We start from the raw sequence: 72,089 nt of genomic DNA, 5'->3' as shown, positions 1-72,089 counted from the left end.
GGTATGGTACACTTAGTCTCTCACCAATCAAACAATATTTTCTGGGGTTTTGTTATATACTCAACACTGTGCGGTGGTGATACCGAAATATCACCAACCATCTATAAAACACAGCCTCTGCCCATATAAAGTCACAATGTGGCTGGGAAGGCAAGTCATTCTCACTGAAACAGAAAAAAAAGCATACAAACATCAGAAGTGATGGTGACATGATTTACAATTTATAAAGCACATTCTTTTTCTTTATAGTAACATTATATTATTGTTGTATTTATTTATTCAACAAATACAAATCAGGCCAGTACTGTGCTGGACCCTGGGAATAGAAATAAAGACATGCTTCTTGCCATTAAGAGTTCACAGTCTAGAAAAGACAAGACATTTAAACAAGCATTTACCAAACAGATGTGATCAGAACCATAACTAGTGACAGAGACATGCACTGGGTGCTGTTAAAACAGAGAAGATGCAACTAATCTTCCTGGACTCAAAAGCTTCATGGAGAAGGTGATCCTGAACTGAGGCATGAAAGGTAAGCACACAAGTTTGTCGCTAGAGAGGACACAGCATCCCACTGAGGAGCGGCATATGCAGAGGCATGGAGTCCTCATGAGGAGGCTGGATTCCAGGCCATGCAGCCAGAGCAGGTGGCCCATTCGAGGGAGTTGCAGGAGAAGCAGTTACTGGTGAGCATGATAGCCCTTGTCTGCCATGGGAAGGAAATTAGACTTTGATCCAAAACAAAATGGAAGCCATTGGAGAGTTATAAGCAGGTGTTGTATTGCAGAGAGTACTCTAGGAGGGAGTAGAGCATGGGGCTGAAAAGGAAAGAATGTTGCAATAATTGACCCATAAGATGATGAGAAGGAGAGGGAGGGGGGCAGGAGGCAAATTTTAGAGTTAATTAAGAATACAGATGGGGCACTTGAGGCATCTTTAAACATACCTCATGAAGGAGATGGAGAAATGCAGGATAAGAACATGGAGGGGGGATAAAACTCTGATACAAGTAAAGGAAAAAATAATAAGGAAAACACTTAATTCAAAAGAAAACAGAGGGGGGTAGAATGTGACAAATAAAAAGCAAAATTAAGATTCACAAAATGAATCCAAATATACCAATAATTATGATAAATATAACTGGATTAAATTCTGAAGTTAAAACAAAAATTTTCAGAAGGGATAAAAAAATCCACCTAAATGTTGTTTACAAAGAAATGCTTAAAAGCACCAGTGCTCAGAAAAATGGAAAACACAGAAATAGAAAATTGTAGTAGGGAAATCAAAACCAAAGAAAGTGAATATAGCAATATTAATATCCGACAAAACAAACATTAGGACAAATAGCATTGTGAGAGATTAAAAAAAAAAGGTCCTTAAAGATTTAACTCATTGGAAAGATACAACCATTCTAAATTCGTGTATCCTTGACAAGAGCCTCAAAATTTGTACAGCAAAATTTAAATACAAGGAAAACCCAACAAATCCACTATTGAAGTAGCTAAAAACACTCTTAGTAACTGAAACATAAAGCAAACAAAACAATCCGCAAAATTATTAAGATCAAAACTAACAGTATTAGTAAAAGAGTGTACCCATCAATTGTTTTTTTTAAAAAAGTCAATCCAATAAAAAAAAAATAAGCAAAAATATACAGACAGGCCATTTACAGAGAGATAGAAAGCATAAATGGCTAATAAACCTAAAAAAATGTTCAACCTCACTAAAAGTCAAGTGCAAATTAAAATTATAAGATACCTGTCAACACTATTTCTGATGTTGGTGAGTCTGTGCTGCCAGAAGAGGTCCAATGGTGGCAGTTTAATTTGCATCAATTATTTTGGAGAGTGGTATGGCATCAGCTCAAGAAGCTGAACCCACAAACATCCCTTCATCCAGCAGTTTCACGCTAAGAGAGTGTGTTAGTCTGCTCCAGCTGCTATAACAAATACCACAGATTGGGTGGTGTCAACAACGGAAAGAAAAGAAAAATTATTTTCTTTTGAATATAAAAGGCACATTTGATTTTTATCCTGGTTGAAGTCAGAGACACGAGTAGGATAAGAACAATATCCTGGCTTACAGATAGCCGCCCTCTTGTGGACTTATCAGTACACCCATCCCCAGTGTTCTCTGTGGGTCCTAGGCCCCTCTTCTTATAAGGGCACCAGTCAAATTGGAATACTTTCCACCCTAACAGCCTCCTTTTAACTTAATCTTTTCTTTGAAGACCCTGTCTCTAATTGCAGTCACACTTTGAGATACTGGGTGTCAGGACTTCAACACATGAACTTGGGCAGGCACAATTCAGTCCAGTTTCCTTAGGAGAGACCCCCTCTCATGAGCACAAAGAAACATGCGTAAGCAACTTTATTGCATTTGTTGTAATAACATATAAAAAGACAAAAATATCAGAAATAAACTGAATGCCCATCATTGGGGGAATGATAATAAATTGAGGGATTTGGGAATAACATACTCCTTTTAAAATAAACTATAGTTACATATATCAACATGGATAAAAATCATAAATACATATTTTTGAATGAAAAAAGCAAGCTGCAAAAAATAACTCATGCAAAAGTACCATCTATGTAAAATTTTTGAATATGCAGAACAATGTATATTATTCAAGGCAAGTTAAATATGTAATTATATGTAAATATGTAAAAGAGATGCATGGCAATAATAAATTCAGAATGATGCTTCTGTGGGGGGAGGGGCATGAAGAATGCATTTGAGAAAAGTACACAAGGGTTTCAATTATGTTGATTATAATTCTTTTTTTTTAATTTTTTTAACATTTATTCCTTTTTTGAGAGACAGATAGAGCACAAGCGGGGGAGGGGCAGAGAGAGAGGGAGACACAGAATCTGAAGCAGGCTCCAGGCTCTGAACCCGACACAGAGCTTGACAGGGGGCTCAAACTCACAAACTCTGAGTTCATGACCTGAGCCCAAGTTGGCCACTTAATTGACTGAGCCACCCAGGTGCCCCATTCATGTTATACTTCTTAATCTGGGAATCAAGTATCTTGGTATTCAGTATATTGCCATGTACATCTTTTGAATGTCTGAAATACTTATCATAAATTAAAGCCAAAATTAAACTATTTATAAGAATTATGACTATGTTTTCATTCTCTTGTACAAAGTTATCTATGCCTTTTTGAACTTTCTTTCACTTAAGAAAAGATACACATTTTTAAGGAATTTTTAAAAGGGGCTAACTGTGGAGGAGAACTCTAAGAACCCAGAGAAGAAATATTAATATAACAATGCACAAAAAGTAAAATAGAAGACTCCTCCAAAATGAAATTTTACATTACCAAGACAGAGAATGATGAAGGAAGAGAAAAACAATTGGAAATGAGAAGAGTCAAATGTTTTAAGATGGCTAAAATTCTGGGATGCCAATAATCAATATGTATAAATCAACCTGCAAGAGCCTAACTCAGAAAAACTGTCACAACACTGAGCGCTGCAATCAACTTGGATATTGTTCTCATCCTATTCACATCTCTGACTTCACCCAGGATAAAAAATCAAATGTGCCTTTTATATTCAAAAGAAAATAATTTTCTTTGCATTTAGCTTTTTCCATCACCATCAGCAAGTCATTGGCACAGACTTTTGAGAGTCTAGTTATATTTCTTAAAATGGAATTTAGACACAGGCATCCATGAACAGTTCTCTAAAGAGTTTGAACAGTGGACTCATTATAGCAGAGAAAAGTGAGGTTATAAACGACCAAATATAAGTAAATAAAATGCATAGTACTTTATTGTTATCAAAGTTTTAGTAACATGTTAATATTTTATTAATGACAATTCAGATTCACTATACTGGTGTAAGTTATTATGAGTACAACTGGTAAACATATAATCCATGTTTCTCTGCAGATTTCTTTGCTCATGGTCAAAGCAGGGCTACTCAGTACTGGCTGGTAATGTGTAACTGGCTCTGTCCCTCAGTTTTCTATGACAGAAATCTCAAGGTCCCATTCGACTACAATAATGCCCCACTATTTCAGGCACTCCCTCAGTCTGGCTCTTTGAGGTCTAAGCAAAGCAATGTGCTATGGTACAGCCTCATCTCCAGGTGACACCCACCCAGTGGCACCCAAACCATCTGCTGTGTCAAGGTCCCTATAAAAGAGAAAGGCCAGTGACCTCTCTGCTACATCACAGCAGCACTGGGCAGTGGTCAATTGGACCACATGCAGGTATTCAAGACAAACATGTCTGATCAGAGTTCTTCTGTATTGTTCATACTAGAGTTAGAAGAGCTACAAGCTGAGAGGAGTGGAAACCAGGAACTTATGTCTGTCTGTCATTGATTTAGACCTCGGCACATGGTAGGTACTCTCACTGAAGGAAAGAAAGAATAAATAAACTGAGGCACTGTCATGGTGTACCTTCTCAGCCCAACTCCCTCTTCCCTCAGCATGAGCTTCCCCTACAAGATCTCCATTTTTTCACTTCACAGGTGATGCGCACCCTGAAATTACCCAGACATTCTCCCACATAGCTGAATGAAGGTAAGCATAGTTAGGTTTAAAGTGGGACCCTGTTACCTGATAAATTATACCCCACAATACAACCAGATTGTACACTACTACAACTGTAGTGAGTTCTACAGTGCTCAAAATATTTCCACAGAGACTGGAAAGCCATCTGTTAGAAACAGAGGCACAGCTTCTCCTGCCCTAGAAGGGAGGCTGGGCTCCATGACTTCTAAGGACATTTCAAACTTTAATGTTTTCTTTTCCTAGTGACAGCAGACTAGTCAGTGTCACATTCCTGGGTCTTCTAGACCCCAGTTCTGCTGAGAATCAGGGCTTCTGAAGGCAATACAATATAAGTCTGCTCTTCGGAATCCAACCATATTCCTCCATTCTAAGACATGCCTTTTTTGCACACATTAATACCTCTGAAATAGTGATGTGTCTTACCATCAGCGGCTTACTGTTTAATTGCCAGGGCTTTGCTTTCTTCCTTAGAGGCATATAAAGTAATATCGTGCCTTAAAATTGATGGCATCTTTGCTTCAATTAAATATGTTAGGTCTTCAGCAGCCTCCTCAAAAGCTCTCAAATGGAGAGTCAATCCATTCTTTTTTCTTGTGATTTTCAAATATATGTGCTACATCTTCAGCTGTATACCCACAGGCTTTGTAGGCAAGCCCTTCTCCCATTTGACCCGGGCAAGGACTAACATTTTGGTTACTCAACCACTGTAGAAGAGAGACAAGTGGCAAGGAGATATTTCACAGGATTTAGGGATGTCTTTTTGCAGAGCTGCATTAAGCAACTTGTCTGACCCATCCAGACCCATTGGTTACTAAATGAAGCCACTCTATGAGAAAAGTCCCACAACCATACACCTCTTTGGAAATCACTGGTAGCCTTCTGTCCCTATTGGGTGCTCTAATTTCTCAGCTTGGAATTTTAAGAATCCAAGGAGCCAAATCCAGTCTACATCTACCCTGCAATTTCTTCTTCATCAGAGAGAAATTAAAATCTGGAGGAACTCACATAGTGTGAATCACTGACCAAACCAAAAATTTCAGACCCTGGAAGTTGCTAAAATGTGTAAGATCGGGGACTTTCTAAACGGAATCTCTGAGCTTCATGATATTTTGATTGCAAAATGGAGGGTGAATCTCATAAAAAGAAATGTTTGAGAAACAAAAGCCAAATCTCTCTGTCCTTGACCATTTCTAATATTCCCTGTGCTGCTGTGGTTAGCACACCCTAGGGTGATCCCAGAGGAGTGACCTTTGTATAAATCCCTCCCCTTGAGTGTGGGCAGGGCCTGTGATTTGCTTCTAACCAATAGAATATGACAAAGGTGATGTCAATCCCATGATGGTATTACATTATTTAAGGCTCCTGGCAGAGTGAAGAGAGACTTTCTCTGTTGGCCTTGAGGAAACAAACAGCCATGCTGTCAATTGCCCATGGGAGAACCATGTGGCAGAGGATTGCTGGGCTACTTCTAAAAACAGAGAGCCGCCTCCAGCTAATAACCAGAAAACAACTGGGGTCCACAGTTATACTGCAAAGAAATGAATTCTACCAACAACCTGGTAAGCTCAGAAGGACATCTTTTCTCAGATGAGCCTCCAGATAAGAATGGAGCCCAATCAACATTTTGACTGCAGTCTAGTGAGACCCTGAGCAGAGGACTCAGTCAGGCAGTGCCTCCCAGATTCCTGACCCATGTGAACTATGAGATAATAAATGTGTTGTTCTAAGTGACTGTTTGTGATAACTTGTTATACCAACACAGACTCCCTTCTGCTCTTCTGCCTCCCCCTTTTCTTCCTATCATTGTGTCTGCAAACATTCATTCACACTTTATATATACATATAAAGAGAGAAAGGGAGAGAGAGGGAGAGTGACGGAGAGAGAGAGAAAAGGAATCTACTCTGTTTAAGGTTCTGGACCAGACTCCTAGGATACAACAAGGATCAAAACAAATTCTTCACCTTCTTAAAGTGTACATTCTAGCAAAGGACCACAGACAATAAGCATATGAATAACTATTCTTTGACAGTGGTAACTAGTTTGAGAAATAAAACTAACAGGGGGATGTTATTTAATCCCCCATTACTTTAGATTTGTTTTTAATTTCTATTCCCCTTTCACCTTTCTTTTTCAATATGGATATCTCCCCCTTGGGTAAAATAACAAAATTCATGCTATCAAGTGGATGAACCGAAGGACATTAATTTACCAACAGAAAGATGAACCAATAGATGAAAGATAAATTACTGTGAAAATGAAATGTTCCAATGAGGCTGACAAATAACCATGAGCTGGTCCTGGGACTCTTACTGTATAAGAAGGTTTTAATCACAGATGCTTCCTCCACCCCTTTTTGCTTTTTCTTTTCTACATAAACATTTGTCTCAGCATATTTCACCACACTCAGACAGTGTTAATGGTCCCCATCAAGGCTCACTAACCCTCCTCCTCTTTCCTCCCTTCTCCCCTCCCCTCCTCCCTTCCTTCCCCTCCTCTCCTCTCCTCCTCAACTATTCGTAGGCAGTGTGGAGGAATCTGGGAACCATAGTATAGAGAAAACAGGTAGAGGAATTTGAGTTTTTAGCTTGGACAAGGCTTTTCTTGTCCAAGTGACTAACAGCAAACCCAACCAATGTGCTAACAAGAAACTAAATCAATGGGATCAAGTTACAAAATAGATTCCAGACAACTATAAAAAAATTTTTTGATAATTGGAGTTTGTTCAAAATGGAATGAGTTGCCTAAGAAACTTGTCCCTGGAGGGATTCAGGCAGAGCCTATCTGCCTTTTTCCTATGGTTGTTATGGGCCATTTCCACAGTGGCTAGAAAAACTGATGATGAATTGATTTATTACCCCTCTGTATCAGGGTTCCATTACAGAGGACAGAATTCACTCTGGCTACTTTAAGCAGAAAGGAATTTATTATCTGTTATTAGGTGGCTGGCAGAAATACCTGGAGAGCAGGCTTGTGGCTGAGATTTTAGGAGCAACTTTCAGAACCATACAGTGGAACTCACCTCCTGAGGGAGCCTCTGCCATTTTAGAAAGAAAGCTGAGGAATCAGAAAGCTGCCACCGTATCTGCTGCCTCCAGGATCACACTGCCTCTGCCATGATTAGCACTACCAGAATGGAGACATCTGCCTTCCAGAATGGAGACTGCCTGCCCAGTCTCATGGGGCTATCTATGTCTGCTAGGCAGAAGCTAGGACATTTGCAGAGCCCAAGATATAAGGAAGTCTGGAAATAGAGGCTTTGGGAACAGAGGAAACTCAGTAGGATTTGGGGGCTCTGGGTTCTCTGACTCATCCAAATCCTCCCAAAGGTGGCCATTTCCAATTTTAAGTTCCTACTTCTTCCCACAGTTGTTCCAACGTTCACATGCAATCTGATGAGGCTAAGAGCTCAACCCGCGTTGTAATTAAGCACTCCCGCGCCCAACCACCAGATTCAGTAGCTGACTTTGATTGTATCAACTGTTCAGAAGTAAGAGATAGGAGATTATTTTAGGGCGGAAGCAACTCTCTAGTTTCTGCCCTATTCTTCACTAGTTTTTACAAAGAAACCCTGGCACAATTGAGCTGAGCTTCCAGGGATGATGACCCTCAGAACAAAGCAGAACTTGCTCACCAGGGAACTGCTGCTTCTACCTCGATCAGGAAGCCACCTACTAGCATGACAACCGCTACACCTCCCTTGCAAATGAAATACCATGCTTCTCAATACCCACAAAGCTGAAACCAGACAGTAGGGGCTCTGCTACAGCTGCTGCAGAAAAATGCTAAAGACCTCCGCAACTATATTTGCCTCATGATGGTTGCTTTTTCCTTCAAATCTTTCAAGGCTATCTCTGCTTGGACATAGTCATTCTACTATGACTGGGTCATTTGTAGAACCCAAATGGAAGGAACTGTAGTAAATACAGTATTTAGCTTTCCAACCCCTATCGTTCAGTAAGACATGATCCCTGGGCGTCATCCTCAAAAAACCTTCAGCCCGGCAATTGGCTTTTTTTTTTTAATGTTTATTTATTTTTAGAGAGAGACAGAGAGAAAAAGAGAGACAGAGAGAGAGTGTGTGTGTGAGCAAGGAAGGAGCAGAGAGAGAGGGAGACAGAGGATCTGAAGCAGGCTCCTCGCAGACAGCACAGAGCCTGTTGCAGGGCTGGAACTCACAAACTGTGAGATCATGACCTCAGCCAAAGTCAGACAATTAACCAACTGAGCCCCACAGCTGGCATTTTTAAAAGTTGGTCAGGTGAAGGGCACCTGGGTGGCTCAGTCAGTTAGGCATCCGACTTTGGCTCAGGTCATGATCTCATGGTTCATGAGTTTGAGTGCCACATGGGGCCCTGTGCTGACAGCTGGGAGCCTGGAGTCTGCTTTGGATTCTGTGTCTCCCTCTCTCTTCCCCCCCACCCCGCCCCCACAATCATGCCCTCTCTCTCTCAAAAATAAATAAGCATTAAAAAAATTTTTTTTTAATTTTTTAAAATAAAAGCTGGTCAAGTGATAATTAAAATTAAACTACTCGATTAATTAAATTAATGTTTAAATGTTCAGCTGGAGTAAGAACACTTGCCTCAGCAGATCCCTACTCTGCCCCATTCTTGGCCAGGGACTCAAGAATGAATGAAGTCTTCACAAAGAATCCTGACATCTGAGGGATCAAAACAATCAGGAGAAATTTTTTTTAGTGAATAATATCCAACATGCATCACATTTGGCTTCTATAAGGAAAATTAAGGCATTAAGGCAGGTGTTCTGATTAGAAGATTTCGCTAATTTTATGAAACAGACTGGTTGGATTTACATTATGCCAATCTCTAGGAAGTCCAAATGGCTCATCCAAACAGTCTTTACACCCATTACAAAACAATTGCTGGGACACAATGTGCCTCACTTGCCATGTTAGTGCTATGAGGAATACAAAATAGACAATGGCATCTCTGCCTTGAGAGCTCTGTAAGCCTTTGCCAGTGACACAATTAACAGAGAGAAAAATTATGATTAAGTTACTTGTTGTTAAGTAGTCAAAAGCATTTAGGATGCTCAGACACGGGGGTCAGAAAACTATGGTCCAGGGGTCAAATACAGTCCAATTTTATTTATGTAAATATAGTTGTATCGGAACATAGCCACACCCATTTACTTATACGCTGTCTACGGCTACCTGGGTGCTCTAACAGCAAAAGTGAATAGTTGCAACACAGACTATAGAACCTGTAAAGCCTACACTGTTTACTATCTGGCCCTTTTAAGAAAACTTTATTGACCCCTGTTCTTGTACAATGACCCTATTGAATGGGCCTCCACCCATGCACACCCCACCTCAGTTTCCCATTTGATGGTACGAGGTAGGGGTGAGATGGAAGCTGACCCAGGAGTATCTCACCCACAGGTGTAGGTAGCCAATCAAATACTCCCTCTCTTGAGAATTGGAACTCAGCATCACAGACTCTAGTCAAATAGTGACAAGTTCTTGAATTAAAGAGTAAATGTTGAGTGAAGACCAGGCTCAGCACCAGAGCAAACAAATAAATAGATGATAGATAGATAGATAGATAGATAGATAGATAGATAGATAGATGATAGATAGGAGTTGAAGTTCTATGGCAGAAGAAATGCCATGAGTAAATGGCATGAGTAAACAGAAGAAGCAGGAGAATGGAGCATCTTGTTTTCTAGAGAACTATATGAGATATCGGATGGGAAATACTTTGTAAATCTACTGAAATAAATTGATGGGCCGAAGTATACATCAAGCCCTAGTACTTGCTCCTAGCCTGGTTCCAGGAAGCAACTCTTAAGTTGATGGAGAGCATGAAGAAAGGCCGAGTGAGCAGAGTGGATTGCTGTTTATCTCCCCTCTCATCTGAGAAATACATTTCAGTGATGCCTCAGTTGCCTCAAAGTGATCTGTCATTAGGAAACCTAAGACAGAATGATCTTAGGATAATAAACCAACAATTCTCCAAATGTGATTCCCATACCAAGAACATCTGCATCTGGGAACTTGAGATTTCTCTGTTGAATGCCCTGATACCTCACATAATCAAGTTTCAAATCCTCTTAGCCCTACTGCAGACATCATAAATCCTGCCTGCCCCACTGACAACAGAAAAAGTATAGGGAATCAAATGAGAATCTCCAGGTCCCAAAGTCCTGTTCTCTTCTGAAGTTTTCCAGGCCACACGGACTCTTTGGGGTTATTTCTTCCATACATCTGTGAGAGAAGAAGTGGATTATAGCCTTGGAGCAAAGCTTCTCTGCTTGTTTGTCACAAAAAAACTTAGACTGGTTCCAAGTGCATGGCATTGCTACAGTCAAGACTGTATGAAACTCTCTTCAGCAAATGCCACAGCCATGTTTACTCCTCCAGGCCAGTGGTTTGCAGCCCTGGCTGCATAAAAGAATCATTTGGAGGCTTTCTTTCTCCCCAAACTTTATGGAGGTTAAATTGACAAGCAAAATTGGATATATGTAAAGCATACAATGTAATGGCTTCATACATGTATACATTCTGGAATAATTACCACAATCAAGTTAATTCACACATCCATCACCTCACATAGTTACCTCTGTGCTTGAGATCCACTCTTCTAGCAAATTTGTAGCATACAATACAGTATTATTAACCATAGTCACCATGCTGCACATTAGATCCCCAGAACTCACTTAACTTATAACTGAAAGTTATAAGTTCCCCGTGACCAATATCTCTGCCTCTCCCCCACCTCCCAGCATTGGCTACCACCATTCTACTCTGTTTCTGTGAGGACGACTTTGTTCTTAGCTTCCACAACTAAGAGGTGCCAAGCAGTATTTGTCTTTCTCTCTCACCTGGAAGCTTTTAAAACATCTCCATGTTGGACCCACCGCAAAGACCCCGCCGTAACTGTTCTGGTGTGGGGCCCAGACATTGGTGCTCTTTCAAATCCTCCCCAGCAAGTTGAGGATCACCAATCCAGTGTTTCAGATGCTCTTTAGACCTGCCGACAGAAGGAATGTGATTTCTCGCCTCCTACTTCTAAAGCCTGTCACCAAGAAGGACGGGCAAGCAGAAAGCAGGCGCAGCATGGGCTCAGAGATTCTCTCCCCAGCTCAGCTACTCCAGCAGAAAACAAACCAATCAGAGCAATGTAGGCTTTAGGTGCCTCAGAGCAAACAGTCAGCAGGATAGCTCACTGTATGTATTCTTCACTAGCACCAGGGAGAACTTAAGAGGGTTTTTTTTTTCCTAATTGTTATTATGCTTCGAAGCACTTATCTATGTGCCTGACACAAAGAATAAAAACGCATGGTCGTCTAAGAACAGGAATGTGCAGTGAAAGAAATAATAATAATAAAGACAAAGGAAATAAACAAATACAAACTAAGCCATAAAGCAATGCGATCTTCACTTGGCAATGTGGAAGCATCTGTTCATTTATTCATTAAATATTCACTGTGCACTGGGGCGCCTGGGCGGCCCAGTCGGTTGAACACCCTACTTTGGCTCAGGTCATGATCTCACAGTTTGTGAGTTTGAGCCCCGCGTCGGGCTCTGTGCTCTCAGTTCAGAACCTGGAGCCTACTTCAGATTCTGTGTCTCCCTTCTCTCTCTGCTCCTCCCCCACTCAAGCTCTGTCTCTCAAAAAATGAATAAACGTTAAAAAAATTTAAATATTCACTGTGCACTCACTATATGCCAGGCAGAGTCTGAGATGATAAATGTGGGTGAACAGAATGAGTCATCTCTACTTTCAGCCTTAGAGTCTGCAGGGAGATAGGTATAAAGCAGAGAAGCAGACAAGTAACTGTGAGCTGAGCATGTGTGATGATTTCAAGGGTGGAAACCAGCAGGTGCTACTCTGAAAGAGAATGAACAAGGGCATGGGGGGGGTTAAAATGTAGGGTCTGAGAAGACAGAGCTGCAGAATGGCTGGGAAGGACCTTGTCATGCTAATTGTTGGGGGGGGGGCAGGGGGCACAAAGAGAATAAGATGTCATGTGTCCTCCAGGTGGGAAAGAGGTTGGTGACTTACAAAAACCAAAGGAAGGTGAGTGTGGCAGCTGGGAGTGAGGTAGGGGTAGGGAAGAGAGAGTGGAAGCTAGAACAGTCTGGGAAATACTGTCACCAGTGAGGTCTTTTAAACTGAGGCTTGAAATACATGTTGACCAAAACAGGTCTTATGGAAATCAAAGAGGGACTCTAAGGAGAAATTCCCAGGACAGGTCTGAGTTTTGGGAGGCCTGAAGCTTATGAAGCTACAAGGAAAAGAATACAAGATGGGGAATACAAAGTTGCCCAGGGCCCCTTGCAGAGCCTTGGAAGGGCAGGGGAAAGAGGCTCAAGGCTTAAGTTTGGTTGGCTCCATGGGAAGTCTGCCCACAATCTCCATTCCAACCCTATACCTCCCACTGCCTGGAGTTGGGGAGCCTCTCCTGGAGGTGCCTCATTAAAACTTACACCCCCTTCTAAACACACTCATTCCCATTCAGGCCAGCATGCCAAAGAAAGCAGTAATGTGGGCAATCAGGATTCTTTCAGTCATCTAACAGATATTTATGTATTTGTTAGGTTGCATCCAAAGTGTATCACTTTTTGTTGAAAACTATCAAGCACTTAATAGGCTTTGAGCATGACCCGAAGAGACATATGTATTTCACAGCCGCTTTGTACCAAGTACTATACCAGACTCCAGGGATACAGCTGTGAATTAGATAGATACGCCTGGCCTTATGGATTGCCATCTTGCATTCACCTTAGCAATTTTCAAGGTAAGAGAAGGTTTTTGGTCTCCTTTGTAAGTCTCGGCTAGTGACCTGGTCACAGTTAATGACCTCCCAGAAAGTATAAAGTCTTTTACAAAATGGACAATCTCCAAGAGTCTTCTAGAGAGACTGCCTCATGAGAGCAGTGGGTGGGAGTGATCGCCAGCATTCTGCTGCTGATGCATCTTTGCAGGTTCCACACAGAACTGCCCCTCTGTGGAAGGCATTGTAGGTGTACTTAGAAACTCGTTAGTTTCATTTTGTAGATAGAGATAAAGCCTGGTGAGGGAAGAAGGGGCAGAATGTCTACACATGAGTTTCAGGAGTGTGGTAGCTGTCTTTTCCACCAGAGAAGTCTGAGAGCAAGATTTGGCTATGGTGGCGAAGGCTGGATTCCAATGGGCTGCCCTGAAGTAACTGAGGGAATGAAGAACTTCAAGGGAAGGGAGGAAATGTTAGGTCAGCCCTTGTTTAATTAAAAAAAAAAAAAAATGCTTTTAGAGGGAGACACCTCCCCAGCAACTATTATTGTCTACTTTGCAAAAATAGCGTGGAGGCTATTCTGAGTTCAGGTTGAAGTTTCAACAGATTGACTTTGAATGTCCCTGCAGTGGAGGTGGGGCAAAGTTTATACCTGAGGCACAGAATTTGGAATCTTCAGAATCTGCTGTTTTCCCCCATCCTCTCTTCCCAGAGTATAGCAGCATCTCAAATAATATCTGGTCAATGACCTCCAAATAGTGCTTGTGTCCGAATAATACACCGAAGTTTCAGGCAGAGTATTCCTAATCATTGTCCGAATTGTCCTAACAACATTCAACACACCCCAAATTCCTGTTGCTTCTTTCCAGTGTGAATTTATTTTATGGTGCACAATTACCTGGTATAAGGGAAAAGCCTTTAATAAAATGTCTAGTGTGGTCTGTTTTTGAGATTACTCTGACAGGTTTTGGTATATGACCCTTGGTGACCGGGGGCCCCGTACCCTTATGTGTCACCTCCTATCTATTAGATACAACAGAAATATAAGGTAATTTGGAGTATATTAGGGGCATAAAGAATCTAGGAAACCACACCTTAGAGACATCATCAAAATGAAGAATGCAAAAGGAAGCAATTTTGCTGGGGTTTGGCTTTTTATTTCTGAACTTTGTGCATAAAACAATCCCTTTGAGCCCTTTGGAGTAGAGTCTAAAAAGTACCATTTTTTTTCTTGAATATTTATTGAACACCACGTAGGTGTAGGGCATGACTCTATGAGACACATGGAGACATAAAATGCAAGCTCTGCCCTCCCTCCAGAAATATACAGTCTGCTTGGGAGGCATAAGATGGATAGAGAAAAGACAAATAACAGACCCAGCTGAACATCGTGAGGAGCACAGACAGTTTGGGCTACAGAAAGTCAAATACCATGCATAGTCCCTAAGACCTTTGGAGCAAGTGGGAGATTGGAGAACATTGAAGGAAAAGGAGGGGAAAGCATTTAGGTTAAAGTAAAGGACTTGTAAGAACATGTATTTGGAGCAGGTAGGGTGGTCAGAGTGAAAGAAAGAACATACATGTTTTTTGTCAGTGTTCTGCAAACACTAACTCACGGGCTAAATTTGGACTGCCATTTTTTCGTAAGGCATGCAAGCTTAGAAAGGGCTATATGTTTTTTGATGGTGGAAAACAAAGATATATTTTGTGACACATGAAATTTCTATGAAGTTCAAATTTCAGAGTCAACAAATAAGGTGGTTGGTGCTCCTTCATGCAGTATCATCTCTGACTCTCTCAACTGCAACAGCAGAGTTGGGGAGTCACGACAGAAACTGTTGTTGGAAAAACCTAAAATATTTACTGTGTGGTTCATTATAGAAAAACATTGCCTCCCCCTGGCTTATCTGAGGAGAAATCACTTGAACAGATCCAGGCACAGGGGGACCATTGGGACACAGGTCATGGTGAGTCTCACTAGGCTATGGACTTCCAACTCCACTGTCTTAACAATAAGGATTCATTGAAGGTTGTTAAGCAAGAACAGAGAAGCCGGTGTGAAGATAAAGACAGAAGAGAGATTTGAGTCAGGGAACAATTATGAGCACTTAGTTGAAGTGTGATGTGATCAAGACTTGACTGGTTGCCTTTACTATTCTCCTGAGGACAGTTCACATGCTCTCCTTGTTCTTCAAGGCTCCAACAAATCTCCTCACCCTTTCACTTTCAGCTGATGATCTTGTCTATATTCCATTAAGGTTTTTGTTTTTAACTTTTTTTAATGTTTATTCTTTCTTCCTTCCTGTCTTTTTCTTTCTTTCTTTCTTCTTTCTTTCTTTCTCTCTTTCTTTCTTTCTTTCTTTCTTTCTTTCTTTCTTTCTTAATGTTATTTATTCTTGAGAGAGAGAGAGAGGGAGGGAGAGAGAGAACAGGGGAGTGGCAGAGAGAGAGGGAGACACAGAATCTGAAACAGGCTGCAGGCTCCGAGCTGTCAGCAAAGAGCTGTACACAGGGCCCGAACTCATGAACCGTGAGATCATGACCTGAGCCAAAGTCGGACACTTAACCAACTGAGCCACCCAGGTGCCCCACATTGAGAGTTTTCTAAAAAGAAGAAGAAACAAACCAACTCTGGCGTCCTCCCACAAGGCACCCAATAAACCCTGAATTTTGTCTCCCTCCAGCCACATGGAAAAAAATATGCCTGATCCCATCCCTGGAGGGCCTCCCTGGAGCTTTCAGAATAAAATGCAAATTCAGACTTTAGCATTCTCTGTGTATTCCCAAGTCCAAGTCCCGTTGTGGAAGGAGCAGGAGGCTTGAATGACCAGGCAAACAGCTTTGGGAGGTCTCAGGGACTGCATGCTTGTCCCACTGCCCCCAAAAGATATCTGCATCCTAATTCCAGAAAAAAAGGTCTTTGCTTTATGTAATTAATGAAGGCTTTTGAGATGAAGAGATTATCCTGGATTACCAGGGGAGCCCTAAATCCAGTGAGAACTGTCTGTATAGGAGACACATGGGGAGATGCAAGAGAAGAGGAGAAGGTAACATAGAAATGGAGGCAGAGACTGGAGTGAGATAGCTACAAGCCAAGGAACCCCAAGGAATACCAACAGCTCCCAGACACTGCTGATTGTCCCCCAGAGCCTCTAGAGGGAGTACAGACCTGCTGACATCTTGATTTTGGACTCTGGGATCCAGAACCATGAGAGAATAGATTCCTCTTGTTTAATCGCCCAGTTGATGGTAATTTGTTGTGGCAGTCCTAGGAACTAGCAGAGGGCTATTTATTTTTCTTACTCCTGATGACTTTTTTTTTTTAATGTTTATTTTTTATTGTTGACAGAGAGAGAGCATGAGCCAGGGAGATGCAGAGAGGGGGAAAGGAAACAGAGGATCCGAAGCAGGCTCTGAGCTGATAGCAAAGAACCTGATGAGGGAGTCGAACTCATGAACCGTGAGTTTATGATCTGAGCCGAAGTTGGTCACTCTACTGAGCCACCCAGGTGCCCCATCTCTGATGACTGTTTTGTTCCCACTAAAAAAATTCAAAATCTTAATACTAATTTAAATCACAAATTGCTTCAGAATTCCAGATTTCCAATTCCAAGTAATAACCAATAATATCCATCCAGCAGTCAGGCTTCTCACCATTTTCCGGGTCACCATCTCCACCCCCACTCCCCACCTCCGTCCAGTGGGCAGGAAGTCAGGCACTAGGGACAGGGCACAGTGGCTTCTTTCCTCCCCCTCACCCTTTTCCACACTTGCCAGCCTTTATTTCTCACCCTTCTGGGCTCAGAGTAGGACAGCAGGAAAGTTCTGCGCTGACCAACACCATCATTAACTGGCTCTGCCCTGTTTAGTCTTGGATGGTGTTGGTAGATGACTCTTTCTCCCCCCGTGGTTCTTCCTTGGGTTCATTATCTCCCCATTCCCACCCCATCCCTAGAAACCTGTCACCTGCATCTCTCACACTCTTCTCTGGATCACTGCTTATTCCTTCTCCGGCTGTTAGGGATCACCAAAGACCAACCAGATCACATTGTAGAAGCTTCCGTACCTGCAGTGTCAAAATTAAAGTTCTTGCATATCGAGATGTCATTAATTCAGCCCCTGAAAATGCTTTCCTTCCCATATCAGAATACTAATGAGCAAAAAAAGGTTTTAAAAGATACAACTTTATTTGAATAAAAGCCATCAGCGCTGACCTTCACTTCATCAGCTCAACTTTCCCTTGGATCACAGCATACCTTACCCAGCTTTTGATCTTGAGCAATTTCGAATCTCGATTCCAGATCTGACAGGGCTGACACCAGACACCCAGTCCCACAGAACTTCGATGGCATTCTTGATAAAGTGAAATTGATAAGGAATTGCTGTTCCTTTTCCAGCGGCTTATCCTAAAGCTGCCCAGTCCACCTTGAATCATCCACCCCAATTGTCAGTGGTCGGCTCATTAGCAAGAAGAGTCTAGCTCTGTGACCCTGGAACCAAAAACCAGGTTCTCACTCCTGCTTGGTTCTCCAGCTTTACTCCATCTGATGGCCACGGAGCACTGTCCAGCCCTACCCCCTGCCATGGTGAGCCTAACCCACTTCTGGAATATATAAAACTTAAGGGGCACCTGGGTGGCTCAGTTGGTTAAGCATCCGACTCTTGACTTCTGCTTAGGTCACGATCTCTCAGTTCGTGAGTTCGAGCCCCACAGCAGGCTCTGCACTGACAGTGCGCAGGGCCTGCTTGGGATTCTGTCTCCCTCTCTCTGCCCCTCCCGTGCTTGCTCTCTATCTCTCTCAGAATAAATAAAAATGAACTTTGGGGAAAAAAGGAAAAAAAAAAAAAGAATATATAAAACTCAAGGAAGGTGGGCCATAGTCATATTCACACTACTTAAATAACTTTTTCTGTATGTTCAAATTCCCTGAACATGCTGTCTATTCTAAGCACCTCCTGTTCTCCCCTGTTTTGTGATGGCCAGCTCTGGTGCCCTCCTCATGCCCTTCTAGTGAGGCACAGGCCAGGAGTCAGGAGGGGCACCAGTTTCAAATTTCAAATGTCAGTCTTGCCACCAACTTGGTTGTGATGTTAGGCCTAACCTCCAAATCAGCTCTCCCACCTGCAAAATGAGGCTAGGTCAATATTTGTCAGATCTTTTCTGTTATGGTGACTCTGTGTCATCCAGGCATCAAGGGACAATGACAAACTGTCTGCAACTCATGTAAAGAGAATTCTTCCCTGGCCAGTGCCACTTGCCTATGAGCCTCAGGTACAAGTCCTGGCCTGCCTGCTGTTCTCTGGGCCAAATGCCCTATGCCAGGTGTCTTCCAGAGAACAGCCCGGGACCAAGGAATTCACAACTGCACAGTTGCTCCAGATTCTGGGAGACTACAGAGCATGAGTCCTGGACTCTCTGAAAACATTGCATTGACCCAGCTTCCTGACCTCTCCCCTCCTGGGTTTCAGGCCCTTCACCTCCTGGGCCCCAAGATGCCCTTCTGCAGCAACCTCACTTCTTAGAACATCCTAAAGCCAGCCTCACTTGTCTCATGGGACACTCACAAAACCTAAGGTCCTTTTATCTTTCAACAGTTCAGAGAGCACGCAATTAACTATTTCTTTCCCCTGGGGAATACTATTCAGTATAGAGTAAAATGCAAAACTCCACTAAAGATTTCCCTGGGGACATCAGGTGTTGCCCCAAATGTGCCCATGCTGGTCTGCCACAGTACCTGGTATCTAGTTCCACCCCAGTTTCTTCCCCAAAGGGACTTGCTGCTGCCCTGGCGAGGGTATTGTCAAGTGTGAAGTCAGGGTGGGTAAAATTGTGATTTTTCCATGTGCCCCTCCAGATCCTTTCTCCACCCTTCTCTGCCCTGTCGAGCCCTGCTCTGTGCACCGCACCCCCCGCCCCGCCCCGGAGGCTGTACTATGCATGGCATCACCTGGACTTGCCCACCTCTGCCTTCCAGGTGGGTCCAGCCAGTCCTCGCACTGGCAGATAAGAGGACAGGAGGGGTGTGAGACCAGGGCATCCATTCCCCTCACCTCTACCATGTCAGATCTTGACTCAGGCAGTGGTTGGGATCCTCTCCTCAGGGCCACAGCACCTGCCAGGACCCTCTCACACAGCTCCTGGTCTCACCTTGGGAAAACAGCTTCCTCTCCTTGCTTGTTCAGGCATAAAGGTGGTAATGGCTTCTCACTCTTCCGGATCCCGGGTGCTTCACTTTAGAGTGTGCCATCTGCCAGCCGCCTACCAGGGACAACCCAGGGTGCGGAGTGCTAAAAGCCAAAGAGATATCAAAGCCAAAATCCACTGAGGGGAACCAAAGTTCAAATACATGAGAGAACAGGTTCTAATGCCCAGTCCAGGAACAAACCCAGGAACCAAGGTAGGAAATGAAGGGCCAGAAGGTCACAACCCAGAGAAGACAGGACCAAATGAACCAGCCAGGTCAGAAACAAGTAAAAGGGCTTCCATGGGGCCTCCCAATGCTCATCTTTCTAGCCAGCAGGTATGAGCTGCTCAAATAGGATAGAATGACTTCAAGGAGGAAGGGCGCAATGAACTCTGTAATTTCCACGTAAAGTTCCCTTTCCAAGAGCTTAATATTAAAAGACAAATGCCTCAGGGAAGAATTTAAGTTTAGGGCTCTAACATGGCACCCAGGGGATGCGGGATATATATTTCCGGGCAGACTCCATAGCATTCATTGGATTCAACGAGGAATCTGGGGTCATAAACGGTCATCATTTCCAGTTAACTTTATCATCCATTTACCTCTCAGCTTTCTCTTGGAAAAAAAAAAAAAAAAAAAAAAAAAAAAGAAGTCCCATCTGCTTTCTGTTATATCAGTACTGATTTCCACTATTTTCCAAATTCCCCACAAGGCCTTGCTCCCTCACCTCCCTACTTCCAGCCTAGGCCTTGCAATTCAAATATATAACATTTAAGATGAATGCCACTTTGAAAAAAGAGGCAAAGCCTGGTAAATCCTCATACTCCACAGAAAATGTTTCTGTTCCTCCCAAAAGTACAGTTTAGGATCATAAAGCCCTCCTTGGCGTCCCCTTCTATGTCATAGTTGGCATTTGCTCTCCACAGTTTCCAAAGGAAATCTGGCACCAAATTCTCACAAAGATGTGTGAAATGAAGGACTGTTTCATGGGATGATCATAGAGATGCTACTCTGAACTCTGAATAGGAGGATTCAGCATCAAAAAGACCTCCAGTTCATAGCCATGCCCTCTAGAAGGCAGGCTGTACCGTTCTTGGTGTAGCTGGTAGGTTCGAGCTCCGTCTCGGTGTCTGACCTCCAGATGGCATAGCAATGCTCAGAGATTGGACGGCCCAGGCCTTTTCTTCCCTCTCCCTAGATGCTCTAAACATGCCTGTGGCTTCTGTGACTCGTGCACAAAGACAAACCAGGGTGCCCAGACTTCCATTTGCCGTGGCTTCCTTGGCATTGTCACAGGGAGGAAAGCTCAAGTTCAACACCCCATCTTGAGTTTCCTCCTTTTCTATCAAGCCAGGGCCCAAGCTGTCTCGCTGCTCAAGCTGGAAACTGATGCGCTGTCTCACCTCTCATCCTTACCCCCTAAGTCCGATGACTTACCGGGTACAGTCCAGTTCATTCCTGACAGATCTCTCCAACCTGAACAGCCACCCTCCTCTCCCTCTCCTGCCACCATTCTGGTCTAAGAAACCATCATCCCTCAGCAGCATTAATGCAATGAACTGCTGACTGCTCTCCTGCATCTATGACAGGGAAAAATAGGATAAAATAGAGGGAAAGATTAGGACCTGAGGTCCCTGGCAGGGGGGAAAACACGTATTTTGGAACAATGCTGGGAGGATTTGACCACAGCAAACCCCCTCAGGTGTAAGTTTCCTCTTAAGAATGTTAACAGATACCACCTACTCCCCCTCAGGTTCCCCTCAGGAATTTGACAATCAAGATACCTAACTAAAATAAGCAAACCACGAAACTTACGTTATATGAGGGACAGTATCAGTATGACCATAGTCTGATTCCTCACACGATGGAATCGAGTCAATCGGGAATAGACAACCCAGCACCTAGAGTTGTCCAGCCAATGAGGGCAGAACCTGAGAAGGAACAAGGGAGAAGGGGAGGGGGTGCCAACCAGAACCTTATAAAACAAGGACCCTTGCCTATAGTCTGCGGGCATCCACTTTCGAATGCCCTCTCTCTGTAAAGAGAGCTTCCATACTGTTCTTACTTTCTAATCTTAAACTCTGAAAACCTTTGCCCACTGTTCATTTTATTTTGTGTCCACCTCTTCATTCTTCAAAGTGGCAAGACAATGAACCCTGGGTATTGAGATTTAAAAAAAAAAAAATTCTGCTCTTTGTGCCCTCAGCAGCCTGGGCATGGTCATGGGAGTGCCAGAAGCACCTCTGTCTCCCCAGCCCCCCCAAAATCTTCTCCAGCTCCTCCCAGGGCTCACTGCCCCCAAAGACCAGTGTCCCTTCGCCTCCTCAAGGTGAGCTCTTCCCCTCTCCCTGCCTTTGCCTGGGCTCTAGGCCTGCTGCGTGGCTGGTACCTTCTCAGCCTCCAGGTCCCAACTCTTAGCCCCTCCGCAGGAAGGCCTCCCCACAGTCTTTCTTCAGGGGCTCCTCCCTAATATTATTTTTGCAGCTCTTGTTTTCCTTCAGGGCAGTTACACAATTTGAGAATATCCACTGGAATTGCTCCTTGTTAACAAGCTCCCCTTTAAACAAAAGTATAGGATGGCTACCCACTGTCCTGGTTCCTTGCAGCAGATGTCTTAATTCGCAAGCAAAGGGAAGTAGGCTCTGGATGGGGAAGGGGACAGCCCTCTGCAGAACCACAGGAAAACACAGCATTATTGAAGACCTTCCACCTCTCAAGCGAAACAAAGATGGGCTTCTGCCTGTAATCCTGATGATGATGATGACAATGGCACTGACAACAAGTAAGTTGCCTTTATATATGCTCTAGTTCTCAAAACTATCCTGAAAGATAGTAGTACTATATATATACATGAGAAAACTAGGATTCAAAAGAGAACTAAAGTTACTCTGGGTCTAAGATAATTAGACAAATGCCGTACTGAAATTTTTACAGCCTCATTCTCTCAAAAGTTGGTTACAGTGTTCTCCACAGAGTCTGTTAAAACACACACAATATCCCCCCCACACACACACCTCCCCTTCTCTCACCCTCCCCACCCACCTCATCGGAACAATAAAAAGCTTCAAAACCATATTCAAATCAAATGGTAGCTTTATTGGCTGTCTGCTATACGATGCGATGGAAACCTTTCCATAATGATTCATTCCATAGGTTTAGGCAACTTCTTGGTTTTCCTTTCATAGCATCTTCCTCTTTTCAAACTCCTTCAGAAACAGAGAGACACAGAAGAGAGAAGGGATAAAAAGATTTAAGATTCAAATCACATTCATGGTCAAAGTGATTCTGAAACCTCTTATCTTTAGAATCCTTTGAACAACCAAAAATTACAGAAGTGAAATGTAGCAGGATGAAGGTGCTTGAACACAATGTAACAGCTTTCAAATTAGGCTGTGTCAGCTTGAATTTCACTAAACTAGATGCAGAGGCTCAACTTTATGTCTCCCAAACACAGAGGCTGAGCAGCTTTGAACTGTACTTATTTTTCTACTGCAGTATTATTATTAAGAGTTGACAAACTCAACTACTTATGCAAACCTTTAATGCCATACATGAACCACACTGGCCTTTTTAATAAGGCAATGGAAACAGGTTTGCTTCGTTTCTCTGAGAAAGAGACTAAATGCAGATTCAGTTAGGTTTGAACAGAATGTCAAGTGCACCTCAGAAATATCTGAAAAGGAAACAATACAGAAAATCACATTCCTCTAGACTGTAATAATTAGAATAAAACCAATGTGTAGTTGCCTGCTGCCACCTACTGGAGAAAAATGGTAATGCAAGTCTCAAAAGTGAATGTAAGCATTTGCTTTTCCCCCTTTTAAATAAACTTCATCTTCACACACTCACTAACCACCCAGAACTGTAGCACACAGTGTCTTATTTCAAAAGACAGGATAACACAAAGATTCAACAAAACAAGGAGTCCATTTAATTACCCCTAAGACAAGGGCAGAAAACACTGAGCCAAAACATGGTTCCCTCCTGGGAATACAATTGCTGCCTGTTCTCAACACGTTTAAAATGTTTGGTTTTTGCTTTGCTTTTTTTGTCCAGGCTATAACCGTCATAAAAATAAAAAGAAAGAGAGCCTTAAATGATCACTTAAAGAGGCTAAAACTCATTGCAAAGAGATTATGGAAGATAACAAATCATTCAGAACATCTGAAACCAAGATGCTATTTAAAACGATAAAGCAAAGCATATGGTTAAGAGGTACTCCTCCAACCTGCAAACAATGGCATCCCAACACAGCCAGGGCCAGATGCTCAAGATCTGGAAACCCCCACCTCTTCTTTTGATCTCCCTCCCCTGCTCCCCATCAACTAACTCCCTCCTCATCCAGTTTTCATTTCTTGTCACTCAGCCTTCAACCCCTCTCCCTAGAAACAGAAACCTATGAGATCAGGGTAGCCATATCCCAAAGGCCCTCAATGAAAAAAAAGAAATGCAAGGCAATGCCCTGTACTACCCCCAAATGGAACTCATGGCACTTATGGAATCTGAAATACTTTCTTGTATATCATAGTTTGCCCCTCACAAAAGAACAAATTGCAATGTTTAAAGAAGTTAAATGTCTTAAAATCAGAATCTCTTTCCTGGTCATGCCTAATTAGGACACTGGGGCCTTAACGGAGCCGTTGGTGCCTGTTGAGTTGTACGCCAGAAAGAAAGCAACAGATAAGACCCAGGGGAAAGGGCCACAGTTTCTGGGCACCCAGTGAGTGTGGCCGCGTGCTAGAAGGCCTATAACTTCAGAGACCTCAGGTCACTGTCATGGCTCACCTTGTAGATGGTGGTTCCCAGCTGCGCAGGAGACATGCTGACCACAACTCCCGCACTCTGAAGGGCAGAGATCTTCTCTTTGGCTCCACCTTTTCCTCCAGCAATAATCGCCCCTGCATGACCCATTCTCCTGCCAGGAGGAGCAGTTAAACCAGCAATGAAGGACACCACAGGCTTGGCCTTGGGACCCTGGAAAGTGATATTTTAAACACTGTAATGAAGAAGTTGACCAAAACCGGACTTCAAATTCCTGAGTCTGAAAGTGAATGGCAAATGGCTTGGGCAGGGCCCGGCCATCCTCACTAAGAGAAGCAGCACAAACATTAAGCTGTGATTGCAGCCCCTGCATTCTCCTCTGAGATGACATGACTTTTCACACAATCTCAGGAAGAGAATCCTGAGTAAATGTTTTGTCTGTTTAGGTATTAAACTTCAACTTGGCTGTCCACAAGCTATTTTACAAATACATATAAGATTCTTTCATTTGAAAAATAAAAGTACACTAAAAAAAAAAATAGAAGTTATGCAATTTGTGATAATGAATTAAGACACTAGATCAGGTTGTTTTATTTCAACCTGATTTTGTATCTTAATTCATTATTAGTTTACCCATAATAAGTTTGCTAGAAAAAAAAAAAAAGATGAGGTGGAAGGTAGATTGGAAAAGATGCAGGACAAGAAGTCACCAGACTCAATTTCCTATTGACTAAAGCTGGTTGACTGTGGACAAGACACATCAGCTCTGTAAACCTCTGATTCCTCATCTATGAAATGAAACAGCTAAACCAGAATGCTGGCCAAGGGCCCTTTGTCCTCTGCAGTTCTACGAAGTCTAAGGAAGATCAGGACTAGTTTTATTTGATAAAAATCCATTCTACTATGCAACCTCTAGATACGTAAAGAACACCATACTAGATTCTGAGGTTAAAAATAATAATCTACACAGGAATTCTCTAGACTTATAATACAGTTAAAGAAATAACATAAAATATTATCAATTAGTTAAGAGATACCAAAAAAAATTTTTTTAATGTATGGTAAAATTTCACAGTGAATGAAAATATCCTGTTCATAATAGGAGTCCAGATGCAATAAGGTAGCCAGACAGGCCTGTAAAAGGCTGAACCTGAACTCAGTGGAATCTGAGTGCCTTCCTTCAGGCACGATCACCTTCCCCTAGGCCAGGAGTTTGCAAATCATTTGGTCTTAGAACCACTTACACTCACAAAAATTGACAATCCCAAAAAATTTTTGTTTATGTAAATTATATCCGATATTTCCTGTATTTCAAATTAAAACTAAGAAATTACATAAATATCATTTAAAAATAAAAACTTACAGACTTCAAGCTGTACTACAAAGCTGTAATCGTCAAAACAGTATGGTACTGGCACAAAAACAGACACTCAGATCAATGGAACAGAATAGAGAACCCAGAAATGAACCCACAAACGTATGGCCAACTGATCTTTGACAAAGCAGGAAAGAATATCCAATGGAATAAAGACAGCCTCTTCAGCAAATGATGCGGGGAAAACTGGACAGCAACATGCAGAAGAATGAACCTGGAACACTTTCTTACACCATACACAAAAATAAACTCAAAATGGATGAAAGACCTCAATGTAAGACAGGATACCATCAAAATCCTTGAGGAGAAAGCAGGCAACAACCTCTTTGATCTTGGCCGCAGCAACTTCTTACTCAACACATCTCCAGAGGCAAGGGAAACAAAAGCAAAATGAACTATTGGGACCTCATCAAAATAAAAAGCTTCTGCACAGAGAAGGAAACAATCAGCAAAACCAAAAGGCAACCAATGGAATGGGAGAAGATATTTGCAAATGACATATCGGATAAAGGGTTAGTATCCAAAATCTATAAAGAACTTATCAAACTCAACACCCAAAAATCAAATAATCCAGTGAAGAAATGGGCAAAAGACATGAATAGACACTTCTCCAGAGAAGACATCCAGATGGCCGACACATGAAAAAATGCTCAACATCACTCATCATCAGGGAAATACAAAACAAAACCACAATGAGATACCACCTCACACCTGTCAATGTAGAATGGCTAACATTAACAACTCAGGCAACAACAGATGTTGGCGAGGGTGTGGAGAAAGAAGATCTCTTTTGCATTGTTGGTGGGAATGCAATCTGGTGCAGCCACTCTGGAAAACAGTATGGAGGTTCCTCAAAAATTAAAAATAGAACTACCCTACAACCCAGCAATTGTACTACTAGGTATTTATCCAAGGGATACAGGTATGCTGTTTTGAAGGGGTACCTGCATCCGATGTTCATAGCAGCACTATCAACAATAGCCAAAATATGGAAAGAGCCCAAATGTCCATTGATGGATGAATGGATAAAGAAGATGTGGTATATATATATATACAATGGAGTATTACTTGGCAATCAACAGAATGAAATCTTGCCATTTGCAAGTACGTGGATGAAACTAGAGGGTATTATGCTAAATGAAATTAGTCAGAGAAAGACAAATATCGTATGACTTCATTCAAAAGAGTACTTTAAGACACAGATCAGATGAACACAAGGGAAGGGAAGGGAAGCAAAAATAGTACAAAAACAGGGAGGTGGACAAAACATAAGAAACTCTTAAATATGGAGAACAAACAGGGTTCCTGGAAGGGTTATGGGAGGGGGGATGGGCTAAACGGGTAAGGGGCATTAAGGAATCTACTCCTGAAATCACTGTTGCACTATATGCTAACTAATTGGATGTAAATTAAAAAAATAAAATAAAATAAATAAAAATAAAAAATAAAATAAAATAAAAATAAAAATAAAAACTTGAAAACAATCTTAAAAAACATTCTCCTCAGAAGTGTGGCATTATTTTACATTTTTGCAATTCCTGAATGTCAAATTTAACAAAAGGCAAATGGATTCTGATATCTGCTTTCACATTCAATTTATCATAATATGTTATTTTGGCTGAAGTAAAAGAAAATCTGAGCTCACATACATACATGGTTGGAAAAGGGGAAGAATTTTAATAGCCTGTCAGATAATTGTGGATATTCTTCTTTGATATTACACAAACCTCTTCAAGTGGTAATTTCTTAAAGGTTAGTTGCAATGTTGGAATCCGAAACCATAGCAATGAACTTTCTGTCCTTTGTTACTTTAAAATCCATTGATCTGTCTTACTGTTTGAATGGATCTTTTACCTATAATGACTTTGTAAGATTCATTGGTCAGATGAAAAGCATAGGTTCACTGAGTTATGTACATTTTCCGGATGCTGATCTATTTCATCATTCAGTATCAACAAACCATATTCATCATTATCAATCTCATTAGAAAAGTCTTTAGTAGGAGGAAGTCATCCAGTTCACGGTGGCAGAAGCGACTTTTCCAAACTATGAATATTCACTTGAAAGCTCAAATTTTATCACTGTCAACAAATACTACAAATTGTTTTCCTTGACATGGCAGGTTCACTTTGTTCATTTTTGAGAAAAGTTCTGCCAAACACCCCAGTCCACATACCTGCGTGTCTGCCAGGCGTTCTGGAGCGTAAAACTGGTGTTCCATGAAAAAAGCAGCTAGTTCAGCTCACAACTCAACTGGAAAGCTGCTTTACCTCCCACTTCATCACAAAATACTGCCTTATGGGTCAGGATTTAACAAATTTAATAATCTCCACTGCTTCATCAAGGACATTCTTAAATGAAGTCAGTTGTGTTTTGTTTTTTAACTGTAAGAGGCAGTGAACGATTACTAGAAAGGTTGCTTCTTGTGCTAAGGTGCCAGCACGCCAGTGCCTGTGTGGTCTGACCCTGCTTACTCCAGCCTCGTCTCCCACCGCTCCTCCTGCTCTTCACCGTGCAGCAATTCCGGGCTGCTCGGCCTCTGTTCCACTGCCGAGAATGCTCTCCCCGCTCCTTGGACACCTGGCAAATTTCTACTTAACTTCTGAGACCTGGCTCAAGTCTTCTCTTCTCCCATGAGCCTTTCCGACTCTTCCTCCCACAGTCTCCACAAATGCCCTCATGGTTGATCATCTTCCATTCAGGGACCCTGCTGTGCCCTTAACAAGTCTCCACTGTTACACTAAGTACAGTGGCTGTGACTAACTTCCCATGTGTTCCCTTCCCAAACTATATATTCCCTGAATGCAGGAACTATGTTCTCACTTAGCTCTGTATGCCCAGCATCTACTATAGTACAGAATTAAAAAGAAAAGAGTCTACAGGTCAATTATTCATTCACGTGTGGGCTCTGCAGTTATATGAGCATCTCATATTTGAGTGGCACTGATTTCTTTTTAAATTTTTTTTTTAAGGTTTATTCATTTTTCAAAGACAAAGAGAGACAGCGTCAGCAGCGGGGGAGGGGCAGAGAGAGAGGGAGACACAGAATCTGAAGCAGGCTCCAGGCTCCGAGCTGTCAGCACAGAGCCCGACACGGGGCTCGAACTCACGAACCATGAGATCATGACCCGAGCTGAAGTCGGATGCTTAAGTGACTGAATCACCCAGGCACCGCTGAGTGGCACTAATTTCTACTTGATCCCTCTGTCCCCATACTCACAGAGTGAGAATACTGCACTAGAAAGAAACAAGATTTTGATGAACCTAGAATGTCAGACAAGTTTATAGTCTGTCCTATAAACAAAGAAGAGTCACTTGAAATTTTTTAAGAGAAAAATACAATTAAAAAGACTATGAGGAAGTGTAGTCTGCAAATAGGATACAGAAATAATGAGAAATGTGAAAGCCCCAAAACAGAAAGACCAGTCAGGATGAGGTCAGTGTAGTCTGATCAGAGGCCCGGGGCTGCTGACCCTTGCCCTTAATCCCTGCAATCCAATTCCTGATCCCTCCATGGGATCATGGACACGTCAGGCAGACCTGGGGGGTGAATCCCACCCTTAGCTCATTTGTTGCACACCTACCACTGGCAAGTTATTAACCTTCCTGTGTCAGTTTCCTTACTCATAAAAGGACAAAAACATCTTACTCAAAGGGTCAAGATTAAACAACACCACTTTTACCAATAACTACTCTCATTGTAATGATGATGATAATACTAAAAACAGTAATGGTGGCAGCAGATAACATGGTTCACTCTGTGCCAGGTACTGTGCTAAGTGTTTTATGTCACCTGTTCAACCTAGAGTCCTGAACACAGTAGTCCTTAATAAAAAGTAGCCCCATAAGGACTAGCCAGGAATAAGAAAACATACACGAAATGAAGTAAAATGTATATGCTTAGCTTTTCACACTAAATTCTAAGCTATTCAAGAGATTCAGAGCTGGGTCTAAATACATTCCAAAATTCACTTGAACATGGTAATAATGTCATATTAACCTCTTTCCTAAAGAGAAGTCAGTTGTTCCTTAAATTTCAAACTTTACAACTTATTTGAATTCGAGACACTCTAGTAACATTTTACCCCAAACTCCTAACAATCTATTTGTTCTCTCCTTATCCACCACTTACTGGTGCCTCATGGGCCAGGGGACTGGGCTGGGCACCAACATGCCGCTCCCTGCTGTCCCTGACATCGACCAGAGTGAGAATCGGATATTAAGCATGCCTTGCAGAGGGAACAGGCGAAGGCAAGCAGGAATGAAGACAACTGGCATGTCAGATGGGACACGGAGCTGGAGAAGAGGGTTAGGGAGGTGTGTAGGGACTGGAATAGCATGCTAAGTCCACACTTCATCCGATACGGAATGGGAAACTGTAATGGTTCCATAAAACCAGGGGGCATGAGGCTTCAGTGTCTGCGTTTCCGAAGGGCAGATAATTGGGTGGCCGTGAGCAGGATGGCCCAGGAGAGAAGGGGAGGGAGTGCTGGCTGAGGAACAGGAGTAGAGATTATCAGGAAGAAACTACAGACACGGTGCAGATGAGGTAAGACGGCAGGTGAAACCAGAGCAAAGGGAGCAATAACAGACGATGCTCTGAATCTCAGTGTATTACTGAGGCCAGATCTTGGTAATAACTGAGTGGAAACAGGTGATGAGAGGGAAGTAAAAGATGCTTTTGAGGCTTCTGCCTTGGAAACTGCATGAAGTATGATGTTTATACACACTAGTCATTCGCACTTAAGGAACAGGCACAGAAAGTAAATCCAGGGGAAAATTAAGACGAGAAGAACCAGGAGAAAAACCAAGAGGATAGAGACGAAGGATGAATGGAGGCCATTAGCAACCTCTGCAAAAGCAAAGTCGGGAAAGTAAGATTCAACAGCAGTGCAGCAGCGACTAGCTCAGGAAGTGTCTACTATGTGCAGGGAGCTATATTTTTCCAAACCCAAACCCAAGCTTACTGAATTATGTTGTTTCAAAAATTCTGCAGCATTTTCTTCTGCGTTACCGCCAATTTCACCAATCAATATGATGCCTTCTGTGGCTGGATCATTCAGAAAGATTTCAAGGCAGTCAATAAAATCTGTGCCATTAAAAGGATCACCTCCAATGCCTGAAAAAGTTGAAGAATATCAACACCAGCAGAAAATTTAAGGACAAACCACAAAAATTAGGCTTAGAAATGTTGTTTCAACTCATTTCTTACTTTGCTTACCCCTCTCACCACTGTTTTAAAATGTATCATCACTCTTGCACTGAACATTAAAAACAATCACAAAGTGCTACATTTATTTGTTTCTAATATTACATGAATGCTAAATGGTGGTTGCCTTTTGATACTCACAAAGACTACCTTCTTTTTGTTTTAGCTCCTTTGTCAAGCTTCTTCCCTCCCACAAAATTATTCCCAAATAACTCTTTCAAGCATTTTAAGAAAATGTGTGTTTGTGCTGCAAGCTACAGAAGACAAAAGAATGTCTCTTCTCTAATTAAAACTTTTACAAATTTCTTTGCACAAAGTAACTATTAGATGAGGCACACTGCAGAGAAACTGCATACACGTTTCAAGACACAAGTCCCAGTGAGGGATAGAGTTGGGGGTGCACTGACCCCTCTTCCCTTAGATCCATGGTAATGACTACAGCACAAGCATTTAAAGACAACTACTTGGATAGGATTAAAGTAAATGTTCCCAACAGATTGGCTGACACTTTAAAAAACTTTTACAGTGTAAACTTACTGAAGGCAGGATTGATTTCCTACTTTTCAATGCACCTCTGAAGAGAAGTTGCATTTGAGTGCCAAATGTGTGTCAAGGACTGTGCCTCAGCACACGTTAGACCTGCCATTTCCTAATTCTTCTAACCTCTCTGTGAAATGGGCATTATTATTAGCATTTTACAAATTAAAAACAGACACTGGAGAACATGACTTTGGCAACTCTGTTTCAAACCTGTTCTTATTCTCCATCAGTCAGGATGAGGTCAGTGTAGTCTGATCAGAGTTCTGATCAGACTGTTCTTATTCTCCATCACTTTGTGGCTAAGATTGTGCTTTGTACACAGAGAAGCTCAATTAAGGTTTCCAATAGTGATTTTATGGCTCTCAATCCTAATAATGCTCCAGGGCTATATTGTATAATTTATTATAAAAAGCTATTTTTGAAAGGCTTTTATTTTTTAAATTTTATTTATTTTGACAGAGAGAGAGGCAGAGAGAGAGGGAGAGAATCCCAAGCAGGCTCCTGCGCTGTCAGCACAGGGCCCTACGTGGGGCTTGATCTCATGAATCATGAGATCACAACCTGAGTTGAAATCAAGAGTCAGACGCTTAGCCGACTGAGCCACCCAGACGCCCCTTGAAAGGCTTTTAAAAGTTATTCTAAAAATTTGAAGAAATATTTATAAAAATGAGAAAACTGCCTGGCTTTGGCAACAAATACTAAAATTATTTTGAAATGTAAAACCTTGTTACTTTTAAAAGAGGTAGGCAGTATAATGAGATAAAAAAGAGGTTCTGGGAGCTCAATCATCCTCAACATAGATTTTCTCACCAATAAAGCTACAATAGCACAACTTTTCAGCTCAGAGGTGCCTCAGAAGGTTGCCTTAAGAATAAGAAAACAGAGGCGCCTGGGTGGCTCAGTCGGTTGAGCGTCAGACTTCGGCTCAGGTTATGATCTGACAGTCTGTGGGTTCGAGCCCCATGTCGGGCTCTGTGCTGACAGCTCAGAGCCTAGAGCCTGTTTCAGATTCTGTGTCTCCCTCTCTCTCTGCCCCTCCCCTGTTCATGCTTTCTCTCTGTCTCAAAAATAAATAAACGTTAAAAAAATTAAAAAAAAAAAAAAAAAGAATAAGACAACAAACAGCAAAGAATTCCCTAACTGTGAAGCATAAATAACAGTTTACAATGGCAACAAAATTATAATTACAGTAACAAAAGTCCTAATGAAGAACCATTTCTTCACAGCAAGTCAAGTAAGTGGTGTTTTCAGGCACCAAGCCTCTTCCGGAGCTAAATGTCCCACGATGCTTGTTCCTCAACATGAAAGTCAAACCCTGGACCATGAATCTTGAAAATATATGGTGGTGCTTCACACTTCGGCAAATTAAATTTAAGATCACACCATCTTTTTAATGAAATGGTTATCAAAACTTCTTACAAAAAAATCAAAATAATAATTAGTACTCTACTCTTTCAGTGAAGACACTGTGTTACAGTAAAATGATTTTATCAAAAATCTCTCACCAACGCACAAAGACTGCCCCAGTCCAACTTGTGTTGTTTGGTGAACCGCTTCATAAGTCAGGGTCCCAGATCTGGATACAATACCTTAAAGGAAGAGAATTTAAAAACATTAGGTTATATTCATATGACAGACTATCGTATTACAAATACAAGTATATAAAAAAACCCATTCCACAATTTGCCATCCAAATCAACAATACCTTCAAATGATGAAATAAGAAAAGGTTTAAATTAAAGCAGGGAAGTTTTAAAAGTTAGACCAAGGGGAGACTACACCATTAGTTAGGATTATTTCACGTCAACAAAGCAGTGTAGGAAAGACCTACATTACCTGCTCTAAGAATCTGTATGAAAGGGGTAGTATCAATATGAACTTGCTAAGTACAATCCTGCTTAGAGTGGCAGAAAATAACCGGTTAGATTTATACATACCCAAACTATTAAGCCACTAAAACATTCAGCCTGCAAACCAGCATTAGTCACATTTAGGAATGCTATATATCTTTCCCACAATTATTTTTCTACTAATTTTCAAATAATATATAGACTTTAAAAAATCAATGTAGAAAACTTTTTAATGTTTATTTATTGAGAGAGAGAGAGAGAGAGAGACAGACAGGGCGGGCAGGGGAGGGGCAGAGACAGGGAGACACAGAATCCAAAGCAGGCTCCAGACTCCAAGCTGTCAGCACAGAGCCTGATGTGGGGCTCGAACTCACAAACCATGAGATCTTGACCCAAGCCAAAGTCGGATGCTTAACTGACTGAGCCACCCAGGTGCCCCTCAAATCGATATAAAGATAACTAGGGAATAAGGCCAAGATACCTCTGCGTTCAAGTCTATCTTACCTAATTCCCTTCATACCATGGGCCTATGAGAAAGTGCCTAAGTTCTCATCTGGACAAGGTGCGTACTTGTGGGGACGAGGGTGGGGGTACTTAGATGTCCTCTCTACTGTAGTTCACCATGCATTGCTGAGCTACAGGGAAGATAATTTCTTTCATGCCACAATCTGTATATAATAGGTGAATCCCTATATATAACAGGTTGAGAATAACTGAGTAACTTCAGTTGTCAGAATATATTATATAAAAAATTTTTTAAATAAAACACAAAACTTTGTATGGGCTAAAAACAGAGGAAGGATTACGGGGTGGTGAATACTTCCAGCATGTCCATGATTTGCTTTCTTTAAACTTCTGCCTTGGAGCACTTCTTTTTTTAAAATTTTTTTTTTTTTAACATTTATTTATTTTTGAGACAGAGAGAGACAGAGCATGAACGGGGGAGGGTCAGAGAGAGGGAGACACAGAATCTGAAACAGGCTCCAGGCTCTGAGCTGTCAGCACAGAGCCCAACGCGGGGCTTGAACTCACGAACTGCGAGATCATGACCTGAGCCGAAGTCGGCCGCTTAACCAACTGAGCCACCCAGGCGCCCCTGCCTTAGAGCACTTCTTAAGAACTCAGAAACTCTTCTAACAATATGATCCGCCTATCAGGGCAAGTAGAATTCTTGTCAGACTCAGACAAAAACCATAACTACAAGCTACTTCAACTTTAGTACAGCATATTTACATTCTTAAGCAAAGTTCTGTGTTATCATCGCTATATACTCATAGTAACACCAGGATGTTATCATTTTTCTAAGGGGCTTTCAACTGATTATAGAAATGATACGTAAATTACATAAATGCAAAATGCATACACAGAAGGTAACAAAAGTCATGTTTTTAGGGTAGATTACTCCTATGATCCTTACAGTATATATAGTAAAAGAGGCTATCACTGAAAAATACCTATCACAAGGATACTTCTGCTTCTGAGTAGAAGTACTTTCCTCTGTTCTTCCTGTTAAGTAAAATCCCTGGGCATTATATAGAAAACAAATACAAGAAATCTCTAAGAGATGAAAAAGGCAAGGTGACTAGGGACTTTGAGACTCAAGAAATGATACACCGGTGAGCTCCCTGGGTTTTCTTTTGCCTCATGCATCCTAGATATGGAGCTAAAGCAGACAATATTCCAGAAACACATAAGGGTATAGAAAAAAGCATCTTCCCTCAAAGCTTGCTCTCTCTAGCAGAACAGTCAAGGACAGCCTAAGAAAACAGAAAACTCTGAGGCAATAACTATACCATACCAACCAAACACTACAGGAAAAAACTGTGCCTCCACCCTCACTCATATGAGCAAAGGGCCAAAAGGGAATCCTAGACTTCCACATTTAGGAGGCTGCAATGAGGCACCCCAACATACCTTCCAGGTTGGTGAAAGAGAAAGCCAAGTAGGCAGTCAGAACATTCATGTGTGCCGGCTGATAATGAGCCCCACCCCCACCATGTGGGTGGAAACCATGTGGGGAGCCTGCATGTCTATCTTCATCCAGCAGTACTGAGGCTCTTCTCTGGTCTCAGAGAAGGCACTGTGGAGAGTCAGAGCTTTCACCATCACCCAACAATAACAAGGCCATCCCCACTGAATGTCAGTAGGGACCAAGCAGGGGAGCAGAACTGTCATCCCCAGTAAGGAAGAGCCCACCCACTCCAGTATCAATGGAAGCAAGTAGGGAACTTGGACTTCTACATCTATCTGGTAGTAATGAGACGCCTCCCCCAACAATCTCTGCTGAAGCAGTGTCAGTACGAGGTTCAAAGAAGACCCAGAGTCTCATAACATAATACACAAATTATCCACGGTTCAATCAAAAATCATTCAGAATATTAAGAACTAGGGAGAACTCAAACTGAATGAAAAGAGAATCAACAGATGCTAACACCAAGATGAAGAATTATCTAACAAGGATTTAAAGAAGGCATGCTAAAAATGCTTTAAACAAACAATTATGAACATGCTTGAAACCAAATGAGAAAACAGAAAGCCCTTATCAAAAAAAAAAAAAAAAAATTTGAAGTCTCAGCAAAAAAATAGAAGATATAAAGAGAACCCAAATGTAAATTTCAGAAGTGAAAAATAAAACAACCAAAGCTAAAAGCTCAGTGGATGAGTTCAATGGCATAAAGGAGGGGAGGGAGGAAAGAATCCATGAAATGGAAATTACCCAATTTGAATGACAGAGCGAAAACAGACCAGGGAAAAAAGCAGACAGATCCTCAGGGACCTATGGTACTACATGTGAATTTACAATTATAGGCCCCTTACCCCAAAGGCTGAAGGAAGGCAGCCCTTTAGACCAGGTGGGGAGTTATAAAGGACCTCAGTAACTGCTCCCAGAGAGCACCTGCCCCATGAGGGATAAGGGGAGCAAAACAGGATAAATAATAGCCAATGGAAGAAATGCGACTATTAGGTGACGGTGTTTCAGAGTGATGGTGGGGTGAAGACGTCTTTGGTGCAAAAAGTTTCTGGAGTCCCCGTGTTTCTGGGAGGTGAAGTGGGAGGGAGTGATCCCTTGCACCCCTCAGTCCCCCTACTATGACGCCTCCATAGCCTACAGAGAAACAATGACCACGTGCATCGCAGCGCATTGCCTCACAGCAGAACGCCACACATTCGGAGCCAGAACGGCTCTGCGGGTATTGGTTTTTTGCACTGAATGTAGTGCACTGAACACACTCATCTTCGTGGGCTTGTGTTACCCCAGGATACTGTTAAAGGGCTACTTCAACAAACAAATCAAAGCACACTTGGTGGAGGGTTCAAAACATCACTACAGGCAGGGAGATAAAACAGAGTCACAACAACAGAGAGCAAGTAACACACTCCAAAAAACACCTCCTCAAGGGCCAGGCCCTGGATAGCTTATGACACCTCTTTAATATAGTGGTGCTCACAGATGCAGGACACATAACAAGCTTTTAAAACACATAGGAGACAGAAAACTAGTCAAAATGATGAAACGGAAGAATTCTCCTCAGAAGAAATTCCAGGAAGAAATGACAGCTAAAGAACTGATCAAAACAGATATAAAGAATAAAACTGAACAAGAATTTAGAATAATAGTCATAAGATTAATCACTAGGCTTGAAAAAAGTATAGAAGATAGCAGAGAATCTATCACTGCAGAGACCAAGGAACTAAAAAACAGTCATGATGAATTAAAAAATGCTGTAAATGAGGTGCAAAATAAAGTAGAGGCAGTGACAGCGAGGACTGAAGAGGCAGAGGGGAGAATAGGTGAAATAGAAGATAAAATTATGGAAAAAGAAAGCTGAGAGAAAGAAAGGTAAAAAAAGTCTGGACCATGAGGGGAGAATTAGAGAACTAAGTGATTCAGTGAAACGTAATAATATCCGTATCATAGGCGTTCCAGAAGAAGAAGACAGAGAGAAAAGGGCAGAAGGTGTACTTGAACAAATCATAGCTGAGAACTTCCCCAATCTGGGAAAGGAAACAGACACTGAAATCCAGGAGGCACAGAGCACTCTCTTCAGACATAACTTGAATTGATCTTCTGCATGACATTTCATAGTGAAACTGGCAAAATACAAAGACAAAGAGAGAATTCTGAAAGCAGCTAGGGACAAAAAGCCCTTAACCTACAAGGGTAGACACATATGGGTAGTAGCAGACCTATCTACTGAAACTTGGCAGGGCAGAAAGGAGTGGCAGGAAATTTTCAATGTGTTGCATAGGAAAAATATGCAGCCAAGAACCCATTATCCAGCAAGCCTGTCATTCAGAATAGAAGGAGAGATAAAGGTTTTCCGAGACAAACAAAAACTGAAGGAATTCATCACCACTAAACCAGCCCTACAAGAGATCCTAAGGGGGACTCTGTGAGTGGAATGTTGCAAAGACTACAAAGGACCAGAGATACCTCTACAAGCATGAGACCTACAGATAACACAATGACTCAAAACCCGTATCTTTCAATAATAACACTGAATGTAAACGGACTAAATGCTCGAATCAAAAGCCACGGGGTATCAGAATGGATAAAAACACAAGACTCACCTACTTGCTGTCTACAAAAGACCCATTTTAGACCTGAGGACACCTTCAGACTGAAAGTGAGGGGATAGAGAACCATCTTATCATGCTACTGGAAGTCAAAAGAAAGCTGGAGTAGCTATACTTATATCAGACAAACTAGATTTTAAATGAAAGACTGTAACAAGAGATGAAGAAGGCCATTATATCATAATTGCAGGGTCTAAACATCAAGAAGAGCTAACAATTATAAACGTTTATGCACCCAGTTTGACAGCACCCAAATATATAAAACAATCACAAACGTAAGCAATCTTATTGGTAAGAATGTGGTAAATGCAGGGCACTTTAATATTCCACTTACAACAATGGACAGATCATCTAGACAGAGGGTCAATAAAGAAACAATGGCCCTGAATGATACACTGGACCAGATGGACTTGACAGATATATTCAGAACTTTTCATCCTAAAGCAGTAGAATACACATTCTTCTCGAGTGCACATGGAACATTCTCCAAGATAGATCACATACTGGGTTACAAAACAGCCCTCGATAAATATAAAAGAATTGAGATCATACCATGTACATTTTCAGATCACAATGCTATGAAACTTGAAATCAACCACAGGAAAAAGTTTGGAAAACCTCCAAATGCATGCAGGTTAAAGAACATCCTACTAAAGAATAAATGGGTCAACCAGGCAATTAAACAATAAATTAAAAAATACATGGAAACAAATGAAAATGAAAACACAAAAGTTCAAACCCTTTGGGATGCAGCAAAGACAGTCCTAAGGAAAATACATTGCAATCCAGGCCTATCTCAAGAAACAAGAAAAAACCCAAATATAAAATCTAACAGTACACCTAAAGGAACTAGAAGCAGAACAACAAAGAAACCCCAAGGCCAGCAGAAGAAGAGAAATAACAAAGATTAGAGCAGAAATAAACAATTAGAATCCAAAAAAAACTCAGTAGAACAGACCAATGAAACTAAGAACTGATTTTCTGAAAAAATAAAATTGATAAACCCCTAGCCAGACTTCTTGAAAAGAGAGAGGACCCAAATGATAAAATCACCAATGAAAATGGATTTATCACAAACAATCCCTCAGAAATACAAGCAATTATCAGGGGTGCCTGGATGGTTCAGTTGGTTAAGTGTCTGACTTCAGCTCAGGTCATGATCTTGCAGTTTGTGAGTTCAAGCCCTGCATAGAGCTCTGTGCTGACAGTCCAGAGCCTGGAGCCTACTTCAGAGTTTGTGTCTTCCTCTCTCCCTGCCCCTCCCCTGCTCATGCTCTGTCTGTCTCTCTCTCTCTCTCTCAAAAATAAACATTAAAAAAATAAAAATAAAAATAATTCAAGCAATTATCAGAGAATACTATGAAAAATTATATGCCAACAAACTGGACAACCTGGAAGAAATGGACAAATTCCTGGACACCCATACACTACCAAAACTCAAACGGGAAGAAATAGAAAATTTGAACAGACCCATAACTAGTGAAGAAATTGAATCAGTTATCAAAAATCTCCCAACAAATAAGAGTCCTGGGCCAGATGGCTTCCCAGGGGAATTCTACCAGACATTTAAATTTTTTTTTTTTTTTAACATTTATTCATTCTTGAGGGGCAGAGCATAAGCAGGGGTGGGGAAGAGAGAGAGAGAGAGAGAGAGAGACAGACAGACAGACAGAGAGAGAAAGACACAGAATCCGAAGCAGGCTCCAGGCTCTGAGCTGTGGGGCTCGAACCACAAATCATGGGGCTCGAACCACAAACCGTGAGATCATGACCCAAGCCGAAGTTGGATGCTCAACCGACTGAGCCACCCAGGCACCCCAATTCTACCAGACATTTAAGGCAGAGTTAATACCTATGCTTCTCAAGCTGTTCCAAAAAATAGAAACGAAAGGAAAACTTCTGGACTCATTCTATGAAGCCAGCACTATTACCTTGATTCCCAAACCAGAGACCCCACAAAAAAAGGAAAATTACAGACCAATATCCCTGATGAACATGGATGCAAAAATTCTCAACAAGGTACCAGCAAATCAAATTCAACAGCATATAAAAAGAATTATTCACCATGATCAAGTGGGATTCATTCCTGGGTTGCAGGGCTGGTTCAATATTTGCAAATCAATCAATGTGATACATCTCATTAGTAAAAGAAGGGATAAGAACCATATGATCCTGTCAATAGATGCAGAAAAGCATTTGACAAAATACAGCATCCTTTCTTAATAAAAACCCTCAAGAAAGTCAGGATAGAAGGAACATACCTAAACATCATAAAAGCCATATATGAAAAGCCCACAGCTAATATCATCCTCAATGGGGAAAAACTGAGAGCTTTCCCGCTGAGATCAGGAACACAACAGGGATGTCCACTCTCACAACTGTTGTTTTAACATAGTGTTGGAAGTTCTAGCATCAGCAATCAGACAACAAAATGATAAATAAAAGGCATCAAAATTGGCAAAGAAGAAGTCAAACTTTCACTTTTTGCAGACGACATGATACTCTACATGGAAAACCCAAAAGACTCCACCAAAAGGCAGCTAGAACTGATACATGAATTCAGCAAAGTTGCAGGGTACAAAATCAATGTACAGAAATCGGTTGCATTTCTATACACCAATAATGAAGCAACAGAAAGAGAAACCAAGAAATTGATCCCATTTACAATTGCACCAAGAACCATAAAATACCTAAGAATAAACCTAACCAAAGATGTAAAAGATGTGTATGCGAAAAACTATAGAAAGCTTAGGAAGGAAATTGAAGAAGATATAAAGAAATAGAAAAACATTCCGTGCTCATGGATTGGAAGAATAAATGTTGTTAAAATGTCAATACTACCCAAAGTGATCTACACATTCAGTGCAATCCCAATCAAAATTGCACCGGCATTCTCTTCAAAGCTTGAACAAACAATCCTAAAATTTGTATGGAACTACAAAAGACCCCAAATAGCCAAAGAAATCTTGAAAAAGAAAACCAAAGCAGGAGGCATCACAATCCCAGATTTTAGCCTCTACTACAAAGCTGTAATCATCAAGACAGTATGGTACTGGCACAAAAACAGACACATAGACCAATGGGATAGAATAGAAAACCCAGAATTGGACCGACAAATGTATGGCCAACTAATCTTTCACAAAGCAGGGAAAAGTATCCAATGGAAAAAAGAGAGTCTCGTTAGCAAATGGTGCTGGGAGAACTGGACAGCAATATGCAGAAGAATGAAACTAGACCACTTTCTTACACCATACACAAAAATAAACTCAAAATGGATGAAAGACCTAAATGTGAGTCAGGAAACTATCAAAACTCTAGAGGAGAAAGCAGGCAACAACCTGTTTGACCTCAGCCGCAGCAATTTCTTGCTCAGCACGTCTCCAAAGGCAAGGGAATTAAAAGCAAAAATGAACTACTGGGACCTCATCAAGATAAAAAGCTTCTGCACTGCAAAGGAAACAATCCACAAAACTAAAAGGCAACTGATGGAATGGGAAAAGATATTTGCAAGTGACATATCAGATAAAGGGTTGGTATCCAACATCTATAAAGAATTTACCAAACTCAACACCTGAAAACCAAATAATCCAGTGAAGAATGGGCAGAAGACATGAATAGACACTTCTCCAAAGAAGACATCCAGATAGCCAACCAACACATGAAAAGATGCTCAACATCACTCATCATCAGGGAAATACAAATCAAAACCACACTGAGATACCACCTCAGGCCAGTCAGTGGTTAAAATGAACAAATCAGGAGACTACAGATGCTGGCAAGGATGTGGAGAAACAGGAACCCTCTTGCACTGTTGGTAGGAATGCAAACTGGTGCAGCTGCTCTGGAAAACAGTGTGGAGGCTCCTCAAAAAAATTAAAAATACAACTACCCTACGACCCAGCAACAGCACTATTAGGAATTTATCCAAAAGATACAGGAGTGCTGAATCACAGGGACACATGTACCCCAATGTTTATAGCAGCACTTTCAACAATAGTCAAATTATGGAAAGAGCCTAAATGTCCATCAGTTGATGAATGGATAAAGAAGATGTAGTTTATATATAAAATGGAATACTACTTGGCAATGAGAAAGAATGAAATCAAGCCATTTGCAGCAACATGGATGGAACTGGAAGGTTTTATGGTGAGTGAAATAAGTCAGTCTGAGAAAGACAGATATCATATGTTTTCACTCATAAGTGGATCTTGAGGAACTTAACAGAAGACCATGGGGGAAGGGAAGGGGGAAAAAAAAGTTACAGAGAGGGAGGGAGGCAGACCATAAGAGACTCTTAAATACAGAGAACAAACTGAGGGTTAATGGGGGAGTGGGGGAGAAGGGAAAATGGATGATGGACACTGAGGAAGGCACTTGTTGGGATGAGCACTGGGTGTTGTATGTTAGCGATGAACCACGGGAATCTACCCCAAAAACCAAAAGCACACTTTACACACTGTATGTTAGCCAATTTGACAGTAAATTTTATTTTTAAAAATAACAAATAATTAAAAATAAGGCCAAAAAATGAATCTACAATTACATAAGTATATAAAGTTTAATTAAAATAAAAATTTTAGGGGGCACCAGGATGGCTCAGTCAGTTGGGCATCTAACTTCAGCTTCGGTTGTGATCTCATGGTTTTAGAGTTTGAGCCTACGTTGGGCTCTGTGCTGACAGCTCAGAGCCTGGAGCCTGCTTCAGATTCTCTGTGTCCCTCTTTCTCTGCCCCTGCCCCACTCATGCTCTCTTTCTGTCTCAAAAATACATAAACATTAAAAGAAATAATAAAATAAAATAAAAATTTTTAAAGGATGGAGGGGTAAAGTATGTCACATGTGGCTGTTTTTAGGTTTACAGGCAGGCACCTTAGAAAGCAGGATAGTGATGAGAAAGGCAATTTGGCACAGGACACTCCTTACGTGCTCACTTCAGTCTCTAGCAGTAGCTTTAAGAGTATACAGAGTGCTCACCCATTTACAAGAGCACCAGTGATGACATGAATCAGGTCCCCACTAAACCTCAGATAGACTATGGAACTCCCTAGAACCTCCTTAATACAAGAATTTGGTTAAGTACCCTACTGGCAGAAGGGCTGACAGGTCTAAGGGATTTTAGTAACAAAGAAAAATCATGACCTTTAACCCAGTCCTATAAACTACATCACTGACATTCACACAAATATCACTTTATCCTTAGTCATCATGATTCAACCTAGAAACAGCCCAAATGTGCACCAACAGGACAATTTACAAACTGTAGTGTAATCACACAATAGACTACCTACCACTTAGTAATAAAATGAAATGAGGTCGTGATACATACAAGCACATGAAAGAATCCATAGCATGCTGCCCAGGAAAAGAATCTCTAAAAACTCCAAAAAATATCTTCACTGATTCTACAGAATTATTATTGACTCTTAAACTCATTCAACTCAGGATAGAGAACTGATTCACTACAAAATCCCTGGTAAATTCCACGACAGTTAAATTAATTAAAATTAATTTGATTTGCCCAGGCACAAATTCTCTTTGTGAATTCTGAGCTTAGCACAAAGAACTTTTTTTTCTTTAATCTGTAAGAAACATACTCACCAACTCTTCCTTTCTTGTGAATATGGCCAGGCATGATGCCAATTTTGCATTCTCCAGGCTGAAGGAAAGGAAATCACAGTTTCAGAAAAGTGAAAACAACAACCTGTAACTAATAAGTCATACACACAAACACACTTGGACTGACTCAAAGCTAGTTAGCCTTGTGAAAGCCTAAATCCAGGCTTATTTTTGTTTTTACACTTACATTGATGACTCCAGGGCAGTTAGGCCCGATCAGCCTGGTCTTTCCCTGACGCAGCAGTTTGTGCTTGACCCGCACCATGTCCTGCTGTGGGATACCTTCAGTAATGCACACAACCAAGGGCATTTCCGCCTCAACAGCTTCATTGATGGCAGCAGCAGCAAAAGGAGGAGGAACATAAATGACAGAAGCTGTCGCTCCTGTCTGTTCTTTGGCCTGAAACATTAACCACGAAGCACTTTATTATGGGGAAAATTGTAAACACTGTAAAATGAATTCAATACCATGATTTTAATAATGTCTTGGGATCAGGAAAAGACACCACCAGGCAACACTGGATGTCTTCATTCTTCCCACTAACAAGATCACTATGCTGTCAGAAAAGAGCAGAACCAAGCAGGGCCTCCCCTCTGCCCCATTAGAATGCTGCTCTGAATTGAAAGGTTCTGGGATGACCCATTCTCTCAGGTGACGGCATGTCAATAAACTTGAAGGTATGCCTGACTTGCGTTTGTGTACCCTCATTCCTGCGGCCATGTTTACTTTTGTTGCTCTACAAGACACCGTATCACCTACTCAGTACCAAACACCCTATACCTCCCCAGGAGCAAAAGAACTAGTAAGCCGCTGAGACTCAGAACTCACATCTCCAATGCCTGTTCAAAACATATCATACTTGATAAATGTTATCAAAAGACGTTGAAAATGATGTGTTTTTCTACACTCACAATTTTTACTTTAAATGCACATTAATTAAAATAAACTAAAATACAAATGCATAAATGGCCATAGAATGAGAATGTGGGTCAAATAAGCATCAGGGTCTATTCTACATCACCCCTCACAATGCAGAGCACTTAAAGACCAGTTTGACCATGGTTCTCTCTGTAGTCTTCACATATACGAAAGATGTCTCCTTCTACCCAACTCTAGGTGTGGCCACATCTCTTCCACTGTAATGGAAGCTCCTTGAAGACAGAGATTGTTGGTGATCTCTGATTCTCCAAGAGAACCTGTTCTGTGAGAAGCCCTGCAAGAGGGCTCAAGACAGGTCTTGTTAAGGCCTCACCACAAGCCTGTATGCTTAGTATTTCCATCTACAAATTAAGATGCTGTGGCAAAGAGACAGTAAATAACTTACACAACAAGGTGGCATAACTAGGAAGTGAGTGGCAGAGCCAAGATTCAGATCTAAGTATCTCTGATTCCAAAGTGTCTGTTCTTTTCAGTTATAGCAGGCTGCCTTCCTAGAAATGTTAAAATATAACTTAATCAAGATATAAAGCAAAACCTTTGGGAAGCCTGTGTCATGGGATTTTACAAATGGAGAAGAATACTAGGCTATAGAACACACAGGTATAGCTCTTAGAAGGGGCGGAAGTAAAAGACAGTATCTTTCAGAATCATCCCTGAAGGATTCCCTATATCCCCAGACACTGAGGAGCTTTCTCTATGGCATCCCTAATAAAAAGTATCTTGACAATGACAGAAGAACAAAGTCAAAGGATGCTGACAGATGATCAACAAATGATGCCAGGGGTTAAAAATAATTAAAAAAAAAAAAAAAAAAAAACTCGGTTCAAGGTGATCAGAGAAGGGGGTACAAAAAACAAAACAAAACAAAACAAAAAACTAGGTTGGAACAAAAAGAAGTCAGATCATAGGGATGTACGTATTTTTTGGAAAATATACCCTGCAGTTTTCTACCTCTTAAAGGCCACAAATACCATCAGAAGCTGGACTGTGACAACAGGGTCTGTGCTAACAAGCGATACTGGATGAAAGGTATCCATCCTGTTCATTCAGAAAGCTTTTTCTCAGTGCCAAACAGGTAAGAAATACAGTATCTGTCAAAGAACTTACAAAATGTTACAAATGTCATATTTATTTGTATCACAATGAATAATAAATGGGTTGCTTAGCAACAAAAACTTCCTTTAAAAGAAAGCAAAAAAAGGCCCATGAAAAAGTCAAATCTACCTACAGGAATTATGAAAACAGCTCTTCTCTCTATTTTGAGGTCGTGAAGTCAGCCATAAGAGAATTTAAAGCAAAAAGACTTTAAAATTCTTCTATAGAACATATGATTTTAACTATTTTTTTTTACTCTTTACAGTACACTTAAAACATACATATACACATATAGTACAACCTATTTTCAAGTTTAAAGTAAAATGAAAATTCTGAATTTGAATTATGTTTTTTTCCTACATTTTAGGATTAAGAATATAAATTCACTTCAATTCGAAGTTGGTATGCTAAAAAGAGATTAAGTATAAATCTGTACTTTTAAACAATGTGATACTTGAAAACATGTCTTAAAACTCTTTTAAGAATATGGGGAGGGATGCATCTTTTATCACCAGTACCTCGGTCCCAAGTACTAAGTTTATTTCCTAGATTTTTTTATTAAATAGGTGAGAATTTATACCATCGTTTCTTTTATAATACTATTACCTTCCTATATATTCATGCAAGTGCAGAAAGAAAATGAAAGAATACACACTGACCTGAAATGAGCTCTCGAGAAAGGTAAAATCTGGGATGTGGAAAACACTATAAAATTTAACTTTACATGCTTTTATATCATCTGAAGTTTTACAATAAGCAAATATTAATTTTGTAACACGGAATTAAAGTTTATTTCAACATACTTTAAAAATGACTAAGAAAGCAGCAATTTGGGGAAGAGACTAGGGCTCTGTGATTTGTCAGTCTGACTTTAAAGCTCAGTTTTTTCACAGGCACACCAAACTGCTTACCCTGAGCCATGCTAAGTCTACCACTTCTCAGCCACGAACTATGGGCAGGACCCTTAACCTCTCTGCATGTATCCTTGTCTTCAGAATGGGGATGGTGACAGCACCTGCACCTCACCGGGTGGTGACGAGGCCTGAATGAAGCAATGTATATAAAGCACGTAGCACGGTGCCTGGCAAAGAGCCCTTTCTCGGTAAGTGTTAGGGGGTGGAAGCTGACATGTGTGCTGCTAACATCCTGGAGGAAGAGTAAGGAAAGGATTATAAGCCAAACAGAAGCCAACCTATAGCACTTCTCCCCTTACCAGCTCATGTGAATGCCTATAAAGAAAATGACACTGGCTGTGGGGAAGACATCCTGAGCCTGGGTGACTAAATCGAACCTACTGGTTTCTACGTTACTGGATTTTAAAATAGCAAGTGACTCTCCTGAAAGGGACACAATTAAGATCTCTATCCAAAGTGTGCTTGCTCTTCTCCTGCTTTTCTTTATTAGCAAACTCGGTACCATTAATTACCTCCTTCACAGTATTAAAGACTGGTAAGCCCAGATGTGTCTTGCCTCCTTTCCCTGGAGTGGTTCCTCCAACTAGTTGGGTGCCATATTCCAGTGCCTGCTGGCTATGAAAGGTGCCCTGAGGGGAAAAAAAGCGCAAGACTCATGAGAAAAGACAGACTGGGAAGCCTAAAGGCAATCTTCAGCAACTTAGAAAAGAAAAACAAATAGGTTAACTATTTCCCAGAATGTGATAGTAACATATATCCAGCATTCTCAACAACTTGCTAAACCCAGCTCTGAACCCTGAAACAATCCAGGGCTCTGCAAAGCCAAAACAGGTGTTGTTTGGAGTCTTTAAAAAAAATTTTTTTTAATGTTTATGCATTTTTGAGAGACAGAGCGCAAGTGGGGGTGGAGCAGAAAGAGGGAGACACAGAATCTGAAGCAGGTTCCAGGCTCTGACCTGTCAGCACAGAGCCCGATGTGGGGCTCGAACTCACAAACTGTGAGATCATAACCTGAGCTTAACCGATTGAGCCACCCAGGTGCCCGTTGTTTTTTTTTTAAAGGGGATCTCCCTTTATTCAATTTTCAAATTCGGCTAATGGTCAGAAACACCTGTGTGTTTACTTAAACTAACACCTCTTTTTCACTGTTCTCCAGCTCCTGACGTCCTCAGATCCCTCATTTATGCAGTTTAAAATCCATGGTCAATCATTATAAACACACAACAACCTTGACTCTCTCTCACTTCAACTTACACATCTAACAAAATCACAATCTTGGTTAAATCCAGTTCCCCACCTACTCTAAAATCATACATGTGCAGTCAACCAGTAGCTGGAGAAAAAAACAGAACCATGCTAACTGATCTCACTTCAAAATACTGGTCACTAACCTTAAGGCAAGCTTTTAATGCTGCCCAGCCAACATCCCATAGTTCCCTATCCATTCACTCTCCCTCTTCAACTCAGCACTACAGACATTTGGGTCCCGTGGATTCGTTGTTATAGAAAGTTGCTCTGTGCTTTGCACAATGTTTGGCAGCATCCCTGGCCTCTACTCAGTAGATTCCAGTACCACACCCTCCTCTCCACCCCACTCAGCTGTTGTGACAACCAAAGATGTCTCCATAAATTGAAAGACTATTTTTCACGAGGCTTCTAGGGCTCTACCTCCCCTGGTTGTCCTCTTCTTTCTCTCTCTCCTTAGACCTCTCTTTTGCATCTAAATTTGGCCCCTGAGGATCTCATCCCTTATAATGGCAATAATCCATTTGGCGACTCCTCCCATACACAGACACACACACACACACACACACACACACACACACACACACACACACACACCTCCATACCCAACCCAAACCTTTTCTTTGAGCTCCAAACTCACACTGTCAACTGCCCACCTGACATTTCCACTTGGAGTACTAACTGGCAGGCATCTGAATGTGCTCAAAACCAAATTCCTGCCCACCCCCCACACTCCCCTCCCACTCCCCCCCATCTGGGTGAATGACAATTCCACTCCTAACAGATGCCAGATCAAAAGTACTGAAGTCACCCTTGATTCTCTTTTTCTTCTATCTCACATCAGACACATTATTGCCCTAACTTCAAAATATACCTGACAGTGTCTCATCCCTTCTACTGCTACCACCATGGTCTAAGTCACCATCAACTCTTGAAAGAATATTGCTCTTGGCTCCCTTTCATCTGTTGTCAACACAGCAGCCAGAATAATCCTGTTAAAACATAAGCAAGATCCTAACACTCCTCTGATCAAAACTCTCCAGTGGTTTTCCACTTCACTCACAGTCAAAACCAAACTCCTTATACGGGCCCGTAAGTCAATACTCAACCTGCATCCTCACATCGGAACTCCTTCACTGCCTGGCCTCATTTACTATTCTCCCACTGCTCATTTCACTCCAGTCACGTTGGCCTTGTGGCTACCACACACAACAGGCACATTCCTGCCTCACGGCCTTGCTGTCCCCTTTGCCTTGAATGCACTTCCCTTGATCCCCATCCACTTGCTTTGCTCTCACATCTCCCTTAGATCTTGACTCAGGTCAGGCTTCCCCTGACCACCTGACGTAAAATCCCCCCTTCCCCAACCTGAACACCACCACAACCCCACACACATACACACACTTCTACCTCTGGCTTATTTTTTCCAGAAAGCATTTATACTCTCTAACGAACCACATAATTTACTCATTGGTTTTGTTGCCATGTTTTTCTCCCTCCCACCACTAAATATAAATTCTAAGAAGGCAGTGATTTCTTACTACTTTGTTCACTGAGAAATGGCACCTAAACCAACACAAGACATACAGTAAGCACCCAATAAGCAATTGCTGAAATTGAATGGATCTATATGGTCATTCTATACAGACCTAAAAATGCTGACCCAACTACTCAAATTCTATTACAGGCATAATAATTGGGACTTCACAAGGGACTTCAGAAATTTCCTGATTCAACTTCTTCACTTTTCAAAATAGATAACTTAGACCCAAGCATGTTAACTAACTTGTCTAAAGTCAATGATGGAGTTCTGAAAAGAACCACAAGCCAATGCTCTCTCTTTAAGCAGTGCTATTCAAAGTGTAGTTTGTAGACTCTAGCTGGTCTTCAGTGAGATAAACACAAAAAGAAAAAGAATAAAAAAATTACAAAAAACAAAGGAAAAAAATGAAAAACAAGAAGAAAAAAATAAGTTAAAAAACAAAAATAAAAATGACAGTTTGCCAACTTTTATAGCAATATGATATTGTTGCAACTTTTCTTTTGCTAAAAATATTGGTCTGCATTAGATTGAAAACTAAAAGCAAACAAACACCCAAATTGGTCTTTCACTCTAGACAGCTTAAGAAGCACTGCCCTAGATTACTACTCTGTTAAACAAATTCAAATGGACTTATTTTTTAGTCCTAAGTAGGGCTAAAAGCTGTTAATAAGCTTATTTTCCTTAGTTTCCCCATTATCACCATCCAGGTAAGAATAGAAATAGTTTTAGGAGTTCAAATCCAGTACCAGAAATTCCACCTACTGGAAATGTGCATTGTTGAAATCCACTCTGAAATACAAATATTCCTCATTCATATGTGGAACAATGTATACGCCAAAAAAAGAACTAATGAGACAAAACATAGATTTCCTATGAAGATAAACTCAAAATTTCAGACTTCATTGTTATCTCTATAACAGAATCTTAACTAATATGAGACAAGTAAGGTTCCCAATTACTTAAAAAAAAAAAAAGTAAATGAGAAACAATGCAATTGCAAGTAACTGAAAGACACTGAAACCACCTTGGCTTTCAATATTTAGGCAAACCATCACTTAATTCAGGAAGCACAGATAGTTTCAAATATTGCTTATACCATGGACAACTGCTCTTTTAAAAAAAGGTCATAGGATAAGATGTCATAGGATCATAAAGAGTTTAGTAAACAAAAACACCATATATAATAAACTAATGCAGAGAATTAGGATTAATCAAACATTTGATTATATGCTAACACAATTAATATATAACCAAAAGAGGACTGAAAATGATTTTAATTGGCTGAGGAGTGATAAAATGTACTTCAAATCTTAGGTGAGCATCAGCTTTCTTTTTTTTAATGTTTTTATTTATTTTTTAGACAGAGAGACAGAGCATGAGGAGGGAAGGGGCAGAGAGAAGGGGAGACACGGAAGCTGAAGCAGGATCCAGGCTCTGAGCTGTCAGCACAGAGCCCGACGCGGGGCTCGAACTCACGAACCGCGAGATCATGACCTGATCCGAAGCTGGACGCTTAACCAACTGAGCCACCCAGGCGCCCTGAGCATGAGCTTTCTTTAGAATACATATACATGGAAGTTAATACTCATAAAATTTATGGTTATCAGAATAAATAAACCAATTTTACCTAGGAACAAAATTTAAAGGTTTCAGGTGTTCCTTTTTTTTTTTTAATGTGGATTTTTTTTTAAGATAGTAGAGAAATAGAAGAAAGGTCCAGTTATTTCAAGAAAATAACTCATTTTTGTGCCAATAATTTCAGAAAAAAAGTAAAAAAGCAAAAGGACATTTTGTATCAAAAACCTAACCAAGTTCATTTTTTAAAAAAACCCAAACCTATGGAATTTTAAAGCAATTTGTAAGTACTTTATTTACTTTTATTTTTTTTATAATTTGTTTATTTTTTAAATTTACATCCAAGTTTGTTAGCATACAGTGCAACGATTTCAGGAGTAGATTCCTTAATACTCCTTACCCATTTAGCCCATTCCCCTCCCACAAGCCCTCCAACAACCCTCTGTTTGTTCTCTATATTTAAGGGTCTCTTATATTTTGTCCCCCTCCCTGTTTTTGTATTATTTTTGCTTCCCTTCCCTTATGTTCCCTATCTGTTTTGTATCCTTAATTCTTTAAATGGGTGAAGTCATATATTTGTCTTTCTCTGACTAATTTCACTTAGCATGATACCCTCTAGTTCCATCCACGTAGTTGCAAATGGCAAGATTTCATTCTTTTTGATTGCCAAGTAATATTCCATTGTGTATATATATATATATATATATATATATATATATATACATACACACACATACATACACACCACATCTTCTTCATCCATTCATCCATCGATGGACATTTGGGTTCTTTCCATACTTTGGCTATCGTCAATAGCCTATAAACTTTGGGGTGCACGTGCCCTTCTGAAACAGCACACCTGTATCCCTTGGGTAAATACCTACTAGTGCAATTGCTGGGTCATAGGGTAGTTCTATTTTTAATTTTTTGAGGAACCTCCATACTGTTTTCCAGAGTGGCTGCACCAGTTTGCATCCTCACCACCAGTGCAAAAGAGATCCTCTTTCTCCACATCCTTGCCAACATCTATTGTTGCCTGAGTTGTTATGTTAGCCATTCTGACAGGTGTGAGGTGGTATCTCATTGTGGTTTTGATTTGTATTTCCCTGATGATGAGCATTTTTTCATGTGTTGGTTGGCCATTTGGATGTCTTCTTTGGAGAAGTGTCTATTCAAGTCTTTTGCCCATTTCTTCACTGGATTATTTGTTTTTTGGGTGTTGAGTTTGGTAAATTCTTTATAGATTTTGGATACTAACCCTTTGTCTGATATGTCATTTGCCAATATCTTTTCCCATTCCTTTTAGTTTTGCTAATTGTTTCCCTCGCTCTGTGGAAGCTTTTTATTTTTGAGGTCCCAATAGTTCATTTTTGCTTTTGTTTCCCTTGCCTCCAGAACCGTGTTGAGTAATAAGTTGCTACAGCTGAGGTCAAAGAGGTTTTTACCTGTTTTCTCCTTGAAGATTTTGATGGCTTCCTGTCTTATGTTTAGGTCTTTCACTCTTTTTGAGTATTTTTGTGTACGGTGTAAGAAAGTGGTCCAGGTTCATTTTTCCGCATGTCGCTGTCCAGTTGTCTCAGCACCTTTTACTGAAGAGACTGTCTTTATTCTGCTGGATATTCTTCCCTGCTTTGTCAAAGATTAGTTGGCCATATGTTTGTGGGTCCATTTCTGGGTTCTCTATTCTGTTCCATTGATCTGAGTGTCTGTTCTTGTGCCAATACCATACTGTCTTGATGATTACAGCTTTGTAGTATAGCTTGAAGTCTGGGATTGTGATGCCTCCTGCTTTGGTTTTCTTTTTCATGATTGTTTTGGCTATTTGGGGTCTTTTCTGGTTCCATGCGAATTTTAGGATTGTTTGTTCTAGCTCTGTGAAGAATGCTGGTGTTATTTTGTTAGGGATTGCATTGAATATGTAGATTGCTTTGGATAGTGTTGACATTTTAACAATATTTGTTCTTCCTATCCAGGAGCATGGAATCTTTTTCCATTTTTTTGTGTCTTCTTCAATTTCTTTCATAAGCTTTCTATAGTTTTCAGTGTGTTTTAAACTTTTGTTTTTAAACAAAAGTTACAGATATTTGAATATTTAGGTATAATCCTATAGATCAAGGGTTGGAACACTATGGCTTGAAGGTATGGTCTGCCACTAGTTTTAAAACTGTTTTACTGGTATACAACCATGCCCATTCATTGACATATTATCTATAGCTGCTTTTATTGAGTAGTTGTGAGAGAGACTGTGTGGCCCACTAAGTCTAATGTTTATAATCTGGTCCTTTCCAGAATAAACTTGACAACTCCTACCCTATATTACCAAAACGCCACAGAATAGACATGACAATTCTTTTAATTACAGAAAAATCATTAACTTTTAAATCACACACAAAAAGTCATTAACTGCTTTTATCTTGCCATATCTTATTTTAAGAATGAAAGGGATACTATGGGTTAAGACTCATGGCTATCTTCTAATTGATTTGGTAGTATTCCTTTATTTTAAAAACATCTGCATCTATTATGATGGAACTATAAATTTGTATAAATGTTTTAAAGGGTAATTTATCAATAGCTATTAAAATTTTAAATACACAGAATCTTAACACTCAATTTTTCTTTTATGAATCTACTTTATAGACATATAAATGTAGAATATGCATTATAGCGTAGAATGATAGGAAGGCAGGAAAGGAGATTCTTATGTTGCATCTTATTGTGGAATCACATTGCACATATATTTAAAACTTTTGCAAATTCTAGGATGTAAGCAGGGGTAGGGACAGACAATGAATATAAGTGAATGAGAACAAATTAAAACACTTCAGGCAATTTTGCCTGCTAGCCCCCTTGAAGACCATTTGCCAAGAGAGAGTCCAAAATGAGAAAAGTAGGTGTGCTGATTCTTCCGCGTATCTCAGTTCCCAGGAGCCTCTCTGGGCATAAGCATTTCCCCACACTGATCTGTGTTTAACTGTGCATGTTTTTTGCAAAAGGCCTAAACACACGCCATCTACTTTACCTAGTAGTCAATTGAAGAAACAGTAATCTATTCCAGTGCTGGGGGAAAACCAGTGGTATTAAACTGGCTGAAAGAGATTATGTGGGTTTCTAACATCATGTGCTCCTGGGGAGGGACTCTCAAGGTAAGTTTAAACAGAGTTTTCATCTTATAGGCTGACTATAGTACCCAGCCCCACCGCCCCCCACCACCAACACCAAGATAGAATTCCATCGCTGTACTGTATGCTTTTCTGCAACAATCATATATTATAACTTTTGTGATATTAAAACATAGAAAAGAGTTTAAAATGTTTTTGTATATGTAGTATGCATCTTCATAAAACATCTTGACACGTACCTGCTTACCAGTGAAACCCTGGCAAATAACCTTCGTATTTTTATCAACGTAGAGATGTTTCCGGGAAGCTATATAGGAACAATGCCGAATTCCATTCTGTTGCCCTGAAAAGTAAAGAAAATATGACACATTATAATTTCTCCAAACTATTAGACCATGAATTGAACTTAGTGACACACACACAAAAAAAAAACAAACAAAAAAACACAACCACCCCAAACCCTCTAATACAGGGGCTATCTTGTGATCATGGAAACTTTAAGTGACACACAAAGACTACAGAAATAGAGAAACAAAAAAGGACACTGTTCTCTTCTCCAGTATCCCCTCTACCAAGAACCACAATCTTGTATCCTTTTCTAAATGTATAAAGAAAGGCTTAAGTCTAGAATTTTCATTCCCCAAAGACAAATGGCTCAAATTAAACTCAGGGACCAGGTATCATTTGTACTAATAATGTTTGCTAAACAGCCACATGCTTTGCCCATTTTACTCAACCTTTTTTTTTTTTTTTTAAGTTTCCTTATTTTTTTAGTAATCTCTACACCCAGTGTGAGGCTCAAACTCACAACCCCGAGATCAAGAGTCACATGCTCCTCCGACTAAGCCAGGCAGACGCCCCTTCCTTACCCAATCTGTTAAAGCCCAACATCTATAAATAACAGGTAAGTGAAGAGGCACACTTTGTTAGGAGAGCTTGTAAGAACTACTCTGCAAGTCATTCCCCAAAATAACATTAAATATTAACATTAAATGTTAACATTCAATATTAAGTCAGAGATAAAACTTGTCTAATACACAACCCAAGGTTACTCAATTTGATATCTTCTGATGTAAGACACCAGACCTTACATATAGAAGAAATAGAGAAAATGAAATAAATAAGCAGATGAGAGAAGAACATTTAAAAAATACCTAAGTTATTTTCAGCAAACTACCTCCATGAAAACTGATAAATCTCTTTAGTTACTAATACCAGCTCCCGTATTTCACAAGTCAGTAGAAAGTAAAGCACTGATGAAATAAAAGTGTGGGCTACTCTCTACTTTAAAACCTTCATTATAGCCCCAACTTGCTGTCTCTGTGGCCCATCCCTGGCCCTTTTGAAGTGTCAGGCCATCCTCTTACCATTGAATTAACCCATAGAAGCTAACTCTAGAAAAGAACATCTTATGACATATTTGTCCAGAGTCTACTCCATGCTTTCTGTTTTGAATCGCTGCCTCTTGCCCTCCTAAATCCTCAGACCTTAGGTTCCATAACTGATCTGTATCTGGCCCTTTGGGTATCTCTTGAGCAGTCTTCAACTCCTGTGCATACCTCAGTTTCTAACAACTTTGAATTTCGGAATCCCTTGTACCTCTAGGGAAGAGACAGGCCAAGATTCACCCTTCTCAACTGGGAGAGGAGTGTTCTATGTGCACATAGATCTGCTGGGTAACAGAGAGCTGCATTTTTGAACTGGAGTATGCTGAACGAGGGACCATTAGGGGGCACTGAGGGTCAAGTCCTGCCACAGTGGGCACAGCCAAGCACCTGAACCTAGGACAGCAGACCCTACAAAGGGAATTTGCAGCCTCAGGGCTCACCCTAGCCAGTGCTGTCACTTAAGACCCATTCTTGCCAATGGCTCCATTCTCACAGCTGGAGACCCACAACCACTATACTTGTGGAAGTATTCCCACTGCTATTCCTGACAGAATCTGCTTCACCAGTCCTTTCTATTCCTGGAATCTTTAATACATGGTCCACCATCAGGAATTTTCAGACAGGATAACAGATTCGATCACAAGATCAAATTATAAGATCAGGGTATCTGGAGTGCATACTTGCTAAAAGGCAATACTTGCTTTTTGAAGGTAAAGCTGGGCCCTCCACAAGAATTCTTATACTCACTCTTAAGAAAGGAGAAATCAGACAGTTCACCTCTCCATCCACAGGAGCAGGAGTGGCCCTATCACCCCAAGAAAAGACAGGTCTGCCTACATCCATAAAGCATGGGCTCAAGAGCAGAACAACTAAGATCACTATCTTCTTCTTCTTCTACTCCAGACCTCCTAGATTTATGGAGCTTAAGACTTCACAACCCAAGATCTCTGGTGCCCACAAAAACTGCATCAGAAAGTGTGATGAAGAGCAGCTGACCTTACAGTTTCCTAGCCCTTTGGTATTGCTCAGCCTGTGCAGTTGACCTCGACATTCTAAACCTCTGGTGAAGTCGATCTTGGGAGATCTGCCATGCATATGTGTGGGCATGTGTGTGCACGTATGCATGGGATCTCTCATCTACTGTATGAGCCCACGCTCATATAGATGTAACTACAGCTAAGCTATAATAGACTATCATGACCTTTGAGCCAAATCTAAAATATATGTTTGAACACAAGAAATTCCCGATATTTTGCCCTAACAAGAAACCTACATGATGCCAGACAAGGTGTCAGCGGTACTGAAATGAGGATGCTAGAATAATCAAGCACATACCCTAGTTCCTGGAGTTGTCATCATTCATTTATTCAGTCAACACTGTGGATCACCTATGCCAAGCCACAATACCAAGTATCAAGGATAAAGTGTTGAATAAGAGTCTCAGCCCTCAAGAGACCCACAATTCACCTGAACTGACATAAAGCGGGCCAGAAGTACAGTTGAAAAGTACTGTGGTAGGAATAGGCCTTGGACATCTGGGGTAGATAAACTCTCCTGTCCCAACTCAGTCTGTGTATATTGGGGGGTAGGGGAGGGTTTGGGGCCGGGAGGTCAGAGAGGATAGGGTTAAGGGATGGATTCCTCACTAGGGCTACCTCCAAAATGAGCCCCAGACTACCAGCAGTTCACACCTAAAATCCCTGCTACTTTATTGACTTCCAGCCTCCTAAAGAAGTAGAGGGTTGTATGGTTCCCGGCAATGGCTGTAATCTCTCCGCAACTAAAAACTCTCTTCACATCTGCCCTAATTCTAGCCCATGCAACCCCTTGGCCTCAGATCATCTAACCAGACACGTGCACCTGCATAGTAAAGATCAACATGTCACAGGAGATCCCAGATAAGGAACCACTGACTACTATATGCCTCTTTTTCCAAAATACTGCTCCAGGACATGTAGGTCAACTGAATGAGAGATGCTAGCAATCAAAACAGTCTCTGAAACTCAAAGGAAAACCTGAGGCGCCCCAGCAAGCCATGATAGTGGTACTTCATAATCACCAAATATGCTCTTTTAATCCCAGAAACTCACCCCACCCCAGAGGAGCCTGCCCTATCTCTGGCCTTTTACACCAAACACATTCTCCCAGATACCATGGCTGTGAGGAGGACCTAAGTACAGAGGCTGACTGTACTTCATAGTTCTCCTCACCTTCATCTGTGCCTCCTCTACAGCTTCAGGATGGAAATAATGCAAAATATGCTTATATTCCAAGCAAAACTCACCGAATTCTTACTTCTATCATTCTTTTCCTCATCCTTTCCTACTTTATAATATCATGGCCCAGAATCGCAGGCTGGAGGCTCCCCAAGAAAGCAGCCTCTCCTCATCCCCACTCCTGCACCTCTTCCCCTTCCTTCCCACAATCCCAGCGATCTCTTTCATTTGGCCTGGCAGAGAGCAAGCGACTAGCTGCTGTAAACATTAAATCTGTCAGACCAGCTCTATGCATGTTCTTTCCCTACTTGATTACCTCTCCACTCAAACCATCAATCAAACGCCCAAAGTAATGAAAAATAGTCTATTCTACTTCTGCTGAAGAAAGCAAAGTGGTTTACAGCACGGATCTTCAATTGTCCATCCACCACTAAAAGATGCTCAGTCACATTTTGGTTTTAAATGCGAACCTGACCTCTATAAAACTACCAAGTAACTAGAGAAAGTGATTTCGTAAGGTTAAATCAAGAACACAAGGCATACACGAGTGGTCCCACCATCTTGCAAATACCTTTCACCTTTCAATTAAGAGAGTCAATGGTACTCAACTCCCTGAGAATTTCACTTGCATTAATTCATGTAAGTTCACATTTAAATAAAACATTGGACAGTGAGGAATCCTTAAGTCTTCACATGACATTCATGACTTGTGAATATAATGGGGCGTGTTTAGGGGATCTGAGATTAAGAAGAATGGAACCTGCAAACACTTTTATGTGGTATATAATACTTATGCCACACACTATGTACAAATGGGTGCACACAATCTGCTACTTTGTTTACTGCCTTATTTCTCAGAAAAATTATTTAAGGTTAAATTTAGTTCAAGATTATTTCAAGTACCATCTAAATACTTTGGAACTTCTAAATGTAAATGCCATGACTATAAGGCCCGTGTCTTGTATATCATAGTGTCTCCCATATGGTAAAGTGCCTTACAGAGTCGTGGTACAACATATGTTCACTGAATTTCAGGACAAGAGACAGGGTCTATAAAAAACACACCTCTATCAAGCTAAATGTCACAAGTTCCATCTCATTTTTCCTACTTAACAGGAAAGAAGGGGAGAAAAACCTACATCCATTTTTGTACATGCAAAGATCACAGGTTTCCCTAAAATTCTTCTAAATATTGCACAGACGTCCAGCCCTAAATGCTGCTAGCAGTCCCCAAAGCTTTTATCTTAATCTAGTACAAATTCCATACTAACCTTTTTTTTTTTTTTATTAAAGCAAATAGAATCCAGATGCAGTAATGTGATGTAAATAGACTATTTCACAACAGGAAAAAACAAAGAGCTTAAAGCAAAACATACCATAAGCAGAGATAAGGCAGTGACAGACCAGGAAGTGTTTTCATAACACATTAACGACAAGGAATTAACTTTAGCAACATGAAGCACCAACAAGGTAGAGACCAAAGCCTAACAGAAAAATGGATAATGGCCATGAACAAGAAACACAACTAAAGACAGACAAATGGTATACCAACAGATGATGAGCTACCTAACTTAACTAATGTTAAGAAAATGAGCATTTTAGGAGCACCTGGGTTGCTCAGTCAGTTGAGGGTCTGGATCTTGATTTCAGCTCAGGTCATGATCTCATGGTTCATGAGATTAAGCCCCAGGCCGGGCTCTGCACTGACACCACAGAATCTTCTTGGGATTCCCTCTGTCCCTCCCATGCTTACATGTGCACACCTACGCACAGTCTCTCTCTCTCTCTCAAAATAAATAAATAAACATTACCGAAAGAAAGAAAGAAAGAAAGAAAGAAAGAAAGAAAGAAAGAAAGAAAGAAAGAAAGAGAAAATGAGTGATTTAAATTACATATTAGGGCAGCAGGAAGGCCTGAGGTTCGCCACCAGGAAGAATTTCCCAATGGTGAAGGCTGCAGCTGCCACACCTTGGGCCATCTCCAGGGAACGTGGTGGTGATGCCTTCTCTCCAGGTTCTTAGAAATCGGGCAGCCTAACCTTGGGACTGCATCCCAGGAGTGTCTGAAAAGGGCTCTAAGGAAACAGAAAGGCCTAGGCTTGAGTTCATGCTCTGCTGATCACCAGCCACTGACCTGGGACAGATCTTTTGATCTCCCTTAACCTCAGTCTTCCCAACTGTAAATGGAATAACAGCTGCCCACAAGGATTCTGTGATGTTGTTATCAGATGATGCTTGTAAACTGGGTAGCAAAGTGGCCGGTATGCTCCCCAAACTGGGTTAACATCCTACATGAACACAAAGGTAAGTCATATAATTCATATTTTAAGATAAGTCCAATGAGAAATGTTTCATATATGTCCTCATGCATATCCTATATATGTTTATCTGTAAATATACTAATCCATGTCTACAAATATTATGTAGTATATACACATACACTTGTAACTTTTTACCCTATGAAACATTTTTAAAGGTGCAGCCTCACTGTGAGAAAAATGGGGATAGTAATATTATGTGCCTCATAGGCAATATGAGAATTAAATGAGTTCATAATATAAAGAGCACATAGAATGATGCCTAGGGTACAGCAAGTGCTATTTCACTCTTCGCTATCTATATCATTATGATTATCAATGCAGAATGAGAAGACCACACTGCTCTGAGGTGTTCTTTGTGCCAAGCTATCTGCCAGGTACTAGGGATTCAGAAGCCAACAAGATGGGCTCGGGTCCTACCCACAAGAAGAGTCCTACCCTGTAAGACAGCTAAATATTAAACAAAGAAACACAAAACTACACGAGTTGCACTGTAACAAAAGCTATGGAGGAAAGGGGCTGAGTAATGAGAGGGATGTGCCTTCAACAAGGGTGATAAATTTGTATCATCCAGTTAGTCACATGCTGAGTCCTCTTCCCCAAAGAGAGCAACCACATCATTTATGAAATGGCTGTGGGATGCATGATGAACCTATGGCCAGAGAGCGCCTGCCCAGATGGGACTCAAACCATAGCCTTTTTTGACCACTCCCATGCTCCTAACCAATAATCAGAGTCTCTGTTCATGAAAATACTCCTCTTCCAAATTACCTCACAAACTGGGTTCCTTGTTACTCATTTATTCATGCATGCACTTATGAATTTAATAAATGGATATTTACCAATGGCATATTATATATATGTATAAAATATATACACTATCGTGGTCCCTGCCTATAGAACTTTATAGCAGAGTAACTCGGCAGCTGCTAACTCCCAAACCCCAAACAATCCACTACTCAAATGCGAAATTACATATTCATTTAATATTTACTTACAAATGAAGCTTAGCTGGCCAAAAGTGCCATATTTCATCAAATCTAAAATACTACTGAAGTACTATTAAGGACTAATAAGAGAGAAAAAATGCTGCCAATTTATTGTAGATATGCTCAATTATAAGACACATCTCAATTTTAGAAATATTATAATGTAATAAAAGGGGGGGGGCTATAGCAACAACACTCCTGTCCTTTGGTAAAACGAGACTGTTTTCCTATACTTATGGAAATTATTTTGAACATCCCCAATTATGCTTCTGTGGAAAAATGAATTTGAGGTCAGAAAATCACATTACTTCCTCATGGCTACGCTGGTACATTTAGATGAAGACCATTTCATATTTCTCAAATAGAGATTTGCTTCTCAGATGCAATGGCAACAGATACTAATATCAGAAACATCACTGCTGAGGGTCCCCTTTCCCCAACTACACTTCTGAATATTTGCCTGATTCCAAAATCAGCTTACACAACTTGGCAAACACATGAAAAAGGCAGGTGGCATCTTTGAGCAGGGTAGTCACCTCAACAAAACAACAAGGCTGCCAAAAATGAAAAAAGAATGAAAATTAAAAAGAAAAAGAGGGGTGCCTGAGTGGCTCAGTTGGTTGAACATCCGACTCGTGGTTTCAGCTCAGGTCATGATCCCAGGGTTATGGGATCGAGCCCTGCATCAGGCACTGGCATTGGGCATGGAGACTGCTTAAGATTCTTTCTCTCTGCCCCTCTCCCCAGCTTGAGTGAAAGAAAGAAAAGAAAGAAAGAAAGAAAGAAAGAAAGAAAGAAAGAAAGAAAGAAAGAAAGAAAGAAAAGAAAGAAAGAAAGAACAAGAAGAAAAGAAAAAAAGAACACCACAGACCACAGCTTCAGAAGGGAACTATAGTGTCACAAAGCATGTACTAGTAAAAAGAATACTACAGAGTCAGAAAACCTGAGTTCTAACATCCATTCTGATATTGGCCAGGAAACTTTCTGAGTTTATTTCCTCATTTGCCAAATAAAGACATGACACCAGTTGGATTGTAAAGTTCACTTTCTGGCATTAAAATACCATAATTCAGGGGCTAAAAATACTGCCTCCTGTTCCCTATTTATTCTACAAGACCCAACCTACAGGAATCCCTGGCTTGTGTTTAAAATGACCTTGCAGGAGCCCCTGGGCGGCTCAGTTGGTTAAGCGTCCGACTTTGGTTCAGGTCATTATCTCGCGGTCCGTGACTCTGAGCCCCGCGTCGGGCTCTGTGCTGACCGCTCAGAGCCTGGAGCCTGTTTCGGATTCTGTGTCTCCCTCTCTCTCTGACCCTCCCCCATTCAAGCTCTGTCTCTCTCTGTCTCAAAAATAAATAAACGTTAATAAAAATAAAAATAAAATGACCTTGCATAGCTTTGTGTTTCTTGAAACACTTTACTAACTCAACTTCAAATGTGCTTATAAAATCATTAAACTGGTTCATGGAAGAAACCTTCCTTATTTTTCATTGTATTTTCTTTCCTCACTTCAACTGGATTCTTTCCCTTTTTTCATAAACTATAAAACTGGTTTGTTCTTGCTTTGTTCTTTGGGTTGTTTGGGCTCAAAAATTTCTAAACATTCCAACAGGGCTCTGGAAGACACCTACAAAGTGTTTGAGTTGGGTTTTTTTTTTTTGTTTTTTTCCTAAAGCAAATCAATATTGCAACACTTGTGACCTTCAGCACAAATGTACCCTTCAGTTGCTACTGAAACTTAAGAGGACAGAGGAAACAAAATTCTCTAGCATCTCTAGTTCTATTACTAACCTCAGAGCATAAATAAGTTGTGACCACGCTAAAAAAAAAAGTTTGCTAGGTGGAACTGTTGTGGCTGCTGTTTTACTAGTGAAAGTGGAAATGGGTTTAAAAACGTGGCCTGAGTAGATTTGGAGAATTTAGAGGGATTTCTGCACTAAACACTATAGTCTGTAACCCCTCTAATATAGGAGATAAATTAGTTTAGATCTCAGACTCTCAGATTCTTAATAACAGATTGATCACATGACTAGGATAAATGAAGTCCATTTGAGCAACAGAAAACTACACTTGATGGTTTTTTAAGGCCCTGTGTAGGAAAAAAGAACTCCCAGTTTTGTGAGCAAAGGGTTACTAAATATTGGTAAGCGTGGATTAAAGATCCTGATTCTTTTTTTTTTTTTTTTTTAATTTTTTTTTCCACGTTTATTTATTTTTGGGACAGAGAGAGACAGAGCATGAACGGGGGAGGGGCAGAGAGAGAGGGAGACACAGAATCGGAAACAGGCTCCAGGCTCTGAGCCATCAGCCCAGAGCCTGACGCGGGGCTCGAACTCACGGACCGCGAGATCGTGACCTGGCTGAAGTCGGACGCTTAACCGACTGCGCCACCCAGGCGCCCCAAAGATCCTGATTCTTTAGACACTTCTCCTAAGACTCTCCTTCTACTAAGACAGCAGACCTACCTGAGGCTAGGATTTTTCAGAAACTCAGAGGAGCAGGACCCCAGGTGAGAATGACATGGCTATAATTAATCCCTTTTTCTCTTCTGCTTACAATACATTCAACTGTCCTTTAAATTATACACAAGAATCTCCAGAAAACTTTCCCAAATAAACCCAACTTTTTCCTACTTGCCAAAGTTATCTAGCCAGATGTTTGTCCTACCAGATGTGGTCTGGTTAAGGAAGTGTAGCTATTAAGTGCATACTCATCCTCCCACACTTTTGGAATGTAATCTTCTCAAGAAATGAATTAAGTCTTGTCCAATACTCAGTACAAGCCGAATTAGGAGGGAAGTGTAAGAAAGGAAGAATAAAACTATCACTGAGTGTGTATTACATCCCGGGTACCTTATATAAATTGTTTCAATAATTCTGCACAGTGAGCCCTGATTATCCTGTACTTCATCATTTCCAGGATGCACATTTTTTCACTTTTCAAGATGTCTTAAATCTGGATGCATCTGACAACTCATAATGGCATGGCACAATTTTAATTGGCAATCATTTTCTACTGTTAGTAGTAGACAAAATAATGGTGCCCCATACAAGTGATGATGTCTCACATTCATTAAAATATCATTTTCATGGGATTGGAAACAGAAATTGAGAAGCAGATTCAGAAAAGTGCCTAGGGTTACTACACAGACTGTAAGGGACTAACCAGACTTCAAATGTGATATGGTTAATTTCAAAGTCTCTTCCTATACAGTCAACCTAACACAGAGACTTTGAACACAGCAAGAATTTTCAATAGTCAGCATTACTCAAAGACTAGCAGCAACCTTGGGTATTAAATTTTCAGGAACCGAGGAGTCCACACCGCCTGGTGGAGACACTGCAAATAGTTGGTTAAGGTACCAGCCAAACCTAAACTTCTAGGAGTTTTCTGGGCTATGCTGACTCTGGGGTGCAGAACCCAGCTTTCTGCTAAGTCTACAATCTACAGGGAAAAAACAAAAACAAAACCAAAAACAAGCGGCAGCCTTACTCCCTCTCCCCAGTTTGCTACTGAGACATTCTTCCCCCATCTCTCAATCTAGACGCTCAACTCTCCCAGCTGAGTTCATCCTGGACCACCTCACCTCTCACTCCCAAATAGGGGCAGTCTAGATGCCGCCCCCATCCGGCCATTCATCATCGCGGGCGCTAGAGCATGCCCCCAGGTCTGCAGGGCTCCCAGACCCGAATCCGGGTTCGGCCACCCTACTTAGGCCAGCAGCCCAAGTCACGCCCCCCACCCCACAAAGCTCCAGCAAAGCTCCTTCCGCCCCAGGAGGTCCCCAACGTGGGGCCGCACTCTCGCGTCTCCCAGGCCCCCGCTGAGGTCCGGCCCCGGAGGGCCCAGCCACGGCCTGGGCCGGGACGTTGGGCCTGGCGAGGCCAGGAACTCTCGGAGACCTGGAGGAGAGAGTCTCGGCTGGACTCACGAAGGAAGGAGCGCGACAGGAGGCGGGCGGCTGCCAGGCAGCTGCTGCCAGAGGCCATGGTCGCAGTGACAGCGGCAGCGGCAAGAGCTGCGGTCATCCACCAATGACACTCCCAGGCCCCCGGGGACCTGGTAAGGGCCGAGGCTCGAAGAGGAAATGGGTGGCCATGGCAGTCGCCTAAATGAATATTCCGCCGCAGAGACTTCGCCAAACATTGGACACAGTAAGTAGAAGGGAAAAGAGGTCTCTTAACGGAGAAGAGGACATTAACTCGGCTGCTCCCCGGAAATGTGGCTTTAATTCAACATTATTTACAACGGCAGCTTAGGAAAAACCTCACGCGAGGCGGGTCGGCGCATAGCATTGTGGGAAATGTAGTTTGGTGGCCTCGACTTTGTGGTTTAGGTGGAGCCGTGCGGGAGGGGAAGCGAGCGGGAAAGGGGATACTCAGACCCAGGAGATGGGGTGGCAAGAGGAATGAAGTGCGAAGAGCAGTGCAGAACTTTCCGTATCCTTAAACCAATCTGGACCTTCATTTATCTCGGCTGGCATACGGAGAGGTCAATATTATTCCTCACCACATACCCTTGTGAGGACCTGGAAGAATTACCGATGGTAACAATGTGAGTTCATGCTATTGTCCAGTGAAGGTAAGGAAATGACGAGAAAGACCAAAAACTACCTTACTGACACTTAATTTCTTGGAATATGGATCTTTTGGTCAAACAAGCTATCATACAGCTTTTGACTAGCACTAAGTGAATCCCCTTCCCTGGGGATCCTGGAACATTGAAGTTATAGATCAAATGTGACTGCTCCTTTTTAAACAAACCGGTCATTCCTGTAAGTGGTTTAGAAGGAAACTCAGAGTCCAGGAGTCAAAGAGTAAACAGATAAAGTAATCTCTCTCCCTGCTTCCAAACATGATCTGAGGTTCCTTGTCATTCTCATCAATAGAATTATGATAATTTACTGACGTAGTAATTACAATTTACACTGAGCTATGTGATGTATGAGTAGGATTACCCAACAGAGATTTCCCAATATTTCTTCTATGATCCAGATATTGTCAGTCCTGGGTTGGACTTGTCTACTCACAAATCCCTCCCTTATCTAATGTATTATGTTGTTGCGATCATGTATTTAAATAGTATCAGTGGTGGGGTGCCTGGGTGGCTCACCCCACCCAGATTGAGCCAAGGACTCTTGATTTTGACTTAGGTCATGATCCCAGGGTCATGAGGTCAAGCCCCACTCTGGCTCCGCACTGAGCGTGGAGTCTGCTTAAGATTCTCTCTCTCCCTCTACCCCTATCCACCTGCCCATCAAATGAAATAAAATAAACAGTGGTTTCCAAATAGGTCCAGTATGAAGACTCATTTTCAAGAGCAAAGTTCTTCCTAAACATTTACATGATGATAGTTATGTTTTTAGTTTTATTTAATTGGTAAAATGCATGATGACAAGAAATAGAATTCTGGTATGATTGTAATGAATTTTTATTCCCACAAGACACGGATTTTAGCTTGTTTTGTACACTGATGTATCCTCAGCATCTAGAACAATGGCTGGCACAAAAAGAGAACTCATTATTTGTTGAGCATTATTTCTTGAATTGACAGATAAGAAATAGCATATACATTTATTTATTGAATCCACACACAAAGTTTGATGGTGTTTCAGTCATTCAGAATAACTACACCTCTGCCCCAATTCTATAGCTCATTGATAGGAGACAGTTGCAGTAGGCACTAACTATACTACCTATTTTTATATGCAGATTGGTTTTGGAGTCAGACAGATCTGGATTCAAATTCCCATACTGTTGTGGGCTGTGTGACCTCTGGTTTTTCTCACTGAGATGAGTATGAAAATCCCTGTCTCATAATAGTGTTGTGAGCAGTTAATGCTCTTTGTACCTTATAAACATTCAGTAAATGGTAGTTATTATCATTAAAGATAAGAACTTTCATCTTCACATGGCAGGATGATGTTTTGAAGTTCCACCAGATGTGGAATAGGACATTTCCATGTGTGTCCAAACTTTGGCTAAAGCCCCAAAGATGAGGGCAAAAGGCCATAAGTAACTCCACGTTCTAAGGAGGGAAGCCTAGGAGATACCTCCCTCAAGATTGTAATAAGAGTAGGACAGAATTGTTTTTGGATTCTCCCACTCACACCCTAGCAACTCAAATAAGCAAAAGACTGGAATTCATTGAATGAGGGAATTCTGAGTCATGAGTTGTCCCCTGAGGTTCCCCTTTCCTCTCACCCCACCAGACAAGTTCGTGGCAAAGGGCTCCTTACTAAAAGGACTGGCACTAAATCAAGGCTAAATCCTTGCAGAACTGCAGAAGTTCATGAACCTACCCCAGTGTCCTAAAGTAGATCTAGTCAAAGAACATTCAGGAAAACTTGAGTTTGGATGTCAGACCTAAACATAAAGCCTAATATCTGCTTCCTGTCTGGAGAACTCCAGGCAGGAGGCTGTCTAGAACAACCCTTCACTTGTAGGCAGGGCATTGTTTGGTATGGCAAGATGTGTAATAATCCCATGGGTGAAATTGATGCCAGGAAAGAAAGCTGAGCTTCCCCCTAAGGATCTCCTGCTGGGACAAGGAACCATAGCATAAAAAACCATGGAAGATTCCCCCCCCTCCCCAGGGGCAGGAGGGGGACAGTGTAGGGGAGAGGTTTACAGGAGGTCAGCCAAAGAGCATATAACTCATCAGGATACTGTGCAGATGGGGTTCCCTAGGCAGGGTGGGAGGAGAGGAGCTACGGAGAAACCCACAGCATTCCAGAGCATAAAGACCAGAGAGAACCTCAGATCACCCCATTTAAGAGATTTTATCCAAACCTCACCCCACCCCTGCAGGAGCCAAAAGCAAGGAAAGAGGAGAAGGAGTAAAAGAAGGAGGAGTAAACAGACCTTGACTCCTTCCCAGCTGCAGGTTGTGGAGCCATAGATCGCACCAGACATTGGAGGGGGTAAGGAGCTTTGAATTAGGCATAAGATTTACATTTTTGAATTGGATTTAATGGGACTTAGAATTATTAATTTTTTTTAATTAAGTCTATTTTCCCCACGAATAAAAATCCAAAAGTTACAAAAAAATTATATAGTGAGAAATCTTTCTTCTGTTTCCCCACTACCCAGTTCTCCCAGGTTAAATCAATATTATCCAATTTCTTGTGTAGACTTCCAGATCTACTTTGCACACATACAAGCATACATATGTATCCATTCTCCTACCCCCCACATCACCCTTCTGTGTTGCCACTAATGTGGGAAGAAAAAGGGCCAAAACAGGACTGGTGGGGGAGTCAGAAGACAAGCAGTCAAGGTGACTACTATCCATGCTGGCAGTCCCATGGCCGTGTCTTTTTCTGCTTAATTTATTCTGAAGAACCAAGAATCTCGCAACCAAGAATCTTGACAGGTCTGAGCTAAGTAATGAGGTTCAAACTATTGGAACAAAGTCTCATTTGCATTATTTTTAAGGAAATAAATCAGCTGTTGTCACTGATCTGTATATCCCAATCAGACCAAAAAAGGGAATCTGACCAAGACTCTGGTGGATTCTCTAACTGATAAAGGAAATACGGGTTTGTTTGTTTTTTTTTAATATATAGAAGAGGAGTTCTAGTTCTGTATTTTACCTTGATTTTAATATGAGCCCCCATTCTTCCAGGATTTCAAATCTATCTTCTTTCACCAGAGTTTTGTCTAAATTTCTGGTGGAATGTTGGGGTGAGTTGGATGAGGCAGAAGAAGCATTTGGTCCTCTGTCCGTACAGGCAGCCCCTCATGTGCATCCTTCCATCTCATTCTCAGCTAGTGCTGTATCATCCCTTCCTCCTACTTGCAATGCTCCTCTTGGTCTGGCTCTACCAGCTATTTCTGGGCTCTTCTTAGGTGCATGAGAACCACTCAACCCCTCTGGTGCTGTGCTGGACCATAGCTAACATCCCTGCTTGCCTAGATGCACCATTTAGCAGAATCTTGTAACCATTCTGCTTGCTTTCTCTCTCATCTGTCTCTGTCTCTCTCTGTTTCTCTGTCTCTTTCTTGAGAACAACAAGTTCCTGGGCTAGGGGCCACATTGTCTCCCCACCCTCCAAATTCATATGTTGAAGTCCTAGCCCCCCTGATGGCTATATTTGGAGTAAAGAAGTAATTAGGGTTAAATTAGGTAAATTAGGGTTAAACACCAATATTATTAGTGTTCTTATAAAAAAAAAATACAAGAAGGGTGCCTGGGTGGCTCAATCGATTGAGCGTCCAGCTTTGGCTCAGGTTATGATCTCACAGTTCATGGGTTCGAATCTCACATCAGGCTCTGTGCTGACAGCTCAGAGCCTGGAGCCTGCTTTGGTGTTTCCCTTTCTCTGCTCCTGTCCCACTAATGCTCTATCTCTCTCTCAAAAATAAATAAACATTTTAAAAAATCATTAAAAAAAAAAAGAAATACAAGAGAGCTCCCTCTTTCCACCATGTGAGGACACAGCCAGAAGGCAGCCATTGGCAAAGTAGCAAGAGAACTTTCACCAGGAGCCAAAGTGGCCAACACCTTGATTTTGGACTTTCAGTCCCCAGAACTATGAGAAATTTCTGTTGTTTAAGCCACCCAGTCTGTAGTATTTCTTTATGGCAACCTGAACACACAAATACACCCTGCTTCGTGTATCCCTTAACTCATTTTGGTGATTCTTTTGACTACTCACCTCCCTCCACCTTCAAGCAGGGGAACTTGGGGGGGCGGGGATCAATGCCTAAGCTCTCCTGGCTCCCTGCTCGTTTCCTAGCCTGGGATCCTTTTCTGGTCTTGGAAACATTAACTCACATTTTTGGTCCAAATCTAAGTTGCTTCTGCCATTCTCAGGGACTTTGAGATACACATTCCTTTCCTGGGGGCAATTGAGAGTGCCAGAAATGAATTGGTAAGGGGAAGGAGTAGAAATATTTAGGAGAAGAGGGTCAAAGAAGGAGCTACTGGAAGGAAAAGCATCAGTTAATGTTATAGATTACCTCCCTGCTGCAATCTGGGTGCCCCAAAGCTTTGTGTGTATTCACCTAGGCAGTCTGACTGCCATGTGGAAATGGAACAAAAAGAACCTTGTCTAGTGCCTTAGCTCAAGGTGCTGTAACAAAGTACCACAGACAGGGTAGCTTATAAACAACAGAAATTTATTTCTCGCAGCTCTGGAGGCTGGACATCCAAGATCAGGGTGCCAGCATGGTCAGGTTCTGGTGAGGGTCCTCTTCTGGGCTGGCCCTTCTATAGCCTCACATGGCAGAAAGAGGACAAGACAGTGCTCTGAGTTCCCTTTTATAAGCACACTGATCCCATTCATGGAGTTCCACCCTCATGACCTGATCATCTCCCAAAGGCCCCACCCCCTCATACCATCACATTGGGAAGTAGCTCTCAACATGGAAAGGGGGGGTGGGGGGGGAGCACAAACATTCAGTCCATTGCATCTTGGACTAGTTCTGCCAACTTCTTTATGGGCAGAAAACAAAACAAAACAAAACTGCCAGCCTTCCAAAGGGAGAAAATCTTCATCTTCACTGGCACAAGCACACTCGAAGAGAAACCTATTGGAGCCGAGAAAGGCTGGGGCCTCTGGGGCTGATGAGCCAGCCTAATCCCTCAGGCTCCACTATAGGTGTGACTAATTCCTTCATAAAACAAATGTAGAGTATAGGAGCTTGCATCCTTCGCCCTACTTTATGGAAGATGGCACAACACAAATCAGAAACACTTGACCTCAGACACAGCTCCAGCTTTTGGAAAACTACAAGACATGAGTCACAAAGACTGGGGATTATTTTCATCTCAAGTGCAGCTTCAAAGAGAGGCAGAATCACACAGCACAATTCTAAGAGCCAACTAACACCACTGGCTGATTTGAGCGGAGGCAGACTCTTTCCCTCTCCCCTTATAGGGGAGAGCCAGCTTAGCTGTCTTGAGGACAAAGAACTTTCTGAAATGCACTTGCAGGGTCCTCCTGAAAGCTTATTACAGTTCTTTGAATGATCTATCCACTCAGCACCTGCAAAGGGGAGGTCTCATCTGTGTTAGATCCTCACAAGAATGTCAAGAGCTTCGATCTCTCCTTTAGAGGAAGTGGTTTCCAAACCTAATTTCTTTTCCCCATACTTGATCCCTGTTGCAGATTTGGTGCCCTGAAAACCCTGTGCAAGAGTATGCTGGGGACCACCTCCTACAGAAGGGAAGGGAAGAGAGCAAAGTTGGAAGGAAGGAGAGGTCCAGGAGGGTCCAATAACAGAGTCTTGGCCAATGCCCTTCAGAATCGCCCTGAATCGGGCAAGATGGTCAGGCTTCTATAACCCCACGTGGATTGTCACCAAGGTGTGAGTAGGATCGTGGCTGAGGCAGCTGTTTGCATTCAGAAAATTCCTGAAAGGGTTGGGAGAGCTGAGAGACAGCTGAAGAAGACTCTCAACCAATAGCACTCCCAGGTAGGAGGGCGACATGTCCTTCATTGAAGGAGATACGGCCTGCATCTGGGTAGTGCATCACAATACCCACCGGATGCCCCTTTCTGGGAGAAAGTCTGATAAGAAAGCAAGAATCAGGCCTCAGCAAAACCATAAAGAAGACAGCTTGGTTTGAGTGTCCCTCTTAAGATTCCCCTTCTTGTGAAGACTGACTCCTTTCCTTTTCCCTAGAAAGCCAGTGCTTTCATGCTGCCCTGTGCTGGATCCCGCCATTTTCTCACCACCTCTAGGAACTTCTGCAGACATTGTCCTGTTTCTCAGGGATTAAATACACTAGGACTTTGCTTCTGTCTCTCAAATTACAGGTTTCTTGTTCATTTTAACAGAGATCACCTATATCTTCACACAAATTAGTGATTCATGTTGAGAATTTCTGGAATTATAGTCAGGAAAGCTGTTTTTCCACCCACCTCTGATCCTTCTGAGATAACTTTCCTTCTTCATCAAATACATCTTCTAGTTCTGTGTGCGTGTGTGTGTGTGTGTGTGTGTGTGTGTGTGTGTGTGTGTACTTTTTAATTTTTTGTAGCAGATGAAAATCCAGGATACCAGGACAGAACCAGATTCCATGAGATTCTGGAATGTAGCTGAAAACATTGTGACGTTGTTTCCCACCCTACGGTCTAGTAGAGGGGCAAAGAAGAGTCCCAGGAATTAGTACTAAAAAGAGAGAAAAGCCCTGGGGGCCCTGGAAAAGAAAGGAGAGGGATCTTAGGACGCTGGTTGTGGCCTGAGAAAGGACTCCAAGGTGGAAGAGAGGGACCCATGTTCCTAGAAGACAAAGCACTCCACAAAAAACAACTCCAACAGCTACCAAGTGATGGCATCTCTAACTCAGGCTCCCATCCCTCATCTGTGTTCAGCATTTTCATTGCCTGGGGCTATGAAAGCCCCTTTTTCA

General features: G+C 41.4%; 1 protein-coding gene and 1 long non-coding RNA gene across 3 annotated transcripts; one reads left to right on the top strand and one right to left on the bottom strand.

The window, feature by feature from the left end:
- Positions 1-22,530: 22,530 nt before the first annotated feature.
- On the bottom strand, positions 22,531-64,781 carry SUCLG1 (succinate-CoA ligase GDP/ADP-forming subunit alpha). Of its 2 annotated transcripts, none has more exons than XM_025931865.2 (9): positions 64,660-64,781; positions 54,058-54,161; positions 46,846-46,962; positions 43,572-43,784; positions 43,367-43,424; positions 32,846-32,929; positions 30,559-30,710; positions 24,241-24,429; positions 22,531-22,661 (listed from the first exon to the last, which is right to left on the bottom strand). In XM_025931865.2, exons 1-9 carry the CDS (start codon positions 64,754-64,756, stop codon positions 22,635-22,637), a joined length of 1,041 nt encoding a protein of 346 aa, XP_025787650.1. In that variant the 5' UTR covers positions 64,757-64,781; the 3' UTR covers positions 22,531-22,634. The 2 variants fall into 2 exon arrangements, with proteins under 2 accessions (XP_025787650.1, XP_086556861.1); XM_086700735.1 differs by lacking the exon at positions 64,660-64,781 and adding an exon at positions 64,315-64,465.
- Positions 64,782-64,898: 117 nt separating this feature from the next.
- LOC147582412 (uncharacterized) lies at positions 64,899-71,487 on the top strand. Its single transcript, XR_015249086.1, has 2 exons — positions 64,899-65,309; positions 70,843-71,487. It is a non-coding gene; the product is annotated as an uncharacterized LOC147582412 (long non-coding RNA).
- The last annotated feature ends 602 nt before the right edge of the window (positions 71,488-72,089 follow it).

The sequence above is a fragment of the Puma concolor genome, chromosome A3, assembly GCF_028749965.1.
Source record: "Puma concolor isolate L17-30 chromosome A3, mPumCon1.1.hap2, whole genome shotgun sequence".
NCBI lineage: Eukaryota > Metazoa > Chordata > Mammalia > Carnivora > Felidae > Puma > Puma concolor.
The sequence above is the reverse complement of the archived record's forward strand: the minus strand, read 5'-3'. Positions and strand labels throughout refer to the sequence as shown.

Bases quoted from the DNA above. Each gene is read 5' to 3' on its own strand.
- SUCLG1 (XM_025931865.2), bottom strand. From the start codon at position 64,756: ATGACCGCAGCTCTTGCCGCTGCCGCTGTCACTGCGACCATGGCCTCT. The intron at 54,162-64,659 runs GTGAGTCCAGCC...TTTACTTTTCAG, and splicing joins CCTGTCGCGCTCCTTCCTTC to GGCAACAGAATGGAATTCGG. The intron at 43,425-43,571 runs GTAAGTGTAAAA...CCTTTCCTTCAG, and splicing joins ACTGCCCTGGAGTCATCAAT to CCTGGAGAATGCAAAATTGG.